This window comes from Anser cygnoides, chromosome 22 (assembly GCF_040182565.1).
Source record: "Anser cygnoides isolate HZ-2024a breed goose chromosome 22, Taihu_goose_T2T_genome, whole genome shotgun sequence".
In the NCBI taxonomy this organism is placed as follows: Eukaryota; Metazoa; Chordata; class Aves; order Anseriformes; family Anatidae; genus Anser; species Anser cygnoides.
The window spans coordinates 3,974,574-4,043,158 of NC_089894.1; the positions used below are offsets into that span (position 1 = coordinate 3,974,574).

The window sequence follows — 68,585 nt, forward strand, 5'->3', positions numbered from 1 at the left end:
GGCAGACATGGTCTGTACTTTCTGAGATCCCAGGGTGGCCCCATCCTTTTGCAAAGGGTTTTTGGGTTAGTTTGGCCCCTCTGAACAGAAGAACCGATGGTCTGTGCCCAGTCCACTACCAACTTTTGGGTCCCTGAGGGTCTTTCTCCAAGGCCATCGCCAGCAGCTTTAGCAAGGGAGGCACCTCCTACCGCAGTAGCGGCTGCCAAAGCCAGAGAGGCCAAAGCCCCCGGAGGAGATGGGCACTCCCTGAGAGCTGAGGATGCTGCCAACGGCAGCGGAGGTGGAGGATCCCACGGCGGTGTTCTGCGGGAAGGAGCTGAGGATGGGGCCGGGCAGGGTCACCACCACGGGAGAGGGCTGGATGACGACAGTGGAGTCCTGGCACTGCTGGACACAGGGCTCATTGCAGCTGTTGGCCAGTGGGGTCGGGCCACAGGGTCCACATGGCAGGCACGGCAGGCACTGGTTGTAGCAGGACATGTCTCGGGACAGGAGGTGCACCTGGTGGGAGGGAAGGCCCGGAGGATCATGGAGGTGAGTGAGGATCAGCCTGCCAGCCTACCTCAGAAGAGTCAGGGCTAATTGTGTTTGGGGAACTGTCAGCTGTCTAAGAAGGCTCCTCATTCCCTTTGGCCCCAACGGTATTGACAAGAATGTCCAGGCCCATAAAGCTCCCCATCTAGCCCATAGCTTTGGAAACACCTTAGTCTAGACTCCGCTTTTCTCCATGACACACCTGTACCGCTCTCGTGACTCAACAGAGGATGAAGGCACAGTCATTCACAAAGAAATCCCCACGGACACTGAGGACAATAAAAGGGCTTCCGACTCACCTCTTTCACAGGGAGATGGAGGCAGGAGGAGTGGATGAGAGTGTGAGGAGATGGGGCCTCTTTTATACCTCTCCTGCATCGCCCCAGGCCCACAGTCACTCTACGCAGGCTGTAATTTTCCATCAGACTCACCTCAAATGCAAAATAGCCTTCCTAATGGCACAGGTTGTGCTTTGGTTTCCGTCAACTCTGCCATTTCATTTCCTCATTTCAGATTTGCCCAATTGGCATCAGAATCTCCTTTTAAGTACCAAGATGAGAGGTCAAGCATTTCCCTGGGCGGGAACACGTCGGTAGGGCAGCAGATGAGTCCTAAGTGCTGGAGGGTGTATTGGGTTTCCGTGGCAAGGTTTTGGTAACGGGGTTCTGCAGGGGTGGCCTCTGTGAGAAATGTCCAGAAGCTGCCCATGAGCTGCCTGTGGACCTCCTCTGAGCAGATCTGCCCCCAGGGCAGGGTCAGACATGGACGGTGGGAGGGAAGGGACACACAGGCTTCACCCTCCTGGCTAAAGAGATGGGGCTGTGTGTAGGAGCTCTCCTGAGTGCTTTCTGGTTGGAAAGAAAGGGTTGCAGAAAACATCCCTCCTGGCTAGGTCCCAGGCAATAAGTCTTCCAGCATTAGAGCTTCAGCACGCTTCCTCTGCCACGTCCCAAAGCCCTCCTCAGGCAACAGCACAAGCCAGCACCACTTGGGGGGGCAAGGAAGGTTCCCCTCATCTAGCGAGGGCTGGCAGGAACCAGCACTGCCACACAGCTGGACATGCTCAGGGAGGGGACTTGCTCACAAGGGCCCTGGCTACAGAAACATCTCCCAGACTCCACCAAGGAGGCAATGCATCCCTGCTGCATGAGCAAAGCTCTTCCCTGCCCTGCAGACATGGGAGGCAGCTGGGGCACACCCCAGGGAGGCAAGGGAATGCCTTCAGCAGGCAAGCTTCCTGGGAGAGACTCTCCCTGCCCAGGACAAGTCATGCTCTAATTTGGGATTGGTCACGTGCCACTCTTTTGGCGTGAGGCCAAGCCAGAGTGCCTGCTGTCTGCAGGCCTGAGCATCATGCAAGCTAAATCCCCCTCTGGCCAAGCAGCTCCATGCGAATCCAAGCTCAAGCTGTGCCATGCTCCAGGCAGCCCCAACAGCCATCACCCTGCAGCATGACCTTCTCACAAGTACTCTCATAGCTCAGGCAGCTCACAGGATTGCAGGCATGTTTTGCACAACAGGGCATGTCTTTGGGTGCGCTGCTGGTCAGGGAATGAGTCTGGCCAAAGTGCTTGGTATGGCAAGGAGAGTGGTGGAGCAAGACACTGTCCCTGTGAACAATTCCTCTGGTTTTTGGCTCAGGAGAGCAACCTTTGCCTTCCTCACAGCAGCTGACAACATGGGTTGCCTGAAGAGCCCAGGAGACAGCCACAAGAGGGAACAAGGTCAAACAAGCAGACAACATGTCACCCCAGAAGGAGCAGCCTTGTGCCAGGGCATTTCAAAACTGCAGCACAGCCCATCTGCCTATGCAGGCAATGAGCTGTGACTGGTGGAGCAGTCTGGGAGCCAGGCCAAGTGGTAGAAGGATGTGCTGTGTCCTCAGGCCAGGGAGGCTTTGGTCATCCAGGAGGGCACTGCATAGGCAGCAGGATATATATGCAGGACCCCTCCAGCACTTGGGACTCATCTTCTACCCCTTCTGACCTACTCTATGGCGGTTTTACTCAGCTGGGCAGCTGAGCTCCATCACAACTGCTATCTATTCCCCCTCCTCAAAGGGAAAGGGGGAGGAAATGCGATGAAAAGGGATCAAGGGTTGAGATAAGGACAGAGAGATCAATCACCAATTATTGTCATGGACAAGACAGATTCAGAATAGGGAGAATAATGTAATTAATTACCTATTACTAACAAGCTAGAGCAGTGAGAAACTAAAAACAAACTAAAAACAACCTCCCCTGCCACCCTCTTCTATGTTCTTCCCCCAGGTGGCGCAGGGGAACATGCCCTGGGGTCTGTGGTCAGTCCATAAAACTTCGACTCTGCCCCTCCTTCACAGTAACTCCCTGCACTTGTTCCAAATTAGGGTCCCTCCCACAGGATTTATTCCTTCCCAAATTGATCCTGCATGGGCTTCTCACAGGCAGCAGCTCTTTAAGAACTGCTGCAAATATGGGTCCGTACCACGGGGTCCATCTGTCAGGAGCAAACTGCTCCGACATGGTTTCCCCCATGGGCGGCAGCTCCCCCCAGAACCCCTGCTCCTGCGTGGGCTCCTGTCCACGGGCTGCAGCTCTGGCCCAGGGCCTGCACCACTGTGGTCCTCTCCATGGGCCACAGCCTCCTTCAGGCAAGATCCACCTGCTCCGCTGGGGAATCCTCCATGGGCTGCAGTGTGGAGATGTGCTCCACCGTGCTACCCATGGACTGCAGGGGGACAGCCTGCTCCACCAGAGGCCTCTCCACGGGCCGCAGGGGAACTTCTGATTGAATGGAGTCAAATCCAGCTGTTGACCGGTCACGAGTGATGTTCCCCAGGGTTGTCGGTGTTGGGGCCCATCCTCTTTAATATCTTTGTTTATAAAGACATCGTAGCCCTGGAGTGTGTCCAGAGAAGGGCTACAAAGCTGGTGAAGGGTCTGGAGCACAAGTCCTGGGAGGAGCAGCTGAGGGAAGTGGGGTTGTTTAGTCTGGAGAAGAGGAGGCTCAGGGGAGACGTTACTGCCCTCTACAACTACCTGAAAGGAGCTGGGGGTCAGCCTCTTCTTACAGATAACTTGTGATAGGACTAGAGGGAATGGCCTCAGGTTGCGCCAGTGGAGGTTCAGGTTGGAAATGAGGAGAAATTTCTTCTCAGGAAGAGTAGTTAGGTATTGGAAGGGGTTGCCCAGAGCGGTGGTGGAGTCATCATCCCAGGGGGTGTCTAAAGAAAGATTGGCTGTGGTACTTGGGGACATGCTTTAGTGGATGATATTGGTGATAGGGGGATGCTTGGACCAGATGATCTTGGAGGTCTTTTCCAACCTTAATGATTCCATGATTCTATGATTCTGCTTTAGGACCTGGAGCACCTCCTCCCTCTCCTTCTTCACCAACCTTGGTGTCTGCAGGGCTGTTTCTCACTCCTCGCTGTCCCAGCTGCTGTTGTGCAGGAGTAGTTTTCCTTTTCTTAATTCTGTTCTCACACAGCCCAAAAAAACATTGCATATTGGTTTGGCTCTGGACAGCAGCAGGCCACTTTGGAGCCAGCTGAAACTGGCTCTTATCTAACATGGGGCAGCTTCTGGGTCTGTTCAGCGTTGAGGAAAGAAGAATGAGAGGGGATCTTAATAATGTTTACAAATATCTTAAGTGTGGGAGGCGGAGGGATTTGGCCAACCACTTTTCAGCGGTTTGTGGGGACAGGACAAGGGGCAATGGCCAAAAAAATGATCACAGGAAGTTCCGCACCAACATGCGAAAGAACTTTTTCACGGTAAGGGTGATGGAACACTGGAATAGCCAGGCCAGGGTGGTTATGGAGTCTCCTTCTCTGGAGATATTCAAGTCCCGTTTGGACGCTTACATGGGCAACCTGCTCTAGGGAACCTGCTCTGGCAGGGGGGTTGGAACCGGTGATCTCTTGAGGACCCTTCCAACCCCTACAGTTCTGTGATTCTGTGACACCTCTGACAGAGACCACCCCTGCAGAACCCCGTTACCAAAACCTTGCCAAGGAAACCCAATACACCCTCCAGCACTTAGGACTCATCTGCTGCCCTACTGACGTGTTCCCGCCCAGGGAAATGCTTGACCTCTCATCTTGGTACTTAAAAGGAGATTCTGATGCCAACTGGGCAAATCTGAAATGAGGAAATGAAATGGCAGAGTTGACGGAAACCAAAGCACAACCTGTGCCATTAGGAAGGCTATTTTGCATTTGAGGTGAGTCTGATGGAAAATTACAGCCTGCGTAGAGTGACTATGGGCCTGGGGCGATGCAGGAGAGGTATAAAAGAGGCCCCATCTCCTCACTCTCTTCATCCACTCCTCTCTCCTGCATCTCCCTGGGAACAAGGTGAGTCTTAAGGCCTTTCTCCTCCTTTTCATCCCTGGGGAGTTCTCATAACATGCCTGCACCTTCCTCCTCTGCTGGGTTTTCGGGTTGCTAGTCATGGGCGATGGAAGGGGTCAGGAGATGTGTCATGAAGTGAAGCTGTGGCTTGGCTGACGTACGTCCCGAGATATGGGCTTGGTGGGGAGCTCCTTTGGCCTGAAAGTTCTTGCCAACACTGTTGGGAACAAAGGGAAGGAGATGGCTGTGGGCCTCCTTAGACATCTGCCGGCTCCCCAAACAGCATGTGCCATTGCTATCCAGTGGTGTGCTGGCAGACTGCTCCTGTCTCACCAACATTCTCCTCTGGGGCCTCCCTCCCACAAGGTGCACGTCCTGCCCCGAGACATGTCCTGCTACAACCAGTGCCTGCCGTGCCTGCCATGTGGACCCTGTGGCCCGACCCCGCTGGCCAACAGCTGCAATGAGCCCTGTGTCCAGCAGTGCCAGGACTCCAACGTCTTCATCCAGCCCTCTCCCGTGGTGGTGACCCTGCCCGGCCCCATCCTCAGCTCCTTCCCGCAGAACACCGCCGTGGGATCCTCCACCTCCGCTGCTGTTGGCAGCATCCTCAGCTCTCAGGGAGTGCCCATCTCCTCTGGGGGCTTTGGCCGCTCTGGCTTTGGCAGCCGCTCCTGCGGCGCAAGGTGTCTCCCGTGCTAAAACTGCTGGCAATGGCCCTGGAGAAAAACCCCCAGGGACCCAGATGTTGGCAGCGGATAGGGCACAGAGCATAGGCTTCTTATGTTCAGGGTGGCCAAACCTCCCCATCACCCCTTGGAAGAAGATGGGTCTCTCGGAGAGCACGGCCCATGTCTGCCTTTCCCCTCCTCCACTCTCTCCTTTCCCACCAATGTCCTTGTTACTCAGCACGGTTCCACTGTGTTCTGAGTCCCACAACGTCATCATTGAGAGGACATGCTGACCCTTCTCCCTCAGTGGAGCAGACAGGTGGTTAAATGGTGGCATGCCCACCAAGGCCACACAGCTCATGCTCTCGTCTGCCCCTGGTGCTTCCTGCACTGGGGCTTCCTCTCGGAGCAACCTCTTTTCCATCTTTTGACTCGAATATTAAAGTTCTGCTGCATCTCAGCCTTCGCCTCTGAGTTGTCCTTCCCCTGCAGCTACTCTTCCAGGGTGCCTGGGGAGAGAGGTGTTGCTGACTGGTAGTTCTGGGAGCGGGTGGTTGCTGATGCTCATGCTTAGCAATCATTAACACAGGCTTGCATTCAGAATGCTTCTTCACGCATCAGGTCACCGTCTGGATTCTAAATATCTGCTTACTTAGAGCTGGATGGAATTATCCAATGTAGTTGAGTGGCCTCTGTGCATTTTGGTGTGCACACTGTTGCTTCTTCTCTGATTAGCACAACAGCATGAAGCAAGTAGTAAAGAACGAGGGATGACTACGTCCTTGACAAGGTGGAGGGCATAGCTGCCCAGGAGGAGCCAGGAAAACCCTTCCTAACAACAACACTGCAGAACTTGCTGTGCTTGGTCAAAATCTTTCCTGCTACAGAGCCCAAAACTGGACACAGTGTTCTAGATGCATTTGGAGGAGTGTTGAGCGGAGTGGGATTGTCACTGCCCTCAATGACACCAAACTCTGTGGTGCAGTTGATAGAAGGAAGAGGTGCCATTCAAAGGGACCTCCACAGGCTGGGGAAGTGGGCCTATGTGAACCGCATGAGGTTCAACAAGTCCAACTGCAAGGTGCTGCACCTGGCTCAGGGCAGTCCCACACAGGAGTACAGACAGGGAGAAGAACTCATCAAGAGCAGCTGTGTGGAGAGAGACTTGGAGAGAGACTTTATCCTGCTCTGCCCTCGTGAGGCCACATTTGGAGTAGTGAGTCCAGGTCTGGGGCCCCCGGCACAAGAAAGATGTGGACTTCTTAGAGCGAGTCCAGAGTAGGGTAAAATATGATCAGACAGCTGGAGCGCCTCTCCTATGAAGAAAGGCTGAGAGAGCTCGAGATGTTCAGCCTGGAGAAGAGATGACTCCTGGGAGACTTCATTGTAACCTTTCAGTACTTAAAGGGGTCTCAGAAAAAAAGATTGAGAAGGACTCTTTACTTGGGTAGAACATGATAGGGCAAGGGGGAATGGTCTTAAACTAAAAGAGGACAGATTTAGACTAGACCTTAAGAGGAATTTCTTCACTGTAAGAGTAGTGAGGCACTGGAACAGGTTGCCAAGAGACGTTGTGGATGCCCCATTGCTGGAGGAGTCCAAGGCCATTCTGGATGGGGCCTTGGCCAATCTGATACAGCAAGTGGCATCCCTGTCTGTGGCAGGGGGCTTGGAGTTAGATGATCATTAAAGTCCCTTCCAACCTGAGCCCTTCCATGATTCTGTAATTCTATGATTCTTGAGCTCCTGACTATGCTTCTGCTCACACAGCCCGGGATGTCATTGGTGTCCTCGATGTCTGGGAACAGTGCTGGGAGTCACTTCTCTTTGGATGGGTTTACCACCCAAGCAACTTTTCCTGGACCAGCTTTCGGTCTGCTGCAATAGAGGGGCTGCAAGATAGATGATGTGGTGTGAGGGCAGGCTGGCAGGAAGACATCTGCCAGACTGGGCTCTGGGTGCCTGCGGTGCTGCTTTGGGGAGCTTGTGGACGGCCCTTAGAGACACTCAGAAAGCACCTGCTGTCTCTCCTCCTGCCCTCAGTCTCTCCCTGCCTCCCTCTTCCCCACAAGGTTTTGCAGGAAGCCCAGGGAACAGACGGAAGGAGTAGGGGGAGGACTGTGTGGTGGGTTGACCCTGGCAAGCATCTAAGCACCCACCATGCACTCGCTCACGCTGCAGCTGCAGCAGGACAGGGGAAAGAGTTGGAAGACGAAGAGACAGGAAAACTCCCCGGCTGATATAATGACATTTTAAGGAGGGAATGGGAAAAAGAAGCCCAGCAAGTCTCTGCAGGATGGCTACTTTGGAAGAACTGTCCCGCTGTTTTCTTGCCAAGCATGATGCTCTATGGTATGCAATATCATTGCATGGAAGGAGTAGGGGGAGGAGGACATGCACTGCCTGTGAGCCTGTCTGGTGGGCTGACCCCCAGCAAGGATCTAAACACCCACCACCCACTCGCTCACACCACAGCCACAGTAGGATAGGAGTGGCAGTTGCAAGACCAAGAGACAGAAAAACTTCCCAGTCAATATAATGACATTTTAAGAAGGGAATGAGAAGAAAAGAGAAAAAGATAATGACGTAAAGGCTGTGACTGACCACCTTTCACCAGCAGACCAATGCCAAGGAAGTCTCTGCAGAACAGCAAGTTTGGAAGAACTGTGCAGCCGTTTTGTTGCCGAGCATGATGCTCTATGGTATGCAATATCCCTTTGGCAAATTCGGGTCAGCTGTCCTGACTGTGTCCCCTCCTGAAAACTTCCCCAACCCTAGCCTGCTCTGTGAAAGTGCAGAGACGGAAACATAGAAGGCCTTGATGCTGAGCTAAATCGTTGGTGCGTCACCTCCACTGTTTTAGCCACACAATCAGAACACAGCACCATATTGCCTATGGTGAAGACAATTGCCTCAATCACAGCCAGAGCCAGTACAGCCTGCTTCCCCCACTCCCTCTCCTGGCCTGCTCTGGCGCCATTTTCTGCACAAGCCTCCCCGCCCAGCACAGCTGCCCCCAGAGCAGAAGGAATTGCCGCCCCTCCTCTCGCCTCTCTCCCTCTCCCCTGCTGCCCCTTCCCAGGAACCTGTGTGGCTGCTGCCCTCCCAGGGCCCCCTGCAGCTCTGGCTCCTCGCTGGAGGTCAGCAGTGGCCACATGCCGCCTTCAGCAGGATGTGCGCTGAGGCCGAGATGGCAAGGCAGGACAGAGAGGCAGCAAAGCTGGGCCTGATGGCCAGCGGCCCTGCAGAACTCATGGGCACCTCTCTCACGTGTGAGTGACAGTGCTTTCCCAAGGGGCCCTACTGCACAGGGCCTTACGCTTGGGGAAGTGAATGGACCCATGTGCCCAATACTCCCACCAAAGTCCCCAGAGGAACAGCATTGGTCCTGACAGCAGGTGTCTGGAGCGTCTGCAGGGGAAGGACAACTCAGAGGCACAGGCTAGGATGCAGCAAAACTTTAATATTCGAGTCAAAAGATGGAAAAGAGGTTGCTCCGAGAGGAAGCCCCAGTGCAGGAAGCACCAGGGGCAGATGAGAGCATGGGCTGTGTGGCCATGGTGGGCATCCTGCCAGATGTCTATATGCCCACTCCACTGAGGGAGACAGGACAGAAGATCCTCTCTATGATGAAATTGTGGGATTCAGGGTCCAGAGAAGTTGCGGTGAGCAACAAGGGCACAGGCGGGAAAGGAGAGAGTGGAGAAGGGATAAGGCAGACATGGGCCATGCTCTCCAAGAGACCCATCTTCTTCCAAGGGGTGATGGGGAGGCTTGGTCACCCTGAACACAAGAAGCCTATGCTCTGTGCCCAGTCCGCTACCAAAGTCTGGGTCTCTGGGGGTCTTTCTCCAGAGCCAATGCCAGCAGCTTTAGCACGGGAAGCACCTCCTGCCACAGTAGCGGCTGCCAAAGCCAGAGAGGCCAAAGCCCCCGGAGGAGATGGGCACTCCCTGAGAGCTGAGGATGCTGCCAACGGCAGCGGAGGTGGAGGATCCCACGGCGGTGTTCTGCGGGAAGGAGCTGAGGATGGGGCCGGGCAGGGTCACCACCACGGGAGAGGGCTGGATGAAGACGTTGGAGTCCTGGCACTGCTGGACACAGGGCTCATTGCAGCTGTTGGCCAGCGGGGTCGGGCCACAGGGTCCACATGGCAGACACGGCAGGCACTGGTTGTAGCAGGACATGTCTCGGGGCAGGACGTGCACCTTGTGGGAGGGAGGCCCCAGAGGAGAATGTTGGTGAGAGAGGAGCAGTCTGCCAGCACACCACTGGATAGCAATGGCACATGCTGTTTGGGGAGCCGGCAGATGTCTAAGGAGGCCCACAGCCATCTCCTTCCCTTTGTTCCCAACAGTGTTGGCAAGAACTTTCAGGCCAAAGGAGCTCCCCACCAAGCCCATATCTCGGGACGTACGTCAGCCAAGCCACAGCTTCACTTCATGACACATCTCCTGACCCCTTCCATCGCCCATGACTAGCAACCCGAAAACCCAGCAGAGGAGGAAGGTGCAGGCATGTTATGAGAACTCCCCAGGGATGAAAAGGAGGAGAAAGGCCTTCAGACTCACCTTGTTCCCAGGGAGATGCAGGAGAGAGGAGTGGATGAAGAGAGTGAGGAGATGGGGCCTCTTTTATACCTCTCCTGCATCGCCCCAGGCCCACAGTCACTCTACGCAGGCTGTAATTTTCCATCAGACTCACCTCAAATGCAAAATAGCCTTCCTAATGGCACAGGTTGTGCTTTGGTTTCCGTCAACTCTGCCATTTCATTTCCTCATTTCAGATTTGCCCAATTGGCATCAGAATCTCCTTTTAAGTACCAAGATGAGAGGTCAAGCATTTCCCTGGGCGGGAACACGTCAGTAGGGCAGCAGATGAGTCCTAAGTGCTGGAGGGTGTATTGGGTTTCCGTGGCAAGGTTTTGGTAACGGGGTTCTGCAGGGGTGGCCTCTGTGAGAAATGTCCAGAAGCTGCCCATGAGCTGCCTGTGGACCTCCTCTGAGCAGATCTGCCCCCAGGGCAGGGTCAGACATGGACGGTGGGAGGGAAGGGACACACAGGCTTCACCCTCCTGGCTAAAGAGATGGGGCTGTGTGTAGGAGCTCTCCTGAGTGCTTTCTGGTTGGAAAGAAAGGGTTGCAGAAAACATCCCTCCTGGCTAGGTCCCAGGCAATAAGTCTTCCAGCATTAGAGCTTCAGCACGCTTCCTCTGCCACGTCCCAAAGCCCTCCTCAGGCAACAGCACAAGCCAGCACCACTTGGGGGGGCAAGGAAGGTTCCCCTCATCTAGCGAGGGCTGGCAGGAACCAGCACTGCCACACAGCTGGACATGCTCAGGGAGGGGACTTGCTCACAAGGGCCCTGGCTACAGAAACATCTCCCAGACTCCACCAAGGAGGCAATGCATCCCTGCTGCATGAGCAAAGCTCTTCCCTGCCCTGCAGACATGGGAGGCAGCTGGGGCACACCCCAGGGAGGCAAGGGAATGCCTTCAGCAGGCAAGCTTCCTGGGAGAGACTCTCCCTGCCCAGGACAAGTCATGCTCTAATTTGGGATTGGTCACATGCCACGCTTTTGGCGTGAGGCCAAGCCAGAGTGCCTGCTGTCTGCAGGCCTGAGCATCATGCAAGCTAAATCCCCCTCTGGCCAAGCAGCTCCATGCGAATCCAAGCTCAAGCTGTGCCATGCTCCAGGCAGCCCCAACAGCCATCACCCTGCAGCATGACCTTCTCACAAGTACTCTCATAGCTCAGGCAGCTCACAGGATTGCAGGCATGTTTTGCACAACAGGGCATGTCTTTGGGTGCGCTGCTGGTCAGGGAATGAGTCTGGCCAAAGTGCTTGGTATGGCAAGGAGAGTGGTGGAGCAAGACACTGTCCCTGTGAACAATTCCTCTGGTTTTTGGCTCAGGAGAGCAACCTTTGCCTTCCTCACAGCAGCTGACAACATGGGTTGCCTGAAGAGCCCAGGAGACAGCCACAAGAGGGAACAAGGTCAAACAAGCAGACAACATGTCACCCCAGAAGGAGCAGCCTTGTGCCAGGGCATTTCAAAACTGCAGCACAGCCCATCTGCCTATGCAGGCAATGAGCTGTGACTGGTGGAGCAGTCTGGGAGCCAGGCCAAGTGGTAGAAGGATGTGCTGTGTCCTCAGGCCAGGGAGGCTTTGGTCATCCAGGAGGGCACTGCATAGGCAGCAGGATATATATGCAGGACCCCTCCAGCACTTGGGACTCATCTTCTACCCCTTCTGACCTACTCTATGGCGGTTTTACTCAGCTGGGCAGCTGAGCTCCATCACAACTGCTATCTATTCCCCCTCCTCAAAGGGAAAGGGGGAGGAAATGCGATGAAAAGGGATCAAGGGTTGAGATAAGGACAGAGAGATCAATCACCAATTATTGCCATGGACAAGACAGATTCAGAATAGGGAGATTAATGTAATTAATTACCTATTACTAACAAGCTAGAGCAGTGAGAAACTAAAAACAAACTAAAAACAACCTCCCCTGCCACCCTCTTCTATGTTCTTCCCCCAGGTGGCGCAGGGGAACATGCCCTGGGGTCTGTGGTCAGTCCATAAAACTTCGACTCTGCCCCTCCTTCACAGTAACTCCCTGCACTTGTTCCAAATTAGGGTCCCTCCCACAGGATTTATTCCTTCCCAAATTGATCCTGCATGGGCTTCTCACAGGCAGCAGCTCTTTAAGAACTGCTGCAAATATGGGTCCGTACCACGGGGTCCATCTGTCAGGAGCAAACTGCTCCAACACGGGTTCCCCCATGGGCGGCAGCTCCCCCCAGAACCCCTGCTCCTGCGTGGGCTCCTGTCCACGGGCTGCAGCTCTGGCCCAGGGCCTGCACCACTGTGGTCCTCTCCATGGGCCACAGCCTCCTTCAGGCAAGATCCACCTGCTCCGCTGGGGAATCCTCCATGGGCTGCAGTGTGGAGATGTGCTCCACCGTGCTACCCATGGACTGCAGGGGGACAGCCTGCTCCACCAGAGGCCTCTCCACGGGCCGCAGGGGAACTTCTGATTGAATGGAGTCAAATCCAGCTGTTGGCCTTTCACGAGTGGTGTTCCCCAGGGTTGTCGGTGTTGGGGCCCATCCTCTTTAATATCTTTGTTTATAAAGACATCGTAGCCCTGGAGTGTGTCCAGAGAAGGGCTACAAAGCTGGTGAAGGGTCTGGAGCACAAGTCCTGGGAGGAGCAGCTGAGGGAAGTGGGGTTGTTTAGTCTGGAGAAGAGGAGGCTCAGGGGAGACATTACTGCCCTCTACAACTACCTGAAAGGAGCTGGGGGTCGGCCTCTTCTCACAGATAACTTGTGATAGGACTAGAGGGAATGGCCTCAGGTTGCGCCAGTGGAGGTTCAGGTTGGAAATGAGGAGAAATTTCTTCTCAGGAAGAGTAGTTAGGTATTGGAAGGGGTTGCCCAGAGCGGTGGTGGAGTCATCATCCCAGGGGGTGTCTAAAGAAAGATTGGCTGTGGTACTTGGGGACATGCTTTAGTGGATGATATTGGTGATAGGGGGATGCTTGGACCAGATGATCTTGGAGGTCTTTTCCAACCTTAATGATTCCATGATTCTATGATTCTGCTTTAGGACCTGGAGCACCTCCTCCCTCTCCTTCTTCACCAACCTTGGTGTCTGCAGGGCTGTTTCTCACTCCTCGCTGTCCCAGCTGCTGTTGTGCAGGAGTAGTTTTCCTTTTCTTAATTCTGTTCTCACACAGCCCAAAAAAACATTGCATATTGGTTTGGCTCTGGACAGCAGCAGGCCACTTTGGAGCCAGCTGAAACTGGCTCTTATCTAACATGGGGCAGCTTCTGGGTCTGTTCAGCGTTGAGGAAAGAAGAATGAGAGGGGATCTTAATAATGTTTACAAATATCTTAAGTGTGGGAGGCGGAGGGATTTGGCCAACCACTTTTCAGCGGTTCGTGGGGACAGGACAAGGGGCAATGGCCAAAAAAATGATCACAGGAAGTTCCGCACCAACATGCGAAAGAACTTTTTCACGGTAAGGGTGATGGAACACTGGAATAGCCAGGCCAGGGTGGTTATGGAGTCTCCTTCTCTGGAGATATTCAAGTCCCGTTTGGACGCTTACATGGGCAACCTGCTCTAGGGAACCTGCTCTGGCAGGGGGGTTGGAACCGGTGATCTCTTGAGGACCCTTCCAACCCCTACAGTTCTGTGATTCTGTGACACCTCTGACAGAGACCACCCCTGCAGAACCCCGTTACCAAAACCTTGCCAAGGAAACCCAATACACCCTCCAGCACTTAGGACCCATCTGCTGCCCTACTGACGTGTTCCCGCCCAGGGAAATGCTTGACCTCTCATCTTGGTACTTAAAAGGAGATTCTGATGCCAACTGGGCAAATCTGAAATGAGGAAATGAAATGGCAGAGTTGACGGAAACCAAAGCACAACCTGTGCCATTAGGAAGGCTATTTTGCATTTGAGGTGAGTCTGATGGAAAATTACAGCCTGCGTAGAGTGACTGTGGGCCCGGGGCGATGCAGGAGAGGTATAAAAGAGGCCCCATCTCCTCACTCTCTTCATCCACTCCTCTCTCCTGCATCTCCCTGGGAACAAGGTGAGTCTTAAGGCCTTTCTCCTCCTTTTCATCCCTGGGGAGTTCTCATAACATGCCTGCACCTTCCTCCTCTGCTGGGTTTTCGGGTTGCTAGTCATGGGCGATGGAAGGGGTCAGGAGATGTGTCATGAAGTGAAGCTGTGGCTTGGCTGACGTACGTCCCGAGATATGGGCTTGGTGGGGAGCTCCTTTGGCCTGAAAGTTCTTGCCAACACTGTTGGGAACAAAGGGAAGGAGATGGCTGTGGGCCTCCTTAGACATCTGCCGGCTCCCCAAACAGCATGTGCCATTGCTATCCAGTGGTGTGCTGGCAGACTGCTCCTCTCTCACCAACATTCTCCTTTGGGGCCTCCCTCCCACAAGGTGCACGTCCTGCCCCGAGACATGTCCTGCTACAACCAGTGCCTGCCGTGCCTGCCATGTGGACCCTGTGGCCCGACCCCGCTGGCCAACAGCTGCAATGAGCCCTGTGTCCAGCAGTGCCAGGACTCCACTGTCGTCATCCAGCCCTCTCCTGTGGTGGTGACCCTGCCCGGCCCCATCCTCAGCTCCTTCCCGCAGAACACCGCCGTGGGATCCTCCACCTCCGCTGCCGTTGGCAGCATCCTCAGCTCTCAGGGAGTGCCCATCTCCTCCGGGGGCTTTGGCCGCTCTGGCTTTGGCAGCCGCTCCTGCGGCACAAGGTGTCTCCCGTGCTAAAACTGCTGGCAATGGCCCTGGAGAAAAACCCCCAGGGACCCAGATGTTGGCAGCGGATAGGGCACAGAGCATAGGCTTCTTATGTTCAGGGTGGCCAAACCTCCCCATCACCCCTTGGAAGAAGATGGGTCTCTCGGAGAGCACGGCCCATGTCTGCCTTTCCCCTCCTCCACTCTCTCCTTTCCCACCAATGTCCTTGTTACTCAGCACGGTTCCACTGTGTTCTGAGTCCCACAACGTCATCATTGAGAGGACATGCTGACCCTTCTCCCTCAGTGGAGCAGACAGGTGGTTAAATGGTGGCATGCCCACCAAGGCCACACAGCTCATGCTCTCGTCTGCCCCTGGTGCTTCCTGCACTGGGGCTTCCTCTCGGAGCAACCTCTTTTCCATCTTTTGACTCGAATATTAAAGTTCTGCTGCATCTCAGCCTTCGCCTCTGAGTTGTCCTTCCCCTGCAGCTACTCTTCCAGGGTGCCTGGGGAGAGAGGTGTTGCTGACTGGTAGTTCTGGGAGCGGGTGGTTGCTGATGCTCATGCTTAGCAATCATTAACACAGGCTTGCATTCAGAATGCTTCTTCACGCATCAGGTCACCGTCTGGATTCTAAATATCTGCTTACTTAGAGCTGGATGGAATTATCCAATGTAGTTGAGTGGCCTCTGTGCATTTTGGTGTGCACACTGTTGCTTCTTCTCTGATTAGCACAACAGCATGAAGCAAGTAGTAAAGAACGAGGGATGACTACGTCCTTGACAAGGTGGAGGGCATAGCTGCCCAGGAGGAGCCAGGAAAACCCTTCCTAACAACAACACTGCAGAACTTGCTGTGCTTGGTCAAAATCTTTCCTGCTACAGAGCCCAAAACTGGACACAGTGTTCTAGATGCATTTGGAGGAGTGTTGAGCGGAGTGGGATTGTCACTGCCCTCAATGACACCAAACTCTGTGGTGCAGTTGATAGAAGGAAGAGGTGCCATTCAAAGGGACCTCCACAGGCTGGGGAAGTGGGCCTATGTGAACCGCATGAGGTTCAACAAGTCCAACTGCAAGGTGCTGCACCTGGCTCAGGGCAGTCCCACACAGGAGTACAGACAGGGAGAAGAACTCATCAAGAGCAGCTGTGTGGAGAGAGACTTGGAGAGAGACTTTATCCTGCTCTGCCCTCGTGAGGCCACATTTGGAGTAGTGAGTCCAGGTCTGGGGCCCCCGGCACAAGAAAGATGTGGACTTCTTAGAGCGAGTCCAGAGTAGGGCAAAATATGATCAGACAGCTGGAGCGCCTCTCCTATGAAGAAAGGCTGAGAGAGCTCGAGATGTTCAGCCTGGAGAAGAGATGACTCCTGGGAGACTTCATTGTAACCTTTCAGTACTTAAAGGGGTCTCAGAAAAAAAGATTGAGAAGGACTCTTTACTTGGGTAGAACATGATAGGGCAAGGGGGAATGGTCTTAAACTAAAAGAGGACAGATTTAGACTAGACCTTAAGAGGAATTTCTTCACTGTAAGAGTAGTGAGGCACTGGAACAGGTTGCCAAGAGACGTTGTGGATGCCCCATTGCTGGAGGTGTCCAAGGCCATTCTGGATGGGGCCTTGGCCAATCTGATACAGCAAGTGGCATCCCTGTCTGTGGCAGGGGGCTTGGAGTTAGATGATCATTAAAGTCCCTTCCAACCTGAGCCCTTCCATGATTCTGTAATTCTATGATTCTTGAGCTCCTGACTATGCTTCTGCTCACACAGCCCGGGATGTCATTGGTGTCCTCGATGTCTGGGAACAGTGCTGGGAGTCACTTCTCTTTGGATGGGTTTACCACCCAAGCAACTTTTCCTGGACCAGCTTTCGGTCTGCTGCAATAGAGGGGCTGCAAGATAGATGATGTGGTGTGAGGGCAGGCTGGCAGGAAGACATCTGCCAGACTGGGCTCTGGGTGCCTGCGGTGCTGCTTTGGGGAGCTTGTGGACGGCCCTTAGAGACACTCAGAAAGCACCTGCTGTCTCTCCTCCTGCCCTCAGTCTCTCCCTGCCTCCCTCTTCCCCACAAGGTTTTGCAGGAAGCCCAGGGAACAGACGGAAGGAGTAGGGGGAGGACTGTGTGGTGGGTTGACCCTGGCAAGCATCTAAGCACCCACCATGCACTCGCTCACGCTGCAGCTGCAGCAGGACAGGGGAAAGAGTTGGAAGACGAAGAGACAGGAAAACTCCCCGGCTGATATAATGACATTTTAAGGAGGGAATGGGAAAAAGAAGCCCAGCAAGTCTCTGCAGGATGGCTACTTTGGAAGAACTGTCCCGCTGTTTTCTTGCCAAGCATGATGCTCTATGGTATGCAATATCATTGCATGGAAGGAGTAGGGGGAGGAGGACATGCACTGCCTGTGAGCCTGTCTGGTGGGCTGACCCCCAGCAAGGATCTAAACACCCACCACCCACTCGCTCACACCACAGCCACAGTAGGATAGGGGTGGCAGTTGCAAGACCAAGAGACAGAAAAACTTCCCAGTCAATATAATGACATTTTAAGAAGGGAATGAGAAGAAAAGAGAAAAAGATAATGACGTAAAGGCTGTGACTGACCACCTTTCACCAGCAGACCAATGCCAAGGAAGTCTCTGCAGAACAGCAAGTTTGGAAGAACTGTGCAGCCGTTTTGTTGCCGAGCATGATGCTCTATGGTATGCAATATCCCTTTGGCAAATTCGGGTCAGCTGTCCTGACTGTGTCCCCTCCTGAAAACTTCCCCAACCCTAGCCTGCTCTGTGAAAGTGCAGAGACGGAAACATAGAAGGCCTTGATGCTGAGCTAAATCGTTGGTGCGTCACCTCCACTGTTTTAGCCACACAATCAGAACACAGCACCATATTGCCTATGGTGAAGACAATTGCCTCAATCACAGCCAGAGCCAGTACAGCCTGCTTCCCCCACTCCCTCTCCTGGCCTGCTCTGGCGCCATTTTCTGCACAAGCCTCCCCGCCCAGCACAGCTGCCCCCAGAGCAGAAGGAATTGCCGCCCCTCCTCTCGCCTCTCTCCCTCTCCCCTGCTGCCCCTTCCCAGGAACCTGTGTGGCTGCTGCCCTCCCAGGGCCCCCTGCAGCTCTGGCTCCTCGCTGGAGGCCAGCAGTGGCCACATGCCGCCTTCAGCAGGATGTGCGCTGAGGCCGAGATGGCACGCCAGGACAGAGAGGCAGCAAAGCTGCGCCTGATGGCCAGCGGCCCTGCAGAACTCATGGGCACCTCCCTCACGTGTGAGTGACAGTGCTTTCCCAAGGGGCCCTACTGCACAGGGCCTTACGCTTTGGGGAAGTGAATGGACCCATGTGCCCAATACTCCCACCAAAGTCCCCAGAGGAACAGCATTGGTCCTGACAGCAGGTGTCTGGAGCGTCTGCAGGGGAAGGACAACTCAGAGGCACAGGCTAGGATGCAGCAAAACTTTAATATTCGAGTCAAAAGATGGAAAAGAGGTTGCTCCGAGAGGAAGCCCCAGTGCAGGAAGCACCAGGGGCAGATGAGAGCATGGGCTGTGTGGCCATGGTGGGCATCCTGCCAGATGTCTATATGCCCACTCCACTGAGGGAGACAGGACAGAAGATCCTCTCTATGATGAAATTGTGGGATTCAGGGTCCAGAGAAGTTGCGGTGAGCAACAAGGGCACAGGCGGGAAAGGAGAGAGTGGAGAAGGGATAAGGCAGACATGGGCCATGCTCTCCAAGAGACCCATCTTCTTCCAAGGGGTGATGGGGAGGCTTGGTCACCCTGAACACAAGAAGCCTATGCTCTGTGCCCAGTCCGCTACCAAAGTCTGGGTCTCTGGGGGTCTTTCTCCAGAGCCAATGCCAGCAGCTTTAGCACGGGAAGCACCTCCTGCCACAGTAGCGGCTGCCAAAGCCAGAGAGGCCAAAGCCCCCGGAGGAGATGGGCACTCCCTGAGAGCTGAGGATGCTGCCAACGGCAGCGGAGGTGGAGGATCCCACGGCGGTGTTCTGCGGGAAGGAGCTGAGGATGGGGCCGGGCAGGGTCACCACCACGGGAGAGGGCTGGATGAAGACGTTGGAGTCCTGGCACTGCTGGACACAGGGCTCATTGCAGCTGTTGGCCAGCGGGGTCGGGCCACAGGGTCCACATGGCAGGCACGGCAGGCACTGGTTGTAGCAGGACATGTCTCGGGGCAGGACGTGCACCTTGTGGGAGGGAGGCCCCAGAGGAGAATGTTGGTGAGAGAGGAGCAGTCTGCCAGCACACCACTGGATAGCAATGGCACATGCTGTTTGGGGAGCCGGCAGATGTCTAAGGAGGCCCACAGCCATCTCCTTCCCTTTGTTCCCAACAGTGTTGGCAAGAACTTTCAGGCCAAAGGAGCTCCCCACCAAGCCCATATCTCGGGACGTACGTCAGCCAAGCCACAGCTTCACTTCATGACACATCTCCTGACCCCTTCCATCGCCCATGACTAGCAACCCGAAAACCCAGCAGAGGAGGAAGGTGCAGGCATGTTATGAGAACTCCCCAGGGATGAAAAGGAGGAGAAAGGCCTTCAGACTCACCTTGTTCCCAGGGAGATGCAGGAGAGAGGAGTGGATGAAGAGAGTGAGGCGATGGGGCCTCTTTTATACCTCTCCTGCATCGCCCCAGGCCCACAGTCACTCTACGCAGGCTGTAATTTTCCATCAGACTCACCTCAAATGCAAAATAGCCTTCCTAATGGCACAGGTTGTGCTTTGGTTTCCGTCAACTCTGCCATTTCATTTCCTCATTTCAGATTTGCCCAATTGGCATCAGAATCTCCTTTTAAGTACCAAGATGAGAGGTCAAGCATTTCCCTGGGCGGGAACACGTCAGTAGGGCAGCAGATGAGTCCTAAGTGCTGGAGGGTGTATTGGGTTTCCGTGGCAAGGTTTTGGTAACGGGGTTCTGCAGGGGTGGCCTCTGTGAGAAATGTCCAGAAGCTGCCCATGAGCTGCCTGTGGACCTCCTCTGAGCAGATCTGCCCCCAGGGCAGGGTCAGACATGGACGGTGGGAGGGAAGGGACACACAGGCTTCACCCTCCTGGCTAAAGAGATGGGGCTGTGTGTAGGAGCTCTCCTGAGTGCTTTCTGGTTGGAAAGAAAGGGTTGCAGAAAACATCCCTCCTGGCTAGGTCCCAGGCAATAAGTCTTCCAGCATTAGAGCTTCAGCACGCTTCCTCTGCCACGTCCCAAAGCCCTCCTCAGGCAACAGCACAAGCCAGCACCACTTGGGGGGGCAAGGAAGGTTCCCCTCATCTAGCGAGGGCTGGCAGGAACCAGCACTGCCACACAGCTGGACATGCTCAGGGAGGGGACTTGCTCACAAGGGCCCTGGCTACAGAAACATCTCCCAGACTCCACCAAGGAGGCAATGCATCCCTGCTGCATGAGCAAAGCTCTTCCCTGCCCTGCAGACATGGGAGGCAGCTGGGGCACACCCCAGGGAGGCAAGGGAATGCCTTCAGCAGGCAAGCTTCCTGGGAGAGACTCTCCCTGCCCAGGACAAGTCATGCTCTAATTTGGGATTGGTCACATGCCACGCTTTTGGCGTGAGGCCAAGCCAGAGTGCCTGCTGTCTGCAGGCCTGAGCATCATGCAAGCTAAATCCCCCTCTGGCCAAGCAGCTCCATGCGAATCCAAGCTCAAGCTGTGCCATGCTCCAGGCAGCCCCAACAGCCATCACCCTGCAGCATGACCTTCTCACAAGTACTCTCATAGCTCAGGCAGCTCACAGGATTGCAGGCATGTTTTGCACAACAGGGCATGTCTTTGGGTGCGCTGCTGGTCAGGGAATGAGTCTGGCCAAAGTGCTTGGTATGGCAAGGAGAGTGGTGGAGCAAGACACTGTCCCTGTGAACAATTCCTCTGGTTTTTGGCTCAGGAGAGCAACCTTTGCCTTCCTCACAGCAGCTGACAACATGGGTTGCCTGAAGAGCCCAGGAGACAGCCACAAGAGGGAACAAGGTCAAACAAGCAGACAACATGTCACCCCAGAAGGAGCAGCCTTGTGCCAGGGCATTTCAAAACTGCAGCACAGCCCATCTGCCTATGCAGGCAATGAGCTGTGACTGGTGGAGCAGTCTGGGAGCCAGGCCAAGTGGTAGAAGGATGTGCTGTGTCCTCAGGCCAGGGAGGCTTTGGTCATCCAGGAGGGCACTGCATAGGCAGCAGGATATATATGCAGGACCCCTCCAGCACTTGGGACTCATCTTCTACCCCTTCTGACCTACTCTATGGCGGTTTTACTCAGCTGGGCAGCTGAGCTCCATCACAACTGCTATCTATTCCCCCTCCTCAAAGGGAAAGGGGGAGGAAATGCGATGAAAAGGGATCAAGGGTTGAGATAAGGACAGAGAGATCAATCACCAATTATTGCCATGGACAAGACAGATTCAGAATAGGGAGATTAATGTAATTAATTACCTATTACTAACAAGCTAGAGCAGTGAGAAACTAAAAACAAACTAAAAACAACCTCCCCTGCCACCCTCTTCTATGTTCTTCCCCCAGGTGGCGCAGGGGAACATGCCCTGGGGTCTGTGGTCAGTCCATAAAACTTCGACTCTGCCCCTCCTTCACAGTAACTCCCTGCACTTGTTCCAAATTAGGGTCCCTCCCACAGGATTTATTCCTTCCCAAATTGATCCTGCATGGGCTTCTCACAGGCAGCAGCTCTTTAAGAACTGCTGCAAATATGGGTCCGTACCACGGGGTCCATCTGTCAGGAGCAAACTGCTCCAACACGGGTTCCCCCATGGGCGGCAGCTCCCCCCAGAACCCCTGCTCCTGCGTGGGCTCCTGTCCACGGGCTGCAGCTCTGGCCCAGGGCCTGCACCACTGTGGTCCTCTCCATGGGCCACAGCCTCCTTCAGGCAAGATCCACCTGCTCCGCTGGGGAATCCTCCATGGGCTGCAGTGTGGAGATGTGCTCCACCGTGCTACCCATGGACTGCAGGGGGACAGCCTGCTCCACCAGAGGCCTCTCCACGGGCCGCAGGGGAACTTCTGATTGAATGGAGTCAAATCCAGCTGTTGGCCTTTCACGAGTGGTGTTCCCCAGGGTTGTCGGTGTTGGGGCCCATCCTCTTTAATATCTTTGTTTATAAAGACATCGTAGCCCTGGAGTGTGTCCAGAGAAGGGCTACAAAGCTGGTGAAGGGTCTGGAGCACAAGTCCTGGGAGGAGCAGCTGAGGGAAGTGGGGTTGTTTAGTCTGGAGAAGAGGAGGCTCAGGGGAGACATTACTGCCCTCTACAACTACCTGAAAGGAGCTGGGGGTCGGCCTCTTCTCACAGATAACTTGTGATAGGACTAGAGGGAATGGCCTCAGGTTGCGCCAGTGGAGGTTCAGGTTGGAAATGAGGAGAAATTTCTTCTCAGGAAGAGTAGTTAGGTATTGGAAGGGGTTGCCCAGAGCGGTGGTGGAGTCATCATCCCAGGGGGTGTCTAAAGAAAGATTGGCTGTGGTACTTGGGGACATGCTTTAGTGGATGATATTGGTGATAGGGGGATGCTTGGACCAGATGATCTTGGAGGTCTTTTCCAACCTTAATGATTCCATGATTCTATGATTCTGCTTTAGGACCTGGAGCACCTCCTCCCTCTCCTTCTTCACCAACCTTGGTGTCTGCAGGGCTGTTTCTCACTCCTCGCTGTCCCAGCTGCTGTTGTGCAGGAGTAGTTTTCCTTTTCTTAATTCTGTTCTCACACAGCCCAAAAAAACATTGCATATTGGTTTGGCTCTGGACAGCAGCAGGCCACTTTGGAGCCAGCTGAAACTGGCTCTTATCTAACATGGGGCAGCTTCTGGGTCTGTTCAGCGTTGAGGAAAGAAGAATGAGAGGGGATCTTAATAATGTTTACAAATATCTTAAGTGTGGGAGGCGGAGGGATTTGGCCAACCACTTTTCAGCGGTTCGTGGGGACAGGACAAGGGGCAATGGCCAAAAAAATGATCACAGGAAGTTCCGCACCAACATGCGAAAGAACTTTTTCACGGTAAGGGTGATGGAACACTGGAATAGCCAGGCCAGGGTGGTTATGGAGTCTCCTTCTCTGGAGATATTCAAGTCCCGTTTGGACGCTTACATGGGCAACCTGCTCTAGGGAACCTGCTCTGGCAGGGGGGTTGGAACCGGTGATCTCTTGAGGACCCTTCCAACCCCTACAGTTCTGTGATTCTGTGACACCTCTGACAGAGACCACCCCTGCAGAACCCCGTTACCAAAACCTTGCCAAGGAAACCCAATACACCCTCCAGCACTTAGGACCCATCTGCTGCCCTACTGACGTGTTCCCGCCCAGGGAAATGCTTGACCTCTCATCTTGGTACTTAAAAGGAGATTCTGATGCCAACTGGGCAAATCTGAAATGAGGAAATGAAATGGCAGAGTTGACGGAAACCAAAGCACAACCTGTGCCATTAGGAAGGCTATTTTGCATTTGAGGTGAGTCTGATGGAAAATTACAGCCTGCGTAGAGTGACTGTGGGCCCGGGGCGATGCAGGAGAGGTATAAAAGAGGCCCCATCTCCTCACTCTCTTCATCCACTCCTCTCTCCTGCATCTCCCTGGGAACAAGGTGAGTCTTAAGGCCTTTCTCCTCCTTTTCATCCCTGGGGAGTTCTCATAACATGCCTGCACCTTCCTCCTCTGCTGGGTTTTCGGGTTGCTAGTCATGGGCGATGGAAGGGGTCAGGAGATGTGTCATGAAGTGAAGCTGTGGCTTGGCTGACGTACGTCCCGAGATATGGGCTTGGTGGGGAGCTCCTTTGGCCTGAAAGTTCTTGCCAACACTGTTGGGAACAAAGGGAAGGAGATGGCTGTGGGCCTCCTTAGACATCTGCCGGCTCCCCAAACAGCATGTGCCATTGCTATCCAGTGGTGTGCTGGCAGACTGCTCCTCTCTCACCAACATTCTCCTTTGGGGCCTCCCTCCCACAAGGTGCACGTCCTGCCCCGAGACATGTCCTGCTACAACCAGTGCCTGCCGTGCCTGCCATGTGGACCCTGTGGCCCGACCCCGCTGGCCAACAGCTGCAATGAGCCCTGTGTCCAGCAGTGCCAGGACTCCACTGTCGTCATCCAGCCCTCTCCTGTGGTGGTGACCCTGCCCGGCCCCATCCTCAGCTCCTTCCCGCAGAACACCGCCGTGGGATCCTCCACCTCCGCTGCCGTTGGCAGCATCCTCAGCTCTCAGGGAGTGCCCATCTCCTCCGGGGGCTTTGGCCGCTCTGGCTTTGGCAGCCGCTCCTGCGGCACAAGGTGTCTCCCGTGCTAAAACTGCTGGCAATGGCCCTGGAGAAAAACCCCCAGGGACCCAGATGTTGGCAGCGGATAGGGCACAGAGCATAGGCTTCTTATGTTCAGGGTGGCCAAACCTCCCCATCACCCCTTGGAAGAAGATGGGTCTCTCGGAGAGCACGGCCCATGTCTGCCTTTCCCCTCCTCCACTCTCTCCTTTCCCACCAATGTCCTTGTTACTCAGCACGGTTCCACTGTGTTCTGAGTCCCACAACGTCATCATTGAGAGGACATGCTGACCCTTCTCCCTCAGTGGAGCAGACAGGTGGTCAAATGGTGGCATGCCCACCAAGGCCACACAGCTCATGCTCTCGTCTGCCCCTGGTGCTTCCTGCACTGGGGCTTCCTCTCGGAGCAACCTCTTTTCCCCCATTTGACTCGAATATTAAAGTTCTGCTGCATCTCAGCCTTCGCCTCTGAGTTGTCCTTCCCCTGCAGCTACTCTTCCAGGGTGCCTGGGGAGAGAGGTGTTGCTGACTGGTAGTTCTGGGAGCGGGTGGTTGCTGATGCTCATGCTTAGCAATCATTAACACAGGCTTGCATTCAGAATGCTTCTTCACGCATCAGGTCACCGTCTGGATTCTAAATATCTGCTTACTTAGAGCTGGATGGAATTATCCAATGTAGTTGAGTGGCCTCTGTGCATTTTGGTGTGCACACTGTTGCTTCTTCTCTGATTAGCACAACAGCATGAAGCAAGTAGTAAAGAACGAGGGATGACTACGTCCTTGACAAGATGGAGGGCATAGCTGCCCAGGAGGAGCCAGGAAAACCCTTCCTAACAACAACACTGCAGAACTTGCTGTGCTTGGTCAAAGTCTTTCCTGCTACAGAGCCCAAAACTGGACACAGTGTTCTAGATGCATTTGGAGGAGTGTTGAGCGGAGTGGGATTGTCACTGCCCTCAATGACACCAAACTCTGTGGTGCAGTTGATAGAAGGAAGAGGTGCCATTCAAAGGGACCTCCACAGGCTGGGGAAGTGGGCCTATGTGAACCGCATGAGGTTCAACAAGTCCAACTGCAAGGTGCTGCACCTGGCTCAGGGCAGTCCCACACAGGAGTACAGACAGGGAGAAGAACTCATCAAGAGCAGCTGTGTGGAGAGAGACTTGGAGAGAGACTTTATCCTGCTCTGCCCTCGTGAGGCCACATTTGGAGTAGTGAGTCCAGGTCTGGGGCCCCCGGCACAAGAAAGATGTGGACTTCTTAGAGCGAGTCCAGAGTAGGGTAAAATATGATCAGACAGCTGGAGCGCCTCTCCTATGAAGAAAGGCTGAGAGAGCTCGAGATGTTCAGCCTGGAGAAGAGATGACTCCTGGGAGACTTCATTGTAACCTTTCAGTACTTAAAGGGGTCTCAGAAAAAAAGATTGAGAAGGACTCTTTACTTGGGTAGAACATGATAGGGCAAGGGGGAATGGTCTTAAACTAAAAGAGGACAGATTTAGACTAGACCTTAAGAGGAATTTCTTCACTGTAAGAGTAGTGAGGCACTGGAACAGGTTGCCAAGAGACGTTGTGGATGCCCCATTGCTGGAGGAGTCCAAGGCCATTCTGGATGGGGCCTTGGCCAATCTGATACAGCAAGTGGCATCCCTGTCTGTGGCAGGGGGCTTGGAGTTAGATGATCATTAAAGTCCCTTCCAACCTGAGCCCTTCCATGATTCTGTAATTCTATGATTCTTGAGCTCCTGACTATGCTTCTGCTCACACAGCCCGGGATGTCATTGGTGTCCTCGATGTCTGGGAACAGTGCTGGGAGTCACTTCTCTTTGGATGGGTTTACCACCCAAGCAACTTTTCCTGGACCAGCTTTCGGTCTGCTGCAATAGAGGGGCTGCAAGATAGATGATGTGGTGTGAGGGCAGGCTGGCAGGAAGACATCTGCCAGACTGGGCTCTGGGTGCCTGCGGTGCTGCTTTGGGGAGCTTGTGGACGGCCCTTAGAGACACTCAGAAAGCACCTGCTGTCTCTCCTCCTGCCCTCAGTCTCTCCCTGCCTCCCTCTTCCCCACAAGGTTTTGCAGGAAGCCCAGGGAACAGACGGAAGGAGTAGGGGGAGGACTGTGTGGTGGGTTGACCCTGGCAAGCATCTAAGCACCCACCATGCACTCGCTCACGCTGCAGCTGCAGCAGGACAGGGGAAAGAGTTGGAAGACGAAGAGACAGGAAAACTCCCCGGCTGATATAATGACATTTTAAGGAGGGAATGGGAAAAAGAAGCCCAGCAAGTCTCTGCAGGATGGCTACTTTGGAAGAACTGTCCCGCTGTTTTCTTGCCAAGCATGATGCTCTATGGTATGCAATATCATTGCATGGAAGGAGTAGGGGGAGGAGGACATGCACTGCCTGTGAGCCTGTCTGGTGGGCTGACCCCCAGCAAGGATCTAAACACCCACCACCCACTCGCTCACACCACAGCCACAGTAGGATAGGGGTGGCAGTTGCAAGACCAAGAGACAGAAAAACTTCCCAGTCGATATAATGACATTTTAAGAAGGGAATGAGAAGAAAAGAGAAAAAGATAATGACGTAAAGGCTGTGACTGACCACCTTTCACCAGCAGACCAATGCCAAGGAAGTCTCTGCAGAACAGCAAGTTTGGAAGAACTGTGCAGCCGTTTTGTTGCCGAGCATGATGCTCTATGGTATGCAATATCCCTTTGGCAAATTCGGGTCAGCTGTCCTGACTGTGTCCCCTCCTGAAAACTTCCCCAACCCTAGCCTGCTCTGTGAAAGTGCAGAGATGGAAACATAGAAGGCCTTGATGCTGAGCTAAATCGTTGGTGCGTCACCTCCACTGTTTTAGCCACACAATCAGAACACAGCACCATATTGCCTATGGTGAAGACAATTGCCTCAATCACAGCCAGAGCCAGTACAGCCTGCTTCCCCCACTCCCTCTCCTGGCCTGCTCTGGCGCCATTTTCTGCACAAGCCTCCCCGCCCAGCACAGCTGCCCCCAGAGCAGAAGGAATTGCCGCCCCTCCTCTCGCCTCTCTCCCTCTCCCCTGCTGCCCCTTCCCAGGAACCTGTGTGGCTGCTGCCCTCCCAGGGTCTCCTGCAGCTCTGGCTCCTTGCTGGAGGCCAGCAGTGGCCACATGCCGCCTTCAGCAGGATGTGCGCTGAGGCCAAGATGGCACGCCAGGACAGAGAGGCAGCAAAGCTGTGCCTGATGGCCAGCGGCCCTGCAGAACTCATGGGCACCTCCCTCACGTGTGAGTGACAGTGCTTTCCCAAGGGGCCCTACTGCACAGGGCCTTACGCTTGGGGAAGTGAATGGACCCATGTGCCCAATACTCCCACCAAAGTCCCCAGAGGAACAGCATTGGTCCTGACAGCAGGTGTCTGGAGCGTCTGCAGGGGAAGGACAACTCAGAGGCACAGGCTAGGATGCAGCAAAACTTTAATAATCGAGTCAAAAGATGGAAAAGAGGTTGCTCCGAGAGGAAGCCCCAGTGCAGGAAGCACCAGGGGCAGATGAGAGCATGGGCTGTGTGGCCATGGTGGGCATCCTGCCAGATGTCTATATGCCCACTCCACTGAGGGAGACAGGACAGAAGATCCTCTCTATGATGAAATTGTGGGATTCAGGGTCCAGAGAAGTTGCGGTGAGCAACAAGGGCACAGGCGGGAAAGGAGAGAGTGGAGAAGGGATAAGGCAGACATGGGCCATGCTCTCCAAGAGACCCATCTTCTTCCAAGGGGTGATGGGGAGGCTTGGTCACCCTGAACACAAGAAGCCTATGCTCTGTGCCCAGTCCGCTACCAAAGTCTGGGTCTCTGGGGGTCTTTCTCCAGAGCCAATGCCAGCAGCTTTAGCACGGGAAGCACCTCCTGCCACAGTAGCGGCTGCCAGAGCCAGAGAGGCCAAAGCCCCCGGAGGAGATGGGCACTCCCTGAGAGCTGAGGATGCTGCCAACGGCAGCGGAGGTGGAGGATCCCACGGCGGTGTTCTGCGGGAAGGAGCTGAGGATGGGCCCGGGCAGGGTCACCACCACGGGAGAGGGCTGGATGATGACAGTGGAGTCCTGGCACTGCTGGACACAGGGCTCATTGCAGCTGTTGGCCAGCGGGGTCGGGCCACAGGGTCCACATGGCAGGCACGGCAGGCACTGGTTGTAGCAGGACATGTCTCGGGGCAGGATGTGCACCTTGTGGGAGGGAGGCCCCAGAGGTCAGGTCCAGCTTTGCTGCCTCTCTGTCCTGGCGTGCCATCTTGGCCTCAGCGCACATCCTGCTGAAGGCGGCATGTGGCCACTGCTGGCCTCCAGCAAGGAGCCAGAGCTGCAGGAGACCCTGGGAGGGCAGCAGCCACACAGGTTCCTGGGAAGGGGCAGCAGGGGAGAGGGAGAGAGGCGAGAGGAGGGGCGGCAATTCCTTCTGCTCTGGGGGCAGCTGTGCTGGGCGGGGAGGCTTGTGCAGAAAATGGCGCCAGAGCAGGCCAGGAGAGGGAGTGGGGGAAGCAGGCTGTACTGGCTCTGGCTGTGATTGAGGCAATTGTCTTCACCATAGGCAATATGGTGCTGTGTTCTGATTGTGTGGCTAAAACAGTGGAGGTGACGCACCAACGATTTAGCTCAGCATCAAGGCCTTCTATGTTTCCGTCTCTGCACTTTCACAGAGCAGGCTAGGGTTGGGGAAGTTTTCAGGAGGGGACACAGTCAGGACAGCTGACCCGAATTTACCAAAGGGATATTGCATACCATAGAGCATCATGCTCGGCAACAAAACGGCTGCACAGTTCTTCCAAACTTGCTGTTCTGCAGAGACTTCCTTGGCATTGGTCTGCTGGTGAAAGGTGGTCAGTCACAGCCTTTACGTCATTATCTTTTTCTCTTTTCTTCTCATTCCCTTCTTAAAATGTCATTATATTGACTGGGAAGTTTTTCTGTCTCTTGGTCTTGCAACTGCCACCCCTATCCTACTGTGGCTGTGGTGTGAGCGAGTGGGTGGTGGGTGTTTAGATCCTTGCTGGGGGTCAGCCCACCAGACAGGCTCACAGGCAGTGCATGTCCTCCTCCCCCTACTCCTTCCATGCAATGATATTGCATACCATAGAGCATCATGCTTGGCAAGAAAACAGCGGGACAGTTCTTCCAAAGTAGCCATCCTGCAGAGACTTGCTGGGCTTCTTTTTCCCATTCCCTCCTTAAAATGTCATTATATCAGCCGGGGAATTTTCCTGTCTCTTCGTCTTCCAACTCTTTCCCCTGTCCTGCTGCAGCTGCAGCGTGAGCGAGTGCATGGTGGGTGCTTAGATGCTTGCCAGGGTCAACCCACCACACAGTCCTCCCCCTACTCCTTCCGTCTGTTCCCTGGGCTTCCTGCAAAACCTTGTGGGGAAGAGGGAGGCAGGGAGAGACTGAGGGCAGGAGGAGAGACAGCAGGTGCTTTCTGAGTGTCTCTAAGGGCCGTCCACAATCTCCCCAAAGCAGCACCGCAGGCACCCAGAGCCCAGTCTGGCAGATGCCTTCCTGCCAGCCTGCCCTCACACCACATCATCTATCTTGCAGCCCCTCTATGGCAGCAGACCAAAAGCTGGACCAGGAAAAGTTACTTGGGTGGTAAACCCGTCCAGAGAGAAGTGACTCCCAGCACTGTTCCCAGACATCGAGGACACCAATGACATCCCGGGCTGTGTGAGCAGAAGCATAGTCAGGAGCTCAAGAATCATAGAATTACAGAATCATGGAAGGGCTCAGGTTGGAAGGGACTTTAATGATCATCTAACTCCAACCCCCCTGCCACAGACAGGGATGCCACTTGCTGTATCAGATTAGCCAAGGCCCCATCCAGAATGGCCTTGGACTCCTCCAGCAATGGGGCATCCACAAATTCTCTTGGCAACCTGCTCCAGTGCCTCACTACTCTTACAGTGAAGAAATTCCTCTTAAGGTCTAGTCTAAATCTGTCCTCTTTTAGTTTAAGACCATTCCCCCTTGCCCTATCATGTTCTACCCAAGTAAAGAGTCCTTCTCAATCTTTTTTTCTGAGACCCCTTTAAGTACTGAAAGGTTACAATGAAGTCTCCCAGGAGTCATCTCTTCTCCAGGCTGAACATCTCGAGCTCTCTCAGCCTTTCTTCATAGGAGAGGCGCTCCAGCTGTCTGATCATATTTTACCCTACTCTGGACTCGCTCTAAGAAGTCCACATCTTTCTTGTGCCGGGGGCCCCAGACTCCAAATGTGGCCTCACGAGGGCAGAGCAGGATAAAGTCTCTCTCCAAGTCTCTCTCCACACAGCTGCTCTTGATGAGTTCTTCTCCCTGTCTGTACTCCTGTGTGGGACTGCCCTGAGCCAGGTGCAGCACCTTGCAGTTGGACTTGTTGAACCTCATGCGGTTCACATAGGCCCACTTCCCCAGCCTGTGGAGGTCCCTTTGAATGGCACCTCTTCCTTCTATCAACTGCACCACAGAGTTTGGTGTCATTGAGGGCAGTGACAATCCCACTCCGCTCAACACTCCTCCAAATGCATCTAGAACACTGTGTCCAGTTTTGGGCTCTGTAGCAGGAAAGATTTTGACCAAGCACAGCAAGTTCTGCAGTGTTGTTGTTAGGAAGGGTTTTCCTGGCTCCTCCTGGGCAGCTATGCCCTCCACCTTGTCAAGGACGTAGTCATCCCTCGTTCTTTACTACTTGCTTCATGCTGTTGTGCTAATCAGAGAAGAAGCAACAGTGTGCACACCAAAATGCACAGAGGCCACTCAACTACATTGGATAATTCCATCCAGCTCTAAGTAAGCAGATATTTAGAATCCAGACGGTGACCTGATGCGTGAAGAAGCATTCTGAATGCAAGCCTGTGTTAATGATTGCTAAGCATGAGCATCAGCAACCACCCGCTCCCAGAACTACCAGTCAGCAACACCTCTCTCCCCAGGCACCCTGGAAGAGTAGCTGCAGGGGAAGGACAACTCAGAGGCGAAGGCTGAGATGCAGCAGAACTTTAATATTCGAGTCAAAAGATGGAAAAGAGGTTGCTCCGAGAGGAAGCCCCAGTGCAGGAAGCACCAGGGGCAGACGAGAGCATGAGCTGTGTGGCCTTGGTGGGCATGCCACCATTTAACCACCTGTCTGCTCCACTGAGGGAGAAGGGTCAGCATGTCCTCTCAATGATGACGTTGTGGGACTCAGAACACAGTGGAACCGTGCTGAGTAACAAGGACATTGGTGGGAAAGGAGAGAGTGGAGGAGGGGAAAGGCAGACATGGGCCGTGCTCTCCGAGAGACCCATCTTCTTCCAAGGGGTGATGGGGAGGTTTGGCCACCCTGAACATAAGAAGCCTATGCTCTGTGCCCTATCCGCTGCCAACATCTGGGTCCCTGGGGGTTTTTCTCCAGGGCCATTGCCAGCAGTTTTAGCACGGGAGACACCTTGTGCCGCAGGAGCGGCTGCCAAAGCCAGAGCGGCCAAAGCCCCCGGAGGAGATGGGCACTCCCTGAGAGCTGAGGATGCTGCCAACGGCAGCGGAGGTGGAGGATCCCACGGCGGTGTTCTGCGGGAAGGAGCTGAGGATGGGGCCGGGCAGGGTCACCACCACAGGAGAGGGCTGGATGACGACAGTGGAGTCCTGGCACTGCTGGACACAGGGCTCATTGCAGCTGTTGGCCAGCGGGGTCGGGCCACAGGGTCCACATGGCAGGCACGGCAGGCACTGGTTGTAGCAGGACATGTCTCGGGGCAGGACGTGCACCTTGTGGGAGGGAGGCCCCAAAGGAGAATGTTGGTGAGAGAGGAGCAGTCTGCCAGCACACCACTGGATAGCAATGGCACATGCTGTTTGGGGAGCCGGCAGATGTCTAAGGAGGCCCACAGCCATCTCCTTCCCTTTGTTCCCAACAGTGTTGGCAAGAACTTTCAGGCCAAAGGAGCTCCCCACCAAGCCCATATCTCGGGACGTACGTCAGCCAAGCCACAGCTTCACTTCATGACACATCTCCTGACCCCTTCCATCGCCCATGACTAGCAACCCGAAAACCCAGCAGAGGAGGAAGGTGCAGGCATGTTATGAGAACTCCCCAGGGATGAAAAGGAGGAGAAAGGCCTTAAGACTCACCTTGTTCCCAGGGAGATGCAGGAGAGAGGAGTGGATGAAGAGAGTGAGGAGATGGGGCCTCTTTTATACCTCTCCTGCATCGCCCCGGGCCCACAGTCACTCTACGCAGGCTGTAATTTTCCATCAGACTCACCTCAAATGCAAAATAGCCTTCCTAATGGCACAGGTTGTGCTTTGGTTTCCGTCAACTCTGCCATTTCATTTCCTCATTTCAGATTTGCCCAGTTGGCATCAGAATCTCCTTTTAAGTACCAAGATGAGAGGTCAAGCATTTCCCTGGGCGGGAACACGTCAGTAGGGCAGCAGATGGGTCCTAAGTGCTGGAGGGTGTATTGGGTTTCCTTGGCAAGGTTTTGGTAACGGGGTTCTGCAGGGGTGGTCTCTGTCAGAGGTGTCACAGAATCACAGAACTGTAGGGGTTGGAAGGGTCCTCAAGAGATCACCGGTTCCAACCCCCCTGCCAGAGCAGGTTCCCTAGAGCAGGTTGCCCATGTAAGCGTCCAAACGGGACTTGAATATCTCCAGAGAAGGAGACTCCATAACCACCCTGGCCTGGCTATTCCAGTGTTCCATCACCCTTACCGTGAAAAAGTTCTTTCGCATGTTGGTGCGGAACTTCCTGTGATCATTTTTTTGGCCATTGCCCCTTGTCCTGTCCCCACGAACCGCTGAAAAGTGGTTGGCCAAATCCCTCCGCCTCCCACACTTAAGATATTTGTAAACATTATTAAGATCCCCTCTCATTCTTCTTTCCTCAACGCTGAACAGACCCAGAAGCTGCCCCATGTTAGATAAGAGCCAGTTTCAGCTGGCTCCAAAGTGGCCTGCTGCTGTCCAGAGCCAAACCAATATGCAATGTTTTTTTGGGCTGTGTGAGAACAGAATTAAGAAAAGGAAAACTACTCCTGCACAACAGCAGCTGGGACAGCGAGGAGTGAGAAACAGCCCTGCAGACACCAAGGTTGGTGAAGAAGGAGAGGGAGGAGGTGCTCCAGGTCCTAAAGCAGAATCATAGAATCATGGAATCATTAAGGTTGGAAAAGACCTCCAAGATCATCTGGTCCAAGCATCCCCCTATCACCAATATCATCCACTAAAGCATGTCCCCAAGTACCACAGCCAATCTTTCTTTAGACACCCCCTGGGATGATGACTCCACCACCGCTCTGGGCAACCCCTTCCAATACCTAACTACTCTTCCTGAGAAGAAATTTCTCCTCATTTCCAACCTGAACCTCCACTGGCGCAACCTGAGGCCATTCCCTCTAGTCCTATCACAAGTTATCTGTGAGAAGAGGCCGACCCCCAGCTCCTTTCAGGTAGTTGTAGAGGGCAGTAATGTCTCCCCTGAGCCTCCTCTTCTCCAGACTAAACAACCCCACTTCCCTCAGCTGCTCCTCCCAGGACTTGTGCTCCAGACCCTTCACCAGCTTTGTAGCCCTTCTCTGGACACACTCCAGGGCTACGATGTCTTTATAAACAAAGATATTAAAGAGGATGGGCCCCAACACCGACAACCCTGGGGAACACCACTCGTGAAAGGCCAACAGCTGGATTTGACTCCATTCAATCAGAAGTTCCCCTGCGGCCCTTGGAGAGGCCTCTGGTGGAGCAGGCTGTCCCCCTGCAGTCCATGGGTAGCACGGTGGAGCACATCTCCACACTGCAGCCCATGGAGGATTCCCCAGCGGAGCAGGTGGATCTTGCCTGAAGGAGGCTGTGGCCCATGGAGAGGACCACAGTGGTGCAGGCCCTGGGCCAGAGCTGCAGCCCGTGGACAGGAGCCCACGCAGGAGCAGGGGTTCTGGGGGGAGCTGCCGCCCATGGGGGAACCCGTGTTGGAGCAGTTTGCTCCTGACAGATGGACCCCGTGGTACGGACCCATATTTGCAGCAGTTCTTAAAGAGCTGCTGCCTGTGAGAAGCCCATGCAGGATCAATTTGGGAAGGAATAAATCCTGTGGGAGGGACCCTAATTTGGAACAAGTGCAGGGAGTTACTGTGAAGGAGGGGCAGAGTCGAAGTTTTATGGACTGACCACAGACCCCAGGGCATGTTCCCCTGCGCCACCTGGGGGAAGAACATAGAAGAGGGTGGCAGGGGAGGTTGTTTTTAGTTTGTTTTTAGTTTCTCACTGCTCTAGCTTGTTAGTAATAGGTAATTAATTACATTATTCTCCCTATTCTGAATCTGTCTTGTCCATGGCAATAATTGGTGATTGATCTCTCTGTCCTTATCTCAACCCTTGATCCCTTTTCATCGCATTTCCTCCCCCTTTCCCTTTGAGGAGGGGGAATAGATAGCAGTTGTGATGGAGCTCAGCTGCCCAGCTGAGTAAAACCGCCATAGAGTAGGTCAGAAGGGGTAGAAGATGAGTCCCAAGTGCTGGAGGGGTCCTGCATATATATCCTGCTGCCTATGCAGTGCCCTCCTGGATGACCAAAGCCTCCCTGGCCTGAGGACACAGCACATCCTTCTACCACTTGGCCTGGCTCCCAGACTGCTCCACCAGTCACAGCTCATTGCCTGCATAGGCAGATGGGCTGTGCTGCAGTTTTGAAATGCCCTGGCACAAGGCTGCTCCTTCTGGGGTGACATGTTGTCTGCTTGTTTGACCTTGTTCCCTCTTGTGGCTGTCTCCTGGGCTCTTCAGGCAACCCATGTTGTCAGCTGCTGTGAGGAAGGCAAAGGTTGCTCTCCTGAGCCAAAAACCAGAGGAATTGTTCACAGGGACAGTGTCTTGCTCCACCACTCTCCTTGCCATACCAAGCACTTTGGCCAGACTCATTCCCTGACCAGCAGCGCACCCAAAGACATGCCCTGTTGTGCAAAACATGCCTGCAATCCTGTGAGCTGCCTGAGCTATGAGAGTACTTGTGAGAAGGTCATGCTGCAGGGTGATGGCTGTTGGGGCTGCCTGGAGCATGGCACAGCTTGAGCTTGGATTCGCATGGAGCTGCTTGGCCAGAGGGGGATTTAGCTTGCATGATGCTCAGGCCTGCAGACAGCAGGCACTCTGGCTTGGCCTCACGCCAAAAGCGTGGCACGTGACCAATCCCAAATTAGAGCATGACTTGTCCTGGGCAGGGAGAGTCTCTCCCAGGAAGCTTGCCTGCTGAAGGCATTCCCTTGCCTCCCTGGGGTGTGCCCCAGCTGCCTCCCATGTCTGCAGGGCAGGGAAGAGCTTTGCTCATGCAGCAGGGATGCATTGCCTCCTTGGTGGAGTCTGGGAGATGTTTCTGTAGCCAGGGCCCTTGTGAGCAAGTCCCCTCCCTGAGCATGTCCAGCTGTGTGGCAGTGCTGGTTCCTGCCAGCCCTCGCTAGATGAGGGGAACCTTCCTTGCCCCCCCAAGTGGTGCTGGCTTGTGCTGTTGCCTGAGGAGGGCTTTGGGACGTGGCAGAGGAAGCGTGCTGAAGCTCTAATGCTGGAAGACTTATTGCCTGGGACCTAGCCAGGAGGGATGTTTTCTGCAACCCTTTCTTTCCAACCAGAAAGCACTCAGGAGAGCTCCTACACACAGCCCCATCTCTTTAGCCAGGAGGGTGAAGCCTGTGTGTCCCTTCCCTCCCACCGTCCATGTCTGACCCTGCCCTGGGGGCAGATCTGCTCAGAGGAGGTCCACAGGCAGCTCATGGGCAGCTTCTGGACATTTCTCACAGAGGCCACCCCTGCAGAACCCCGTTACCAAAACCTTGCCACGGAAACCCAATACACCCTCCAGCACTTAGGACTCATCTGCTGCCCTACTGACGTGTTCCCGCCCAGGGAAATGCTTGACCTCTCATCTTGGTACTTAAAAGGAGATTCTGATGCCAATTGGGCAAATCTGAAATGAGGAAATGAAATGGCAGAGTTGACGGAAACCAAAGCACAACCTGTGCCATTAGGAAGGCTATTTTGCATTTGAGGTGAGTCTGATGGAAAATTACAGCCTGCGTAGAGTGACTGTGGGCCTGGGGCGATGCAGGAGAGGTATAAAAGAGGCCCCATCGCCTCACTCTCTTCATCCACTCCTCTCTCCTGCATCTCCCTGGGAACAAGGTGAGTCTGAAGGCCTTTCTCCTCCTTTTCATCCCTGGGGAGTTCTCATAACATGCCTGCACCTTCCTCCTCTGCTGGGTTTTCGGGTTGCTAGTCATGGGCGATGGAAGGGGTCAGGAGATGTGTCATGAAGTGAAGCTGTGGCTTGGCTGACGTACGTCCCGAGATATGGGCTTGGTGGGGAGCTCCTTTGGCCTGAAAGTTCTTGCCAACACTGTTGGGAACAAAGGGAAGGAGATGGCTGTGGGCCTCCTTAGACATCTGCCGGCTCCCCAAACAGCATGTGCCATTGCTATCCAGTGGTGTGCTGGCAGACTGCTCCTGTCTCACCAACATTCTCCTCTGGGGCCTCCCTCCCACAAGGTGCACGTCCTGCCCCGAGACATGTCCTGCTACAACCAGTGCCTGCCGTGCCTGCCATGTGGACCCTGTGGCCCGACCCCGCTGGCCAACAGCTGCAATGAGCCCTGTGTCCAGCAGTGCCAGGACTCCAACGTCTTCATCCAGCCCTCTCCCGTGGTGGTGACCCTGCCCGGCCCCATCCTCAGCTCCTTCCCGCAGAACACCGCCGTGGGATCCTCCACCTCCGCTGCCGTTGGCAGCATCCTCAGCTCTCAGGGAGTGCCCATCTCCTCCGGGGGCTTTGGCCTCTCTGGCTTTGGCAGCCGCTACTGTGGCAGGAGGTGCTTCCCGTGCTAAAGCTGCTGGCATTGGCTCTGGAGAAAGACCCCCAGAGACCCAGACTTTGGTAGCGGACTGGGCACAGAGCATAGGCTTCTTGTGTTCAGGGTGACCAAGCCTCCCCATCACCCCTTGGAAGAAGATGGGTCTCTTGGAGAGCATGGCCCATGTCTGCCTTATCCCTTCTCCACTCTCTCCTTTCCCGCCTGTGCCCTTGTTGCTCACCGCAACTTCTCTGGACCCTGAATCCCACAATTTCATCATAGAGAGGATCTTCTGTCCTGTCTCCCTCAGTGGAGTGGGCATATAGACATCTGGCAGGATGCCCACCATGGCCACACAGCCCATGCTCTCATCTGCCCCTGGTGCTTCCTGCACTGGGGCTTCCTCTCGGAGCAACCTCTTTTCCATCTTTTGACTCGAATATTAAAGTTTTGCTGCATCCTAGCCTGTGCCTCTGAGTTGTCCTTCCCCTGCAGACGCTCCAGACACCTGCTGTCAGGACCAATGCTGTTCCTCTGGGGACTTTGGTGGGAGTATTGGGCACATGGGTCCATTCACTTCCCCAAAGCGTAAGGCCCTGTGCAGTAGGGCCCCTTGGGAAAGCACTGTCACTCACACGTGAGGGAGGTGCCCATGAGTTCTGCAGGGCCGCTGGCCATCAGGCGCAGCTTTGCTGCCTCTCTGTCCTGGCGTGCCATCTCGGCCTCAGCGCACATCCTGCTGAAGGCGGCATGTGGCCACTGCTGGCCTCCAGCGAGGAGCCAGAGCTGCAGGGGGCCCTGGGAGGGCAGCAGCCACACAGGTTCCTGGGAAGGGGCAGCAGGGGAGAGGGAGAGAGGCGAGAGGAGGGGCGGCAATTCCTTCTGCTCTGGGGGCAGCTGTGCTGGGCGGGGAGGCTTGTGCAGAAAATGGCGCCAGAGCAGGCCAGGAGAGGGAGTGGGGGAAGCAGGCTGTACTGGCTCTGGCTGTGATTGAGGCAATTGTCTTCACCATAGGCAATATGGTGCTGTGTTCTGATTGTGTGGCTAAAACAGTGGAGGTGACGCACCAACGATTTAGCTCAGCATCAAGGCCTTCTATGTTTCCGTCTCTGCACTTTCACAGAGCAGGCTAGGGTTGGGGAAGTTTTCAGGAGGGGACACAGTCAGGACAGCTGACCCGAATTTGCCAAAGGGATATTGCATACCATAGAGCATCATGCTCGGCAACAAAACGGCTGCACAGTTCTTCCAAACTTGCTGTTCTGCAGAGACTTCCTTGGCATTGGTCTGCTGGTGAAAGGTGGTCAGTCACAGCCTTTACGTCATTATCTTTTTCTCTTTTCTTCTCATTCCCTTCTTAAAATGTCATTATATTGACTGGGAAGTTTTTCTGTCTCTTGGTCTTGCAACTGCCACCCCTATCCTACTGTGGCTGTGGTGTGAGCGAGTGGGTGGTGGGTGTTTAGATCCTTGCTGGGGGTCAGCCCACCAGACAGGCTCACAGGCAGTGCATGTCCTCCTCCCCCTACTCCTTCCATGCAATGATATTGCATACCATAGAGCATCATGCTTGGCAAGAAAACAGCGGGACAGTTCTTCCAAAGTAGCCATCCTGCAGAGACTTGCTGGGCTTCTTTTTCCCATTCCCTCCTTAAAATGTCATTATATCAGCCGGGGAGTTTTCCTGTCTCTTCGTCTTCCAACTCTTTCCCCTGTCCTGCTGCAGCTGCAGCGTGAGCGAGTGCATGGTGGGTGCTTAGATGCTTGCCAGGGTCAACCCACCACACAGTCCTCCCCCTACTCCTTCCGTCTGTTCCCTGGGCTTCCTGCAAAACCTTGTGGGGAAGAGGGAGGCAGGGAGAGACTGAGGGCAGGAGGAGAGACAGCAGGTGCTTTCTGAGTGTCTCTAAGGGCCGTCCACAAGCTCCCCAAAGCAGCACCGCAGGCACCCAGAGCCCAGTCTGGCAGATGTCTTCCTGCCAGCCTGCCCTCACACCACATCATCTATCTTGCAGCCCCTCTATTGCAGCAGACCGAAAGCTGGTCCAGGAAAAGTTGCTTGGGTGGTAAACCCATCCAAAGAGAAGTGACTCCCAGCACTGTTCCCAGACATCGAGGACACCAATGACATCCCGGGCTGTGTGAGCAGAAGCATAGTCAGGAGCTCAAGAATCATAGAATTACAGAATCATGGAAGGGCTCAGGTTGGAAGGGACTTTAATGATCATCTAACTCCAAGCCCCCTGCCACAGACAGGGATGCCACTTGCTGTATCAGATTGGCCAAGGCCCCATCCAGAATGGCCTTGGACACCTCCAGCAATGGGGCATCCACAACGTCTCTTGGCAACCTGTTCCAGTGCCTCACTACTCTTACAGTGAAGAAATTCCTCTTAAGGTCTAGTCTAAATCTGTCCTCTTTTAGTTTAAGACCATTCCCCCTTGCCCTATCATGTTCTACCCAAGTAAAGAGTCCTTCTCAATCTTTTTTTCTGAGACCCCTTTAAGTACTGAAAGGTTACAATGAAGTCTCCCAGGAGTCATCTCTTCTCCAGGCTGAACATCTCGAGCTCTCTCAGCCTTTCTTCATAGGAGAGGCGCTCCAGCTGTCTGATCATATTTTACCCTACTCTGGACTCGCTCTAAGAAGTCCACATCTTTCTTGTGCCGGGGGCCCCAGACCTGGACTCACTACTCCAAATGTGGCCTCACGAGGGCAGAGCAGGATAAAGTCTCTCTCCAAGTCTCTCTCCACACAGCTGCTCTTGATGAGTTCTTCTCCCTGTCTGTACTCCTGTGTGGGACTGCCCTGAGCCAGGTGCAGCACCTTGCAGTTGGACTTGTTGAACCTCATGCGGTTCACATAGGCCCACTTCCCCAGCCTGTGGAGGTCCCTTTGAATGGCACCTCTTCCTTCTATCAACTGCACCACAGAGTTTGGTGTCATTGAGGGCAGTGACAATCCCACTCCGCTCAACACTCCTCCAAATGCATCTAGAACACTGTGTCCAGTTTTGGGCTCTGTAGCAGGAAAGATTTTGACCAAGCACAGCAAGTTCTGCAGTGTTGTTGTTAGGAAGGGTTTTCCTGGCTCCTCCTGGGCAGCTATGCCCTCCACCTTGTCAAGGACGTAGTCATCCCTCGTTCTTTACTACTTGCTTCATGCTGTTGTGCTAATCAGAGAAGAAGCAACAGTGTGCACACCAAAATGCACAGAGGCCACTCAACTACATTGGATAATTCCATCCAGCTCTAAGTAAGCAGATATTTAGAATCCAGACGGTGACCTGATGCGTGAAGAAGCATTCTGAATGCAAGCCTGTGTTAATGATTGCTAAGCATGAGCATCAGCAACCACCCGCTCCCAGAACTACCAGTCAGCAACACCTCTCTCCCCAGGCACCCTGGAAGAGTAGCTGCAGGGGAAGGACAACTCAGAGGCGAAGGCTGAGATGCAGCAGAACTTTAATATTCGAGTCAAAAGATGGAAAAGAGGTTGCTCCGAGAGGAAGCCCCAGTGCAGGAAGCACCAGGGGCAGACGAGAGCATGAGCTGTGTGGCCTTGGTGGGCATGCCACCATTTAACCACCTGTCTGCTCCACTGAGGGAGAAGGGTCAGCATGTCCTCTCAATGATGACGTTGTGGGACTCAGAACACAGTGGAACCGTGCTGAGTAACAAGGACATTGGTGGGAAAGGAGAGAGTGGAGGAGGGGAAAGGCAGACATGGGCCGTGCTCTCCGAGAGACCCATCTTCTTCCAAGGGGTGATGGGGAGGTTTGGCCACCCTGAACATAAGAAGCCTATGCTCTGTGCCCTATCCGCTGCCAACATCTGGGTCCCTGGGGGTTTTTCTCCAGGGCCATTGCCAGCAGTTTTAGCACGGGAGACACCTTGCGCCGCAGGAGCGGCTGCCAAAGCCAGAGCGGCCAAAGCCCCCAGAGGAGATGGGCACTCCCTGAGAGCTGAGGATGCTGCCAACAGCAGCGGAGGTGGAGGATCCCACGGCGGTGTTCTGCGGGAAGGAGCTGAGGATGGGGCCGGGCAGGGTCACCACCACGGGAGAGGGCTGGATGAAGACGTTGGAGTCCTGGCACTGCTGGACACAGGGCTCATTGCAGCTGTTGGCCAGCGGGGTCGGGCCACAGGGTCCACATGGCAGGCACGGCAGGCACTGGTTGTAGCAGGACATGTCTCGGGGCAGGACGTGCACCTTGTGGGAGGGAGGCCCCAGAGGAGAATGTTGGTGAGACAGGAGCAGTCTGCCAGCACACCACTGGATAGCAATGGCACATGCTGTTTGGGGAGCCGGCAGATGTCTAAGGAGGCCCACAGCCATCTCCTTCCCTTTGTTCCCAACAGTGTTGGCAAGAACTTTCAGGCCAAAGGAGCTCCCCACCAAGCCCATATCTCGGGACGTACGTCAGCCAAGCCACAGCTTCACTTCATGACACATCTCCTGACCCCTTCCATCGCCCATGACTAGCAACCCGAAAACCCAGCAGAGGAGGAAGGTGCAGGCATGTTATGAGAACTCCCCAGGGATGAAAAGGAGGAGAAAGGCCTTAAGACTCACCTTGTTCCCAGGGAGATGCAGGAGAGAGGAGTGGATGAAGAGAGTGAGGAGATGGGGCCTCTTTTATACCTCTCCTGCATCGCCCCAGGCCCATAGTCACTCTACGCAGGCTGTAATTTTCCATCAGACTCACCTCAAATGCAAAATAGCCTTCCTAATGGCACAGGTTGTGCTTTGGTTTCCGTCAACTCTGCCATTTCATTTCCTCATTTCAGATTTGCCCAGTTGGCATCAGAATCTCCTTTTAAGTACCAAGATGAGAGGTCAAGCATTTCCCTGGGCGGGAACACGTCAGTAGGGCAGCAGATGAGTCCTAAGTGCTGGAGGGTGTATTGGGTTTCCTTGGCAAGGTTTTGGTAACGGGGTTCTGCAGGGGTGGTCTCTGTCAGAGGTGTCACAGAATCACAGAACTGTAGGGGTTGGAAGGGTCCTCAAGAGATCACCGGTTCCAACCCCCCTGCCAGAGCAGGTTCCCTAGAGCAGGTTGCCCATGTAAGCGTCCAAACGGGACTTGAATATCTCCAGAGAAGGAGACTCCATAACCACCCTGGCCTGGCTATTCCAGTGTTCCATCACCCTTACCGTGAAAAAGTTCTTTCGCATGTTGGTGCGGAACTTCCTGTGATCATTTTTTTGGCCATTGCCCCTTGTCCTGTCCCCACAAACCGCTGAAAAGTGGTTGGCCAAATCCCTCCGCCTCCCACACTTAAGATATTTGTAAACATTATTAAGATCCCCTCTCATTCTTCTTTCCTCAACGCTGAACAGACCCAGAAGCTGCCCCATGTTAGATAAGAGCCAGTTTCAGCTGGCTCCAAAGTGGCCTGCTGCTGTCCAGAGCCAAACCAATATGCAATGTTTTTTTGGGCTGTGTGAGAACAGAATTAAGAAAAGGAAAACTACTCCTGCACAACAGCAGCTGGGACAGCGAGGAGTGAGAAACAGCCCTGCAGACACCAAGGTTGGTGAAGAAGGAGAGGGAGGAGGTGCTCCAGGTCCTAAAGCAGAATCATAGAATCATGGAATCATTAAGGTTGGAAAAGACCTCCAAGATCATCTGGTCCAAGCATCCCCCTATCACCAATATCATCCACTAAAGCATGTCCCCAAGTACCACAGCCAATCTTTCTTTAGACACCCCCTGGGATGATGACTCCACCACCGCTCTGGGCAACCCCTTCCAATACCTAACTACTCTTCCTGAGAAGAAATTTCTCCTCATTTCCAACCTGAACCTCCACTGGCGCAACCTGAGGCCATTCCCTCTAGTCCTATCACAAGTTATCTGTGAGAAGAGGCCGACCCCCAGCTCCTTTCAGGTAGTTGTAGAGGGCAGTAACGTCTCCCCTGAGCCTCCTCTTCTCCAGACTAAACAACCCCACTTCCCTCAGCTGCTCCTCCCAGGACTTGTGCTCCAGACCCTTCACCAGCTTTGTAGCCCTTCTCTGGACACACTCCAGGGCTACGATGTCTTTATAAACAAAGATATTAAAGAGGATGGGCCCCAACACCGACAACCCTGGGGAACACCACTCGTGAAAGGCCAACAGCTGGATTTGACTCCATTCAATCAGAAGTTCCCCTGCGGCCCTTGGAGAGGCCTCTGGTGGAGCAGGCTGTCCCCCTGCAGTCCATGGGTAGCACGGTGGAGCACATCTCCACACTGCAGCCCATGGAGGATTCCCCAGCGGAGCAGGTGGATCTTGCCTGAAGGAGGCTGTGGCCCATGGAGAGGACCACAGTGGTGCAGGCCCTGAGACAGAGCTGCAGCCCGTGGACAGGAGCCCACGCAGGAGCAGGGGTTCTGGGGGGAGCTGCCGCCCATGGGGGAACCCGTGTTGGAGCAGTTTGCTCCTGACAGATGGACCCCGTGGTACGGACCCATATTTGCAGCAGTTCTTAAAGAGCTGCTGCCTGTGAGAAGCCCATGCAGGATCAATTTGGGAAGGAATAAATCCTGTGGGAGGGACCCTAATTTGGAACAAGTGCAGGGAGTTACTGTGAAGGAGGGGCAGAGTCGAAGTTTTATGGACTGACCACAGACCCCAGGGCATGTTCCCCTGCGCCACCTGGGGGAAGAACATAGAAGAGGGTGGCAGGGGAGGTTGTTTTTAGTTTGTTTTTAGTTTCTCACTGCTCTAGCTTGTTAGTAATAGGTAATTAATTACATTATTCTCCCTATTCTGAATCTGTCTTGTCCATGGCAATAATTGGTGATTGATCTCTCTGTCCTTATCTCAACCCTTGATCCCTTTTCATCGCATTTCCTCCCCCTTTCCCTTTGAGGAGGGGGAATAGATAGCAGTTGTGATGGAGCTCAGCTGCCCAGCTGAGTAAAACCGCCATAGAGTAGGTCAGAAGGGGTAGAAGATGAGTCCCAAGTGCTGGAGGGGTCCTGCATATATATCCTGCTGCCTATGCAGTGCCCTCCTGGATGACCAAAGCCTCCCTGGCCTGAGGACACAGTACATCCTTCTACCACTTGGCCTGGCTCCCAGACTGCTCCACCAGTCACAGCTCATTGCCTGCATAGGCAGATGGGCTGTGCTGCAGTTTTGAAATGCCCTGGCACAAGGCTGCTCCTTCTGGGGTGACATGTTGTCTGCTTGTTTGACCTTGTTCCCTCTTGTGGCTGTCTCCTGGGCTCTTCAGGCAACCCATGTTGTCAGCTGCTGTGAGGAAGGCAAAGGTTGCTCTCCTGAGCCAAAAACCAGAGGAATTGTTCACAGGGACAGTGTCTTGCTCCACCACTCTCCTTGCCATACCAAGCACTTTGGCCAGACTCATTCCCTGACCAGCAGCGCACCCAAAGACATGCCCTGTTGTGCAAAACATGCCTGCAATCCTGTGAGCTGCCTGAGCTATGAGAGTACTTGTGAGAAGGTCATGCTGCAGGGTGATGGCTGTTGGGGCTGCCTGGAGCATGGCACAGCTTGAGCTTGGATTCGCATGGAGCTGCTTGGCCTGAGAGGGATTTAGCTTGCATGGTGCTCAGGCCTGCAGACAGCAGGCACTCTGGCTTGGCCTCACGCCAAAAGCGTGGCATGTGACCAATCCCAAATTAGAGCATGACTTGTCCTGGGCAGGGAGAGTCTCTCCCAGGAAGCTTGCCTGCTGAAGGCATTCCCTTGCCTCCCTGGGGTGTGCCCCAGCTGCCTCCCATGTCTGCAGGGCAGGGAAGAGCTTTGCTCATGCAGCAGGGATGCATTGCCTCCTTGGTGGAGTCTGGGAGATGTTTCTGTAGCCAGGGCCCTTGTGAGCAAGTCCCCTCCCTGAGCATGCCCAGCCGTGTGGCAGTGCCAGTTCCTTCCAGCCCTCGCTTGCTGAGGGCGAGCTTCCTTACCTGCCTTGTGGTGCTGGCTTGTGCTGTTGCCTGAGGAGGGCTCTGGGACATGGCGGAGGAGGTGTGTGGAAGCTCTAATGCTAGGAGAAGACATATTGCCTGGGACCCAGAGACGAGTCCCAGGCAGGGGGAAGATGTTTTCTGCAACCCTTTATTTCCCACCAGAAAGCACTCAGGAGAGCTCCTACACACAGCCCCATCTCTTTAGCCAGGAGGGTGAGGCCTGTGTGTCCCTTGCCTCCCACCGCCCATGTCTGACCCTGCCCTGGAGGCAGACCTACTCAGAGGAGGTCCAGGGGATCCAGGATCAGAGGGTAGTTCAGTCCCCAGTCTGTAGTGCTGCAAGAGCTTGTTCCTCCTCCTGTGCAGGACCTGCCTTTTGTCCTTCTAGAATGCCATGAGGTTCCTGTGGGCCCATTCCTGCAGCCTGTCTAGGTCTCCCCTTGTGGCAACCCTGCCCTGGAGCGCATCAGCTGGACCTCAGTTACTGTCTTTTGCCAAGTTAGTGGAAGTGGTAATGGCATCAAGGCAGACAGCTGAAAGCATTGGCACAACCTGGATGCCTGGGGAGGCAAGGACAGGTGACCGTTGGAAGGACCCATGCAGGACGGAGGAGAGAGAAGCTTGTGGCGCATCTTTAATGAACAGGACCTTGGATGCTCTGCTGAGGATTGCAGCTCCATGACGAGTGGGACCTCTTCCTGCAAAACACATTACCAACCATTCCCCCAAAGTGCACCAAGCCATGTCCTGTCCTCTGCCTGAATGCAACCACAGCAGCACTCGGGCTCATTTTCTGCTCATACTGATACGATCCTGCTGGGGTATTCCTTGGGTCCCTCCTAGCAGCACTAGAAAGTAGCCTGTATGGTAAAATAGGCATGTCAGAAATGAGAAAATGAAATGGCAGATTTGATGGAAACCAAAACAGAACCTGTGCCATTAGGAAGCCTATTTTGCATTTGAGGTGAGTCTGATGGAAAATTATGGCCTGCATAGAGTGATTGTGGGCCTGAGGCAGTGCAGGGGAGGTATAAATGCAGCCCCATTTCCTCTGTGTCTTCATCCACTCCTGTCTCCTCCATCTCCTTGGGATCAAGGTGAGTCTGAAGTACTTTATCCTCTTCTCCTTCCCTGGAGATTTGTTAGCAAATGCCTGCCCCTTCATATTCTCCTGGATCTTGGGAGCGCTAGTCATGGGGGAGAGAAGGCATCAGCAGGTGTGTCATGGAGAGGAGCTGGGGCTTGGATGAGGTGTATCTGACGCTATGGGCTATGTGGGGATCTTTGTGGATCTTGACTTTCTTACCAAGGACATTGCAGACCGAGGGAAGGGGAAGGCTGTGGGCCTCCTTACACAGCTGCCAGTTCACGAAACAGCATGTGCTGTGGTTCTCCCCTGGTGGGCTGTATGATGCTCCTCTCCCACCTATGTGCTCCTCCTGTTCCTCTCTCACACCAGGTACACGTCCTGCCCTGAGACATGTCCTGCTACAACCAGTGCCTGCCGTGCCTGCCATGTGGACCCTGTGGCCCGACCCCGCTGGCCAACAGCTGCAATGAGCCCTGTGTCCAGCAGTGCCAGGACTCCACTGTCGTCATCCAGCCCTCTCCTGTGGTGGTGACCCTGCCCGGCCCCATCCTCAGCTCCTTCCCGCAGAACACCGCTGTGGGATCCTCCACCTCCGCTGCCGTTGGCAGCATCCTCAGCTCTCAGGGAGTGCCCATCTCCTCCGGGGGCTTTGGCCTCTCTGGCTTTGGCAGCCGCTACTGCGGCAGGAGATGTTTCCCCTGCTAAAGCTGCTGCTATCTGAACTGGGGCCTCTTCAGAGGGTGACCTCATTTCCCTCTTTTGACTCGAATATTAAATTTCTGCTGCATCCCAGTCTGCAGTGCTTAATTGTCTTTCCCCTGTAGACACTCCAGACACCTTCTGTCAGGACCGATGCTGTTGCTCTGGGGACATCAGTGGGCATGTGGGCCACATTGGGTCCATTCACCTTCTCCAAGGGTGAGGCCCTGTGCAGTAGGGCCCCTTGGGAAAGCACTGTCACTCACACGTGAGAGAGGTGCCCATGAGTTTTGCAGGGCCGCTGGCCATCAGGCCCAGCTTTGCTGCCTCTCTGTCCTGGCGTGCCATCTTGGCCTCAGCGCACATCCTGCTGAAGGTGGCATGTGGCCACTGCTGGCCTCCAGCGAGGAGCCAGAGCTGCAGGAGACCCTGGGAGGGCAGCAGCCACACAGGTTCCTGGGAAGGGGCAGCAGGGGAGAGGGAGAGAGGCGAGAGGAGGGGCGGCAATTCCTTCTGCTCTGGGGGCAGCTGTGCTGGGCGGGGAGGCTTGTGCAGAAAATGGCGCCAGAGCAGGCCAGGAGAGGGAGTGGGGGAAGCAGGCTGTACTGGCTCTGGCTGTGATTGAGGCAATTGTCTTCACCATAGGCAATATGGTGCTGTGTTCTGATTGTGTGGCTAAAACAGTGGAGGTGACACACCAACAATTTAGCCTATCATCAAGGCCTTCTATGTCTCCCACTCTGCACCCTGACAGAACAGCCTAGCATTTTCCTGGGACAGAGTTAACATTCCCCATAGCATCCCCTAGAGTGCTGTGCTCTGCACTTAGAGCCAGAACGGCATTGCTATCTCACCAGTGTTTGTGTTACTGTGGAGCAGTGCTGGCGTAGCATCAAGACTCTCTGCTAGCCCCCAAGGGCAGGAGGTGGGGAATGGGTGAGTGGTGGGGAGGGGTTATCTGCAGGGCAGCTGAGCTAAACCAACCAAAGTGCTATTCCACACCATTTGTTGTCACACCCAGTAATAGAAGCAGAGGAAGAAGAATGAGTGCTCTTGTTATGAAAACATCTGTCCTCCCAAACAACCACTGTGGTTATTGAGGCCCAGGTTCCCAAGACGTGGCTGAAAATCGCTTACTGTTTGGAAGGAGAGAATAATTTGTTTCCCTTTTCTTCCTTGCATCCTTTGCTTATTTTTTCTCTTTTTTTTTTTTTTTTTTCCTTAAATTTGATTGTCCTTATCTCCACTTGTGAGACGATTTTATTTTTCCCATTGTATTTTCTCCACCCCTTCTCATCCATTTATGATGGGGAGCAAGAGAGCAGTGTGGTGGAATTCAGTTGGCCAGTAATGAGAAACCATCAGAGTAGGCAGGTGCTTAGAAGGGGACACAGCTAGGACAGCTGACCTAAATTGACCAAAGGGATATTGCATACCATATCGCATCATACTCAGCAACAAACCAGGGGACAGTTGTTCCAAAGTAGCCATTCTGCAGTGACTTGCTGGGCATTGGTCTGCTGGTGGGAGGTGGTGGGACACAGCCTTTGCATCACTTGCTTTTTCTCTTTTGTTTCCCATTTCCTTCATAGAATGTCTTTATGTTGACCTGGGACTTTTTCTCACTCTTGGTCTTCCAGCTCTCTTTGGCTGAGTGTGCAGTGTGAGCAAGTGGGTGGTGGGTGCTTAAATGCTTGCTGGGTTCAACCCATCACACAGGCTCACAGGCAGTGCATTGTCCTCCTCCCCCTACTATTTCCATCTGTTCCCTGGGCTTCCTACAAAATTTTGTGGGGAAGAGGGAGGCAGGGAGAGACTGAGGGCAGGAGGAGAGACAGCAGGTGCTTTCTGAGTGTCTCTAAGGGCCGTCTACAAGCTCCCCAAAGCAGCGCCCAGGTCACCCAGAGCTCAGGCTGGCAGATGCCTTCCTGCCAGCCTGTCCTCATGACACATCATCCATCTTGCAGCCCCTCTATTGCAGCAGACTGAAAGCTGGTCCAGGAAAAGTTGCTTGGGTGGTAAACCCATCCAAAGAGAAGTGAATCCCAGCAGTGCTCCGAGACATCGAGGACACCAATGACATCCTGGGTTGTGTGAGCAGAAGCATAGTCAGGAGCCCAAGGCTGATGACAATTGCACTCTGCTCAGCATTCCTTCAAATGCATCTAGAACATTATACCCAGTTTGGGGCTGTGTAGCAAGAAAGACATTGACCAAGCACAGCAAGTTCTGCAGTGTTATTGTTAGGAAGGGATTTCCTGCCTTCTCCTGGGCCGCTATGCCCTCCTCCTTGCCAAGGAAGTAGTCGTCCCTTCTTCCTTACTATGCTGTTATGCTAATTAGAGAAGAAGAAAGAGTGTGCACACCAAAATGAATGCAAGCCTTTGTTAACGATTGCTAAGAACGAGCATCATCAGAACTACCAAAATGCACAGAGGCCACTCAACTACATTGGATAATTCCATCCAGCTCTAAGTAAGCAGATATTTAGAATCCAGACGGTGACCTGATGCGTGAAGAAGCATTCTGAATGCAAGCCTGTGTTAATGATTGCTAAGCATGAGCATCAGCAACCACCCGCTCCCAGAACTACCAGTCAGCAACACCTCTCTCCCCAGGCATCCTGGAAGAGCAGCTGCAGGGGAAGGACAACTCAGAGGCGCAGGCTGGGATGCAACAGAACTTTAATATTCGAGTCAAATGGGGGAAAAGACATCACTCTGAGAGGAGGCCCCAATGCAGGAAGCACCAGAGGCAGATGGGAGTGTCAGCTGTGTGGCCATGGTGGTCATCCCACCAGCTGTCCATCAGCCCACTTGCTGTAGGAGAAGTGCCAGCAGGTCCTCTCTAGGTTGATGCTGTGGGACTCAGAGCCCAGTGGAGCAGTACTGAGCAAAAGAAGGACACAGATGGGAAAGGAGAGAGTGGAGGAGGGGAAAGGCAGACATGATTTTTCCAAGAGCCCAGACAGGCTCCATCCTCTTGCAAGGGTTGCTGGGGATGGTTTGACCCCTCTGAATACAAGAAACCAATGATCTGTGCCCAGTCCGCTACCAACTTCTGGGTCCCTGGGGATCTTTCTCCAGGACCATCACCAGCAGCTTTAGCAGGGGAGGCACCTTGTGCCGCAGTAGCGGCTGCCAAAGCCAGAGAGGCCAAAGCCCCCGGAGGAGATGGGCACTCCCTGAGAGCTGAGGATGCTGCCAATGGCAGCGGAGGTGGAGGATCCCACGGCGGTGTTCTGCGGGAAGGAGCTGAGGATGGGGCCGGGCAGGGTCACCACCACGGGAGAGGGCTGGATGACGACAGTGGAGTCCTGGCACTGCTGGACACAGGGCTCATTGCAGCTGTTGGCCAGTGGGGTCGGGCCACAGGGTCCACGTGGCAGGCATGGCAGGCACTGGTTGTAGCAGGACATGTCTCAGGGCAGGAGGTGAACCTGATGGGAGGGAGGGACAGGAGGAGCACATAGGTGAGAGAGGATCAGTCTGCCAGTCCACCCCAGGAGAGCCGTGGCACATGCTCTTTGGGGAGCTGTCAGCTGTACAATGAGGCTCAAGAAATCCTCTTTATGATTCAACCCAAAAGGTCTGCCAAGAGCATCCAGACTGAGCCAGGTCCTCCCCTGGCCCATTGCTTGGGATACATGTCAGTAGAGCCCAACTTTTCTCCATGATACATATGCTGTTCTCTTCCCTCTCCCATGAGTAGCATCCCCGGGAAACCAACAGAGGATGAAGGTGCAGGCATGTGCTAACAAATCCCAAGGGAAGAAGAAGAGGGGAAAGGGCTTCAGACTCACCTTGATCCCAAGGAGATGGAGGAGGCAGGAGTGGATGAGAGACTAAGGAGATGGGACCACTTTTATACCTCCCCTGCACCGCCCCAGGCCAACAGTCACTCTATGGACGCCGTAATTTTCCATCAGACTCACCCCAAATGCAAAATAGGCTTCCTAATGGCACAAATTTTGTTTTGGTTTCCATCAGCTCTGCCATTTCATTTCCTCATTTCTGACATGCCTATTTTACCATACAGGCTACTTTCTAGTGGTGCTGTGAGAGACTCAAGGAAGACCCCAGTAGGTTCTTATAAGTATTGGGCAGAAAAGGAGCCCGAGTGCTGCTGTGGTTGCATTCAGGTAGAGGACAGGACATGTCCTCTGGGATTGCAGAAAACTTTTCCCCACCTGGCTGGGACTCGTCTCTGGTCCCAGGAAATACGTCTTCTCCTAGCATTAGACCTTCAGCACACCTCCTCTGCCATGTCCCAAAGTCTTTCTCAGGCAACAGCACAAACCAGCACCACAAGGGGGGTAAGGAAGCTCCCCCTCAGCAAGCGAGGGTAGGCAGGAACCGGCACTGCCACAGGGCTGAGCATGCTTAGGGACGGGACTTGCTCACAAGGGCCCTGGCTACAGAAACATCTCCCAGACTCCACCAAGGAGGCAATGCATCCCTGCTGCATGAACAAAGCTCTTCCCTGCCCTGCAGACATGGGAGGCAGCTGGGACACACCCCAGGAAGGCAAGGGAATGCCTTCAGCAGGCCAGCTTCCTGGGAGAGACTCTCCCTGCCCAGGACAAGTCATGCTCTAATTTGGGATTGGTCACATGCCACGCTTTTGGCGTGAGGCCAAGCCAGAGTGCCTGCTGTCTGCAGGCCTGAGCACCATGCATGCCAAATCCCCCTCTGGCCAAGCAGCTCCATGCGAATCCGAGCTCGAGCTGTGCCATGCTCCAGGCAGCCCCAACAGCCATCACCCTGCAGCATGACCTTCTCACAAGTACTCTCATAGCTCAGGCAGCTCACAGGATGGTCGGCATGTTTTGCACAAGAGTGCTTGTCTTTGGGTGTGCTGCTGGTCAGGGATTGTGTCTGGCCAGTCCTCAGGACTGATTCCCCAGGACTTGCTGAGCAATCATTGGGCTCGGGAGAGCCAACTTCAGTTTTCTTACAGCAGCTGACAACATGGCTTGCCTGAAGAGCCCAGGAGACAGGCACAAGAGGGAACAAGGCCAAATAAGCAGACAACGTCGCCCCAGAAGGAGTAGCCTTGTGCCAGGGCATTTCAAAACTGCAGCACAGCCCATCTGCCTATGCTTCTGCTTTGCTTAATGAGGTGTCTGAATGGTGGAGCAGGCTGGGAGCTAGGCCAAGTGGTAGAAGGATGTGCTGTGTCCTCAGGCAAAGGAAACTTTGGGTATCGAGGAGGGCACTGCATAGGCAGGAGGATATGTGCACTTCCTTGTAAACAGGGTCCAAATGTGGTCAAAGCATTTCCACAGACACATGTCCCATGCCTGCATAGAGCCGCTCAAGAACGTGGGACTCATATTCAGTCCCTACTGACATGTTTCTGCCAGGGGAAACGCTTGACCTCTTATCCTTGTACTTGAAAGGAGCCTCTGTGGCCAAATGGGCAAGTCAGAAATGAGGAAATGAAATTGCAGAGGTGACCAAAACCAAAACACCACTTGTGCCATTAGAAAGGCTATTTTGCATTTGAGGTGACTCTGCTGGAAAATTATGGCCTGCGTAGAGTGACTGTGGGCCTGGGGCAGCGGAGGATAGGTATAAAAGCAGCCCCATCTCCTCAGTCTCTCATCCACTCCTGTCACCTCCATCTCCTTGGGATCAAGGTGAGTCTGAAGGCCTTTCTCCTCCTTTTCATCCCTGGGGAATTCTCATAACATGCCTGCACCTTCATATTCTCCTGGATCTTGGGAGTGCTAGTAATGGGAGAGGGAAGGGAGCAGCAGTTGTGTCATGGAGAGAAGCTGGAGCTTGACTCAGGTGTCTCCAAAGCTATGGGCTAGGTTATTCTTGACAAGGACATTGGAGACAAAGGGAAGGAGAAAGCTGTGGGCCTCCTTAGACATCTGCCGGCTCCCCCAAACAGCATGTGCTGTTGCTATCCAGTGGTGGGTTGGACACTGCTCAACAATCACTGCCATGTTCCTCCTGTCCCTCTCTCCCACCAGGTGCAAGTCCTGCCTCGAGACATGTCCTGCTACAACCAGTGCCTGCCGTGCCTGCCATGTGGACCCTGTGGCCCAACCCCGCTGGCCAACAGCTGCAATGAGCCCTGTGTCCAGCAGTGCCAGGACTCCACTGTCGTCATCCAGCCCTCTCCCGTGGTGGTGACCCTGCCCGGCCCCATCCTCAGCTCCTTCCCGCAGAACACCGCCGTGGGATCCTCCACCTCCGCTGCCATTGGCAGCATCCTCAGCTCTCAGGGAGTGCCCATCTCCTCCGGGGGCTTTGGCCTCTCTGGCTTTGGCAGCCGCTTCTGCGGCAGGAGGTGCCTCCCTTGCTAAAGCTGCTGGCAATGGCTCTGGAGAAAAACACCCAGGGACCCAGAAGTTTGTAGTGAGACCAAGTTAGTAGACTGAGCACAGAGCATCAGCTTCTTCTGTTTGGGGGGGTTAAACTACCCCAGTACATCTTGCAAGAGAATGGGGCCAGCCTGGGCTCTCGGAAAGCATGGCCCATGTCTGCCTTTCTCGTTCTGCACTCTCTCCTTTCCCACCTGTGTCCTTGTTGCTCGGTGCTGCTCCACTGAGCTCTGAGTCCCACAGCGTCAGCCTAGAGAGGACCTTCTGGCCCTTCTCCCTCAGTAAGTGGGCACATGGACAGCTGGTGGATGCCTGCCATGGCCTCCTATCACAGGCTCTCTTCTTCCCATCATGCTTCCTGCACTGGGACCCCCTCTCAGAGTGATCTCATTTCCCTCTTTTGACTCTAATATTAAAGTTCTGCTGCATCCCAACCTGTGCCTCTGAGTTGTCCTTCCCCTGCAGTGGCTCTTCCAGAATGCCTGTGGAGAGAGGTGATGCTCATTGTTTTTTCTGGGATTAGGTGTTTGGCAATGCTTAACACCTTGTGGCTGTTCGGGTGTTTAGCAATTGTTAACACAGGCTTCCATTCATTATTCTTCTTCATGTGTAAGATCACCCTCTGGATTCAAAATATCTGCTTACTTAGGGCTGCATGGCCATGGCAGTCGTACTGCCAGCTTTCCATCTCCCCTCTCTACTGTGGGAGAAGTGCCATAGGGTGCTTCCTATGCTTATTATGTGGGGTTGGGATGTAGAAGAGGTTTATTTAGTCAAACCCAGACAGTATCAAAACTTTCTACAGTGGTTATGGATATGTAGCGAAGGTCATGGGGACTCAGATGGTCTCCTTAATTCTGCTGGGGTGGTGAAAGGATGTGAGACAGTTAACATGGACAGTACAGGTCAATAATTGGCTGCTGAACTGGTGTCAGTGACAGAGTTTTGTGTTCTATGATCATAGGACCTTGTTTGATGGTCAGTGTATTCTTGTGAGAGATGGGAAGCTCCTTACTAAGTGGGGCAAAGATTTTTTTGGTCAACAGAATGTCTGACCTCAAAAGGAGGGAAACTCCTTTTAAAGTAGGAAATAGGGACAGTGTAACCAGCAGCCTTGTGAGAATGATGGATAGGGTTGCTGAATAAAGGTCATGGAATGATGTGATAGGAACAGATCACAAAATCAACAAAATGGAGTTTAAGCAGGATCACCTCCAGCAGTTGTGGATTAGCAATGGTTCCTACTGTGCAGCCTTATGGAGATATGTCCTAAACTATCCCTAGGAATCCAACATCTTGACGTGCCCCTCTTAAGTGTCTGTAAGCTAACGCATACAGTATAGGGAATAAACAATATGAGTTTGAGATGGGTACATGGTTGTAGGTCTATGGTCTTACTTACTGGGATTATGGAGACATGGTGGGATGGCTCCCATGCCTGAAATCTTGCTGTTGAAGTATAAACGCTGTTTAGGAAGGACAGGCTATGGAGACAAGGAGTGGGCATTGCTCTCTATGTCAGAGACCAGTTGAAATACATGGAGCTCTGCCTGGGGATGAATGAGGAGCTGACTGAGACTTTATTGGTTAGGATTAAACAGATGAAAGAGTGAGGTAACATTATAGTGGTATCTGCTACAAACTACCTGGTGAAACAGGCAAAGTAAATGAGGCCCCCCACAGACAAATAGGAGCAAACTTGTTGACAGTGCACTCTATTCCTTCATTCAAGACATCGATAAATATATTGAATAATATTGGTCCCAGTAATGACCCTTGAGGGACTCCACTAGATACAGGCCTCCAACTAGACTCTGTCCCATTGACCACAACTCTCTGGCTTCTTTCCTTCAGTCAGTTCACAGTCCACCTCACTACCCGATCATCCAAACCACATTTCCTCAGTCTAGCTGTGAGGATGCTGTAGGAGACGGTGTCAAAGCCTTACTGAGATCAAGATAGACCACGTCCACTGATTTACCATCATCTATCCACCTGGTTATGTCTTCATAAAAGGCTATCAGGTTGGTCAAGCATGACTTCCCCTTGGTGAAGCCATGTTGACTGCCCCTAATGACCATCTTATCCTTGATATGCCTAGAGACAACACCAAGGATAAGTTGTTCCATCACCTTTTCAGGGATGGAGGTGAGGCTGACCTGTCTATAGTTACCTGGATCCTCCCTCTTGCCCCTTTTGAAGACCAGAGTGACATGCTTTCCTCTAGTCCTCAGGCACCTCTCCTGTTCCCCATGACTTGCCAAAGATGATGGAGAGTGGCCTAGAAATTACTTCCATCATCTCCCTCAGCACCCGCAGGTGCATCCCATCAGGACCCATGGATTTATGAATGTCCAGCTTATTTAATCAGTCCTTAACCCAGTCCTCATCAATCAAGGCAAACTCCTCCTTTATCCTGACTTCATCTGGGGCCTCAGGAGTACGGGACTCCTCAGGACAGCCTCCAGCATTATAGACAGAGACAAAGAAGGCATTCAGTAATTCTGCCTTCTCTTTATCTTCTGTCACCAGGGCTCCCATATCATTCATCAGAGGGCCTACATTGCCTCTAGTGTTATTTTTACTTGCAATTTATTTGTAGAAGCCCTTTCTTTTGACATTGACCCCTCTTGCAAGTTTTAATTCTAAGGAGGCCTTAGCTTTCCGAGTTGCCTCTTTACATCCTCTGACAACAGTCTTATACTCCTCCCAAGTGGCCAGCCCCTCCTTCCATGATCTCTAGAATCTCCTGTTCCACTTGAGTTTGGCCAGCAGTTCCCTGTTTAGCCATGCAGTTCTCCTGGCTCCCTATCTTGGCTTCCTACCTGTGATGCAAAAGTGTCCTTCACTGTCTGGGATTTAGTGTCTGTCTGTCAGGCAGCATTTATGACCCCTTTCTCGCCTTCAAAACCCAGTCATCTCTTCACACATGCATGCACACACACACTCCCTTCTTTCTGCCTGCCTCTCTCAACCTCTCTGCTCTCTGTCTTGGGCACTTTACTCCACATTCCCCTCCCTTTTTCCTTCTCAACAGAAGGGCAAAAGAACTGATCTTTCTGTATTTTTTCCTGTTACGAAGCCCAGAATGAGAGGGTCCTATGGCCCCTTCTGCTCAGTTCAGGAAAATACGCAGTTTAATTAGAGAAAAAGAAAAAAGGAAAGGAAAAGAAAGGAAAGGAAAGGAAAGGAAAGGAAAGGAAAGGAAAGGAAAGGAAAGGAAAGGAAAGGAAAGGAAAGGAAAGGAAAGGAAAGGAAAGGAAAGGAAAGGAAAGGAAAGGAAAGGAAAGGAAAGGAAAGGAAAGGAAAGGAAAGGAAAGGAAAGGAAAGGAAAGGAAAGGAAAGGAAAGGAAAGGAAAGGAAAGGAAAGGAAAGGAAAGGAAAGGAAAGGAAAGGAAAGGAAAGGAAAGGAAAGGAAAGGAAAGGAAAGGAAAGGAAAGGAAAGGAAAGGAAAGGAAAGGAAAGGAAAGGAAAGGAAAGGAAAGGAAAGAAGAGAAGAGAAGAGAAGAGAAGAGAAGAGAAGAGAAGAGAAGAGAAGAGAAGAGAAGAGAGCAGAGCAGAGCAGAGCAGAGCAGAGCAGAGCAGAGCAGAGCAGAGCAGAGCAGAGAAGAGAAGAGAAGAGAAGAGAAGAGAAGAGAAGAGAAGAGAAGAGAAGAGAAGAGAAGGCAATGAAAGCAAGGGCAAAATATAATTATTCCCTATTTCCCATCAGCAAGAAATGTTTGAGGAAAAAAAAAAGAGAGAGAGAAAGAGAAAGAGAGAGGGAAAGAGAGAAAAGAGAAAGAGAGAGACAAAGACAAAGACAAAAACAAAGGACATCCCCAGCTCTCTCAGCCTTTCTTCATAGAATAGGTGCTCCAGCCCTTTTTGTGAGCCTCCTTTGGCTTGCCTTTGGACCTGATCTAACAGGTCCACATCCTTCTTGTGCTGGGAGCCCCAGCCCTGGATGCAGTACTCCAAGTGAGGCCTCACAAGGGCAGATTAGAAGGGGACAATCGCCTCCCTTGACCTTCTTGCCACTCCTCCTTTGATTTTGAAGGTCTCCAAGGAGTTACCTTCCACAACCTCTCCGTGCAACCTGTGCCAATGCTCCATAACACACATGGTAAAGAAGTGCTTCCTGATGTTTAGATAGAACTTCTTGTTTTCCAGGATGCACTTGGCCTTCTGGACTGCAAGTGCACAAGGCTGGCCCATACCAAGCTTCTCCTCCACAAGAACCCCCAAGTCCTTCTCTGCAAGGCTGCTCTCAATGAGTTCTTTATCCAGTCTGTGCTCATGTCCGAGATTGCCCTGAGCCAGGTGCAGCACCTTGCAGTTGGACTTGTTGAACCTCATGCGGTTCACATGGGCTCACTTTTCTAGCTTCTCCAGGTCCCTTTGGATGGCATTCCTGCCTTCTGTTGTATCGACTGCATCACTCAGTTTGGTGTCATCTGCAAACTTGCTGAGGGTGCACTCAATCCCACTGTCTAAGTCCTGGGTAAAGTTATGAAAGAGTACCAGTCCCAAGACAGACCCCTGAAGGACACCACTCATCACCATCCTCCAACTGGACATAAAGCCATTGGCCACAATTCTCTGGGTGCATCCTTCAAGCCAACTCCTTATCCACTGCATGGTCCACCCTTCAAATCCATATTTCTCCAATTTGGAGATCAAGATGTCATGTGGGGCTGTATCAAAAGCCTTACAGAAGTCCAGGCAGATGACATCCGTTGGTATTCCCTTGTCAACTGATACAGTCACCCCATCATAGAAGGCCACCAGATTGGTCAGGCATGATTTGTCCTTGGTGAAGTCATGCTGGTCATCTTAAATCACCTCCTTGTATTGCATGTTGTCTATCATTTGAAAAGTTCAAGCAAAGCCCCAGCACAGTGCAGCAAGCTGTAACTCTCTGTCATTGCCAGGGTCACAGAATACTTCTTTCAAAAGTTTATAAGTTAGTTTATATGTAAACAATATATTCATCAGTGACTTGAATGAGGGAATAGAGTGCAGTGTCAGCAGGTTTGCTGATGACACTAAACTGGGAGGAGTGGCTGACATGTCAGAAGGCTGTGCTGCCATCCAGATGGACCTAGACAGGCTGGAGAGTTTGGCGAGGAGAAATCTAATGAAATATAACAAAGGCAAGTGTAAAGTCCTGTATCTGGGCAAGAACAACCCCAGACACCAGTATAAGTTGGGGACTGCCCTGCTGGAGAGCAGCGAAGGCGAGAGGGACCTGGAGGTCCTAGTGGACAGTGGGATGACCTTGAGCCAGCACTGCACACTTGTGGTCAAGAAGGCCAATGGCATCCTGGGGCATATTAGAAAGGGTGTGGTTAGTAGGTCAAGGGAGGTTTTCCCCTCTGCCCCCCCCCCCCCCCCCCCCCCCCCCGATGAGACCACATCTGGAATATTGCATCCAGTTCTGGGCCCCTCAGTTCAAAAAGGACAGGGAACTGCTTGAGAGAGTCCAGCGCAGAGCCACGAGGATGATTAACGGAGAGGAACGTCTTCCTTACAAGGAAAGGCTGAGGGAACTGGGTCTCTACCTTGGAGGAGAGGAGTCTGAGGGGTGACATTATTAATGTTTATAAACATTTAAAGGGTGAGTGTCAGGAGCTAGGCTCTTCTCAATGACATCTAATGATAGGACAAGGGGCAGTGGGTGCAAGCTGGTTCCACTTAAATACTAGATGAAACTTTTTCACGGTTAGGGTGACAGAACACTGGAACAGGCTGTCCAGGGGGGTTGTGGAGTCTCCTTCTCTGGACACATTCTACAACTGCGTGGACACGTTCTTGTGTGACCTGATCTAGGTGTTCCTGCTCCGGCAGGGGGATTAGACTAGGTGATCTTTCAAGGTCCCTTCCAATCCCTAACATTCTGTGATTCTGTGATTCTGTGATTCTTGTCCCACAAGCACCATAAGCCAGCCCACATCAAGCTGGGGACAGGGCAAATGGATGTCACTTTTTCTCTGATGAAGTGACTACAAATACTCCTGAGTACTGCTCAGTTTAGCGTATTTCTCATTGCAGCATAGCTCTTCTGTGCAAACACATTGGCAGCTATTGTCCAGTGTTCCCTCATCTCATGCAGACATTCTGAGATCTCAATCAGAAGATTTGCATTACAGCTAAAAGGCACCACAGGAATGCATTATTTATTCATCCCAAGAAACTGTGGTGATTATTCATGCTTCAAGGAGGTAGACACCAAGGCAACTTGGAAAGAAATTGACTGAGGGATTACTAGACTTTTAGCTGCAAAGTGAGCCTAATGTCTTGTGGCAAAGGCCGGTCCTAATTAATAGGCAAAGCTTGGCCCAGTCTTCTTTATGCTGATCTACAATCTGCTTTTCCTCCAATAGAGGTTCAGACCTTAATCTGCAAAAAAATTCAGAAAAATTTCAGGCTGGGAGCAGTTAGGACTGCCTGCCCATGCCTCACCAAAGTCTGCCAGCCCTTTCAGGGTTGCCAGAAAAAAAACAGGACCATGTCCCACTTTTGCCTCCAGAGGGTGCCGTCGCAGCTTGCAGAAAGAGGAAGTAGAGCTTGAGAGTTCCCATCTTCTCTACCAGTCAGCTCAAAGCACTCTCCAAACCTTATCCCAAAGAGGAACACAAAACTCTCTTCCTGCTGTTTAGGCAGACTTCCCTGTGACCCACTCCGCTCTGTGCCTCACCTCTGTGCCTTGTTTGTCTATTTTGGAGAAAAGAAGGCTAAGAGGTGACCTCATTGCCCTCTACAACATCCTGAGGTGGGGAAATGGAAAGGGAGGGTCAGATCTCTTCTCCCAATAACCAGTGATAGGATATGTTGGAATGGCACAAAGCCATTCTAAACTTCAGGTTAGACTGGCAAAGGAGAGCTGCATGTCTTAGGAGACAGGAAGGAACCTACTGACAGTTTCCAGTCTGAAACTGCAGTACTCAGGCCAAAGGAGAAAAAATAGGTAGACAGGACACACATAATCACAGAATGATTAAGGTTGGAAAGGAGGTTGGAGGTCATCTGATCCAACCCCCCTGCTCAAGCAGGGATACCCAGAGCAGGTTGCTCTGGATGTTGTCTAGGCAGATTTTGAAGGTCTCCAAGGAGGTATCTTCCACAACCTCTCCATGCAACCTGTGCCTGTGCTCCATAACACACATGGTAAAGAAGTGCTTCCTGATATTTAGATAGAACTTGTTTTCCAGTTTGTGCCAATTGCCACTTGTCCTGACACATTACAACACTGAAAAGAGCCTGGCTCCATCTTCATTGCACTCTCCCTTCAGGTATTGTCTTCTGCAGGTTGACACAACACTCAGCCTTCACCAGAGAAGAAGTGTACATCATGATCAAACCAATCAAATGTATGACATGCAAAAAACTTCTTCTGTTAGAGTAATTCCATAGACAGCATGAGTATTATGTCATGAAAAAACAAGTGATCCTTGCTGATGGAGAACAGTTCATGTAAGAAAACTTACTGAGTAGAGAGCACGACATGGTAAAGATTTACCTAGCAGCACTAGCAGGACTAGCAGACACTGGTGAGACAGAACTGCTTGGCTGAGAAGGAGAAGTGTGGTGGGAGTCCTGCCAGTGCTGCAGGGGGAAGAGGGAAGGCCTGACCCTCTGACAAAACTGGGAGCTTTCCTGCAGGGAGAGCAGGCGCTGCACATGGCAACATGAGACACATCCTAAGCAACAGGTATCAAAGGGGGAACAAAACTCTACAGGGCTCTAAAAACCCCAAACCCAGTCTAAGACAGAGTTTCGAAATCATATGTTTCCAACTGAGAAAAAGGGCAGTGAAAAAAGGACAGAAAAAGGACCACACAGAGCCCCAGTCTGGGATGCAGCAGAATTTTAATGATTTGAAAAAGCCCATTAATGAAATTCTTGCCTTCCCCTACTCCATACAAAGTTCAGTTGGCCAATCTGGTGCCAAGGCACATGGTGAGGGAGGAGCAGCCTGCTAGGCCACCGTGATGGTGCCAAGGCATGTGCTGGGCAGAGGGTGTGCAGGGAGGCCCATGGGCCTCTTGGTCTGTCCCCCAAGGCACTGGGCAAAGAGAGCCAGGCCCAAAAAAGCTCTTTCCAACCCAGAGACCTTGAGTGCCCTCAGCCCAGCCCTGGACTCTCCCCATGCCAGACCTTCTCCCCGCTTTCCCTCCCATGACAGGCAGCCCCAAGCCCCACCTCAGGACCGAGCTTCCAACTCACTTGTTTCCGAAGGAGAAGAAGTGCAGCGAAGCAGATGAGAGAGCAAAGAGTTGGGCTGGTTTTTATACAGGCTCTGCACTGCCCCAGGTCCAGAGGAATCCTCTGGGGAAGTAATAATTTTCCGAGAAGCTCATCTGAAATGCAAAACATCCCAGCTAATGATACGGGGACTGTGTTTTGGTTTCCTGCACTGATGCCTTTTCATTTCCTCGTTTAGCTGTACCTGCGCCACCTTGAAGGCTTGAGGTGGGAGGCCCAAGGATTTCTGGGATAGCAGTGCATTGGTGCCATCAGGAGATGAGTCCCGAGTCCTCCAAACTCTCTCTGATGGTGCTTAAATGTGGCCTTCACAGACAGGTGGTCTGCCCTGCTGCTTTTGACTCTCATTCCCCTAATGCAGCTCTGGCGAGGCATTGGTGCACCTGTTGGGCCACCTCATCTGCCTGGGCTGTCTCTAATGACGACCCCCTAAATGTCCAGAGAAGTACTGGATGGAGAGGGCTAAGGACTGGTGTCATCATGAGGCAGAAAACCATCCCTGCTCTGCAGGAATGTGTGCTGTGACACAGGTACTGCCCTCTCTCTGGCTTTGTGCTGTGTGGCAGGAGAAGACCACCAGGGACCCTTTTACCCTGCTGGAGGTGGCTGTGAAGGTTTTGTCCCTGGCCACCTCCTTTGCCTCCTTTGGCCTGAGCACTGCAGTTCCAGTCTGGGAACAGGCGGGTGGTTCCTACCTGTCTCCTCAGGCCTGCGGCTCCCCTTTGGCCATGCGGCATGAAATTTAGAATAGAACAGTTCCAATGGAAGGGGCCTACAAACATCTTCATGTCCTGTTGCCTGACTGCTTCAGGACATGCCTTCCATCCTTTCTATCAGTTTTCTTGCCCTCCTCTGGACCAATTCAAGTCTCTTAATATCCTTTTTATATTGTGGAGCCCAGAACCACACACAGTCTTCAAGAGGAGGCCAGATGGGAGACTTGTTTCCAGAGATCACGTATTTTCTTCTTCTGGTCTACTGGAAGTAGGCAGGAGGTCCCCCTTTAGACAAGCCGTCCTTCTGCCTGCCTTTTCTTGACTTGCGACACAGTGGGATTGCCTCCCCCAGGGTCTTTTAAAGTTGGTTCTTGAAAATTGGCTGTCTCTCAGGGAACTCCAAGCCCTCTGGAGCAGATTGCCAGGGGATGCTGCTCACTAGGTCCCTGAGTAATTTAGAGTTGATCTCTTAAAATTTGCAGGGGGGGGTGGGGGAGGGGAGGGGGAGAGATAACTCTGCAATGCACTTTTTGTCGTTGTGCCAAAAGCTTTGAGCTCAACTATTTCGTGATCATTATGGCAAAGACAGGCACCTACTGTCACATCTCCCAGTAGGCCCTTAGGGGCAGCTGTTTTACAAGGGGGTGTGAGTGCCTTTGAGGCAGTTCAGAGCCCTTGTGCCCAAGAGGATTTGGAAAGGCTGAGCTGTGGCATGGCTGCACCAGCTGGAAGCTGCCAGTGCTGAAAAACCTGGTCCTGGCCCTGGGGAACCTGGGGCCCAGCTGAGGTGGCAGCTCGATTCTCTTCCTTTGGCTGAGCAAGCGTGTTCAGTGTGAGGCGATGTGCGCAGAAAGGCTCCCTGAGGCAGAGATGTGGGATCCTAGGCAGCCCGCAGAGCGTTTTCCTCCACCCTTTGTTCTGAGATTTGGAGGCAGCTTGGAGCTGTCAGAGGGAGGAGAACCCATGAGCTTGCAAGTTTCTCCAGGAGCTGCCTGGGCACCTTGTTGTGTGGAGAGTGTGACACGGTTGAGGTTATCCAGTGGGCCCTGGTGGGACTGGCAGGCTCTGTTGAGACTCAGCTGCCTGGCTGGGGAGGAGCAGGGCAGTGGGTGTCCTGCCAGTGCTGGAGGGGGAAGAGGGGAGGCCTGACCCTCTGGCAAAACCAGGAGCTTTCCTGTAGGAAGAGCAGGTGCTGCACATGGCAGCATGAGGCTTGTCCTAAGCAATGGGCATGAAAGGGGGAACAAGACTCTCCACGGCTCCTCAGAGATAAGACATAGCCCCACGCGCACTGCTTACACACGTGTGCCTAGAGACGGGGAGTGTGCTATCAGCAGGTGGAGCAATTCTGCATTTAGAAACTGCACCTCTTCTAGGCATGCTGGGGGAAATGCTGGCATGAAATGACTGGGGATAGACAAAATGCCTGAAGGACCTGCAAAGAAGGCTAAGCCAAGGCAAGGAGTGCTGGAAAGGCTGCCACCCTCCCTCCCACAGACATCTGGAAGAGGGAAAGGGGTCCTCCAGATGCAAGAGCCGCCTGCCAGGGAGGGCTCACAGGTGCTGCTGGATGAGGAAGCATGCCGCAGTGCCACTGCCACCGCCCCCTGTGGTCAGGGAGGTCATGTCCTCACTCGCGTACTGGTTAGGCTTTCCATCCACAGGATGTGCTCAAAGGCCAAGGAGGGCATTTCTGTTCAGAGGCGAAGCATGGCAGGTCCTAGTGGCTGCTTTCTCAGCTGCAAGGCACAGTGTCTGACAGGAGCCCCCTGGCTGTTTCTCACCTGCCGGGAACGGGCATGGATTTCATTTGTCCCTGCAAGATCTGCTCAGAGCAACAGCTTTCTCCCCGGCAGCCTGGGAGAGTGTCTGGAGAGGGAAGGACCACACAGAGCCCCAGGCTGGGATGCAGCAGAACTTTAATGATTTGAAAGAGGGGAGCGAGGACCTCTGAGTGGAGGCCACGGTTTGGGGAGCCCCAGGGGAGCTAGGAGTCTCTGTGCCTTGGCCAGGGTGGACTTTGCACTGGGTGTTTGTCTGCGTGCCCCACAGAGGGAGAGGAGAAGCAGACCCTTCCAAGACCAGCCTAGCAGGCGCCAACAGTCCAGGAGAGCAGAAGGCAACAGAGAAAAGGGGAAGAAGGAAGAGAGTAAGAAATGGGAAAGTTAGGCATGGGCCACATTTTCAGGAGTCCCAGGAGAGGCTCCAGCTGCCTGCCTTTGCAGGTGGAGCCACCTTGGTGGTCAGTCCATTACCATCTTCTGGGTTGGTGGTGGCTGCCTGCAGCAGCCTTAGCAGGGGAGGCAGGTTCTGCCACAGTAGCGGCTGCCCAGGCAGGAAAGGTCACAGCATCCGGAGTTGATGGGGACTCCGTCACAGCTGAGGATGCTTCCAATGGCAGCAGAGGTGGAGGATCCCACAACGGTGTTCTGCGGGAAGGAGCTGAGGATGGGGCCGGGCAGGGTCACCACCACAGGAGAGGGTTCAATGACAACATTGGAGTTTTGGCACTGCCTGACACAGGGCTCATTGCAGCTGTTGGCCAGCGGGGTTGGGCCACAGGGTCCACATGGCAGACACGGCAGGCACTGGTTGTAGCAGGACATGTCTCGGGGCAGGAGGTGCACCTGATGGGAGAGAGGGCCCGGAGGAGAATGGGGGTGAGGGAGGAGCAGCCTGCTAGGCCACCGTGATGGTGCCAAGGCATGTGCTGGGCAGAGGGTGTGCAGGGAGGCCCATGGGCCTCTTGGTCTGTCCCCCAAGGCACTGGGCAAAGAGAGCCAGGCCCAAAAAAGCTCTTTCCAACCCAGAGACCTTGAGTGCCCTCAGCCCAGCCCTGGACTCTCCCCATGCCAGACCTTCTCCCCGCTTTCCCTCCCATGACAGGCAGCCCCAAGCCCCACCTCAGGACCGAGCTTCCAACTCACTTGTTTCCGAAGGAGAAGAAGTGCAGCGAAGCAGATGAGAGAGCAAAGAGTTGGGCTGGTTTTTATACAGGCTCTGCACTGCCCCAGGTCCAGAGGAATCCTCTGGGGAAGTAATAATTTTCCGAGAAGCTCATCTGAAATGCAAAACATCCCAGCTAATGATACGGGGACTGTGTTTTGGTTTCCTGCACTGATGCCTTTTCATTTCCTCGTTTAGCTGTACCTGCGCCGCCTTGAAGGCTTGAGGTGGGAGGCCCAAGGATTTCTGGGATAGCAGTGCATTGGTGCCATCAGGAGATGAGTCCTGAGTGCCGGAGGGGTCACGTGCAGGCTGGGGACATTGGCCTGGGGCAGTTGTGTGGGGTTGTTTGCAGCCTCAGGGGCAGGAAGAGCCCAGCTGCACCCAGGCCTGCAATCCCTGCTTGGATGCCAACGGGCTCCTGTGTGGGAGGATGTGGCACATCCCCCTCTCGTCCAGCCTCCAAGCTCTCTCTGATTGTGCTTGAATGTGGCCTCCACAGACAGGTGGTCTGCCCTGCTGCTTTTGACTCTCATTCCCCTAATGCAGCTCTGGCGAGGCATTGGTGCACCTGTTGGGCCACCTCATCTGCCTGGGCTGTCTCTAATGACGACCCCCTAAATGTCCAGAGAAGTACTGGATGGAGAGGGCTAAGGACTGGTGTCATCATGAGGCAGAAAACCATCCCTGCTCTGCAGGAATGTGTGCTGTGACACAGGTACTGCCCTCTCTCTGGCTTTGTGCTGTGTAGCAGGAGAAGACCACCAGGGACCCTTTTACCCTGCTGGAGGTGGCTGTGAAGGTTTTGTCCCTGGCCACCTCCTTTGCCTCCTTTGGCCTGAGCACTGCAGTTCCAGTCTGGGAACAGGCGGGTGGTTCCTACCTGTCTCCTCAGGCCTGCAGCTCCCCTTCGGCCATGCGGCATGAAATTTAGAATAGAACAGTTCCAATGGAAGGGGCCTACAAACATCTTCATGTCCTGTTGCCTGACTGCTTCAGGACATGCCTTCCATCCTTTCTATCAGTTTTCTTGCCCTCCTCTGGACCAATTCAAGTCTCTTAATATCCTTTTTATATTGTGGAGCCCAGAACCACACACAGTCTTCAAGAGGAGGCCAGATGGGAGACTTGTTTCCAGAGATCACGTATTTTCTTCTTCTGGTCTACTGGAAGTAGGGAGGAGGTCCCCCTTCAGACAAGCCTGTGTGCATACTGGATTTGTCTCATTGCAAGGGGTGCGCATGAGCAGTTGTGTGTGTCTGAATGTCTCTCCCCTCATGATGACGGGATAGGCATGTCTTGGTGTAGCACTCTTCAGAACCCATGTTGTGAACACTATAGGCCCACAGTTTCATTGGGCCAGGAGTGCTCTGATTGCAGCTGATTGTGAGAGCCCAAGAAGGAGGAAGGGCTGTCCTTAGAGCTTGCCCTAAAATGCAGCCTTTGCCTCATGAGCCCTCCTTTTCTTGTCTCTCCCAAAGTCATGCTTTGATACCACAGCTTTCAGGATCACTTAGCACACTTCTCAAACAGTTGATCCTGGTCTTGTCCTGTTTAAGATCTTCATCAACAATCTAGTTGATGGAGTAGAGTTAACTACTAATAAAGTATCAGATGACACAAAAGTGGGTTGTGTGGCTGATTTACCAGAGCACTGTGGAGACCTCCAAGGGAACCTTGACAGATGGGATAGTTTGGATAAGAAGAATTGCATGGAGTTCAATAAAGAGAATTGCAGAGTCCTGCACATGGGGTGGAACAAGCCATGGGGGTAACCCAGCTGGAAAGCAGCTCTGTAGAAAAGGAACTAGAACTCCTGGTGTATACTAAGTTGAAGATGAGTCAGGAATGTGCTCTTGCTGATAAGAAGGCTAAAGGTATTCTGGGCTGCACTAGCAAAATATTGCCAGCAGGTCGAGAGAAGCATTTCTTCCTCTCTACTCAGCTTTGGTGAGGCCACACCCAGAGCACCGTGTCCAGTTCTGGGGCCCTCAATACAAGAAAGACATGGAAATATTGGAAAAAACCCAATGTAAGGCCACCAAGATGATCAGAGGTTTGGAGCACCTCTTCTATGAGGAGAGGCTGAGACAGTTGGGACACTTCAGCCTGGAGAAGAGGAAGCTCAGAGGTTATCTCATCAATGTGTAGACTATCAGCTTGCTAAATAGTCCAAGTTTATTTTGGACTGCTTTGGGAGCAGATTTAAATAACTGGTAGAGCAAGAATAAAGGGGCCTTAATGCAATATGTTGATGACTCGTTGCTAGGAGCCGCAGCCAAAGAAAAATGTGAACAGTTGTATAAATTCCTGAAGGGAGGGTGCAATAAAGATGCAGACAGGCTCTTTTCAGTGTTGCCCAGTGCCACAGCAAGAGGCAATGGGCATAAACTGGAACAAAAGCGGTTCCATCTAAACATCAGGAAGCACTTCTTTACTGTGCGGGTGATGGAGCCCTGGAACAGGATGACCAGAGATGTTATGGTGTCTCCCTCCTTGGAGTTCTTCAACAGCCATCTCAATGTGGTCCTAGGAAACCTGCTTTACTTATCTCTACGTCAGCAGAGGGACTGAAACAGATGATCTCCAGAGGTCCCTTCCAACCTTAACCATTCTGTGATTCTGTGATTTGGTTCCTTCACACCACGATGTCTATGATGCAGCCATGACTTGGTGGCTCTGGGCTCCTTTTCAGTAGAAAGCTGGAGAGGGAGTTTAGGTGGGCTAGCACAGCTTAGTCCACAGAAATAGGAGATACTTCTGAGCTCCTTCCTACTGATGCAGAGGCTGGAAAAGACTCACATGAGTTCTTCTGGACTGCAAGGAGCAATCCCAGAGAGGGATGTGAATTATTTCCCCCTGCCCAGGGCAAAGGGCTATCCAAGCTCTGGCCTTGGTGTTCATGGAGCTGTAGCAGGTAGCCTGTCTCTGCTCTGAGGAACTTTGAATGCTCCCCATCCTTGTCATGTTGTCAGAGGATTATAGACACTAAGCAGCAACTTCCCAACTTCCTTCCTCGGATGGAGTGTGGATCACTCTCCCTGCACTCTAGTATCATTCCAAATGTTTGGGTGGAACTTCACCAGGTTGCTGTTAGGTCTGGCTGAGAACAAGACAAAGAGGGACAACTCTCATCCAGGTCTGGCTGAGAATTGTCTCTATTTGTTGTGTTCTCAGCTATTTGCTTCCTGATCCTGGCTAGGAATACCTTGGTCAACTTGGGGGAGAATGATGCACTTGCAGTGGGGCGGCAAATGCATCCATGAGGAAGAGCTGTGGGTGTGGACAGGGATGTTCCCTTGTGCAGGAGTGGGTGGGAACATCTAGGAGCTCTTGCTAGAACTTGCCCTTTCCCATGGCTTCACATCCTGGCCTGTGCCCGACAAAGTATGAGGACAAGATCAAGCCTTGCCTATCCTTGGCTTGGCGCTGCCAAGGGAGAGGTGATCTGCAGACTGCCAGGACAAGCGGGGTCTCTCCGGGGCCAGGCTGTGGGTTAAGTGGGCTGGGGGCACCATGTTTCAGGTCTGGTCTCTGTCAGGAGTGTGAACAGCAGTAGCCCCACTGCAGCTCTGAGTTGCATGGTTAGTAGACAAGCTCAGGGAGCAACGGGGAGGAAACTTCATCCTCTCTGCCAGCACCCAATGGGTAATTCTAGACAGCAGTTAAATCTTCCCGTAGCCTTCTTGACACTGAGCAAA

General features: G+C 53.3%; 4 protein-coding genes and 9 pseudogenes across 4 annotated transcripts in view; 6 read left to right on the forward strand and 7 right to left on the reverse strand.

Moving 5' to 3' along the window:
• Positions 1–984, reverse strand: part of LOC136786814 (feather keratin 1-like) — a 1,255-nt gene extending 271 nt beyond the window's left edge. Inside the window, exons 1-2 of the mRNA XM_066981716.1 lie at positions 837–984; positions 1–504 (exon numbers count right to left, since the gene is read on the reverse strand). The exon at positions 1–504 is cut by the window's left edge and continues 271 nt beyond it. Coding sequence (XP_066837817.1) covers positions 169–504; positions 837–959 — 459 coding nt within the window. The 5' untranslated portion in view covers positions 960–984 and the 3' untranslated portion in view covers positions 1–168. The remainder of the gene's footprint in view (positions 505–836) is intronic.
• A 2,092-nt stretch (positions 985–3,076) lies between these two features.
• LOC136786824 (feather keratin 1-like) lies at positions 3,077–5,575 on the forward strand (annotated as a pseudogene).
• A 3,412-nt stretch (positions 5,576–8,987) lies between these two features.
• Positions 8,988–10,254, reverse strand: LOC136786810 (feather keratin 1-like; annotated as a pseudogene).
• A 3,763-nt stretch (positions 10,255–14,017) lies between these two features.
• On the forward strand, positions 14,018–15,284 carry LOC136786809 (feather keratin 1-like; annotated as a pseudogene).
• A 2,984-nt stretch (positions 15,285–18,268) lies between these two features.
• LOC136786781 (feather keratin 1-like) lies at positions 18,269–19,535 on the reverse strand (annotated as a pseudogene).
• Positions 19,536–23,298: 3,763 nt separating this feature from the next.
• LOC136786780 (feather keratin 1-like) lies at positions 23,299–24,565 on the forward strand (annotated as a pseudogene).
• Positions 24,566–31,094: 6,529 nt separating this feature from the next.
• LOC125181507 (feather keratin 1-like) lies at positions 31,095–32,361 on the reverse strand (annotated as a pseudogene).
• A 3,763-nt stretch (positions 32,362–36,124) lies between these two features.
• Positions 36,125–37,391, forward strand: LOC136786782 (feather keratin 1-like; annotated as a pseudogene).
• A 3,413-nt stretch (positions 37,392–40,804) lies between these two features.
• On the reverse strand, positions 40,805–43,300 carry LOC136786822 (feather keratin 1-like; annotated as a pseudogene).
• A 2,553-nt stretch (positions 43,301–45,853) lies between these two features.
• LOC106049795 (feather keratin 1-like) lies at positions 45,854–46,731 on the forward strand. Its single transcript, XM_066981662.1, has 2 exons — positions 45,854–45,946; positions 46,309–46,731. Exon 2 carries the CDS (start codon positions 46,330–46,332, stop codon positions 46,642–46,644), a length of 315 nt encoding a protein of 104 aa, XP_066837763.1. The 5' UTR covers positions 45,854–45,946; positions 46,309–46,329; the 3' UTR covers positions 46,645–46,731.
• Positions 46,732–49,305: 2,574 nt separating this feature from the next.
• On the reverse strand, positions 49,306–50,491 carry LOC106049792 (feather keratin 1-like). The gene is made up of 2 exons (XM_066981748.1): positions 50,441–50,491; positions 49,306–50,077 (listed from the first exon to the last, which is right to left on the reverse strand). The coding sequence occupies exon 2, from the start codon at positions 50,054–50,056 to the stop codon at positions 49,742–49,744; it is 315 nt and encodes a 104-aa protein (XP_066837849.1). The 5' UTR covers positions 50,057–50,077; positions 50,441–50,491; the 3' UTR covers positions 49,306–49,741.
• A 1,746-nt stretch (positions 50,492–52,237) lies between these two features.
• LOC106049791 (feather keratin 1-like) lies at positions 52,238–53,099 on the forward strand. Its single transcript, XM_048056283.2, has 2 exons — positions 52,238–52,279; positions 52,622–53,099. The coding sequence occupies exon 2, from the start codon at positions 52,643–52,645 to the stop codon at positions 52,955–52,957; it is 315 nt and encodes a 104-aa protein (XP_047912240.2). The 5' UTR covers positions 52,238–52,279; positions 52,622–52,642; the 3' UTR covers positions 52,958–53,099.
• A 10,747-nt stretch (positions 53,100–63,846) lies between these two features.
• On the reverse strand, positions 63,847–64,999 carry LOC106049790 (feather keratin Cos2-3-like; annotated as a pseudogene).
• Positions 65,000–68,585: the final 3,586 nt, after the last annotated feature.

Bases quoted from the DNA above. Each gene is read 5' to 3' on its own strand.
- LOC106049792 (XM_066981748.1), bottom strand. From the start codon at position 50,056: ATGTCCTGCTACAACCAGTGCCTGCCATGCCTGCCACGTGGACCCTGT.
- LOC106049791 (XM_048056283.2), top strand. From the start codon at position 52,643: ATGTCCTGCTACAACCAGTGCCTGCCGTGCCTGCCATGTGGACCCTGT.
- LOC106049795 (XM_066981662.1), top strand. From the start codon at position 46,330: ATGTCCTGCTACAACCAGTGCCTGCCGTGCCTGCCATGTGGACCCTGT.